We start from the raw sequence: 72089 nt of genomic DNA on the forward strand, positions 1-72089 counted from the left end.
AGTCCAAAAACTTGTACACACAGATGCACTGGAGTCTGCTGCAGCTTTTGGTCAAGGCCACGCCCATTTGCGTCTATGAATATTTTTCGCTAAATCGCAAAAACCGCAAAACTGTTTTTTCCCTACTCCTCCCACATTTCTTGACCAATCAACACCAAACTTTGCACACGACATCGTCAGACGCACACGCAAAGAAATCTTAGACACTTTTTTGATCCGACCTTCGACGACAAAACGGTAGCGTTTTGAATATTGGTTTGTAGCGTTTTGAATATTGGTTTATTAGCTAAATTAGACGTGAAAAATAATAATAAAAAAAAATCTAAAATTAGACATCGGATCGAGTCCAAATTTTACACACATGTCGGTGCTAACCTTAACAGCGTTTGCTAAAGAAATCGGAAAATTACGCCCTAAGGGGGCGCAATAAACGAGGAAATTGTATATCTTCTAATTGGCCAAAGCAATGTTCTTCAAACTATGAGGAAACCACCAAGGGGCAAACCCGAGTCTATATAAGAAATATGGCCAAGAATTATTAATGTGGGCGGGAGTTATTTGGAAAAGGAAAATTGTCTTCGGAAAATTTCGCCACAAGGCGGCGCCAAAAAACTACGACATTGTATGTCTCCTAATTTGCCAATGGAATGTTCTGAAAACGCGTTTTGGGCTATAACTCCCACACCGAACCTCCCACAGTCAAAACCTTTATATCCACAGATTCACTGGAGTCAGCTGCATCTTTTGTCACACGCCGTGTTTTGAACACATGCTTCGCGTTGTGCCGGCGAAATACACACTTCTTGTTCCTATTATTCTTACCTCCCTAAAAGTGCGACCACAGCCCACACCGTAAATGGTGCCGACACGCGAATTGCATGACTAGATCCAGATCTGTTCGGACTCAGCAGACGACAAAATCCAGACACGCCGGTCACTAGGTGGCGCTATACCAAGGAATACGCGTTTGGGGCTATAACTCCCACACCGAACCTCCCAGATTCCAAAAACTTGTACACACAGATGCATTGGAGTCTGCTGCATCTTTTGGCCTAGGCCACGCCCATTTGCGTCTATGAATATTTTTCGCTAAATCGCGAAAACCACAAAACTGTATTTTCGCTACTCCTCCCACATTTCTTGACCAATCAACACCAAACTTTGCACACGGCATCTTCAGACGCACACGCAAAGATAACATAGACAGTTTTTTGATCCGACCTTCGACGACGAAACGGTAGCGTTTTGAATATTGGTTTATTAGCTAAATTAGACGTGGAAAATCAAAAATCCTAAAAAAAAAAGAATTAGACATCGGATCCAGTCCAAATTTTACACACATGTCGGTGCTAACCTAAATGTCGTTCGATAAAAAAATCGTAAATTTTCGCCACGAGGAAAATTCTCTTCGGAAAATTTCACCACAAGGCGGCGCCAGAAAACGACGACATTGTATATCTCCTAATTGGCCAATGGAATGTTCTGAAAACGCGTTTTGGGCTATAACTCCCACACCGAAGCTCCCACAGTCAAAAACGTTATATGCACAAATTCACTGGAGTCAGTTGCATCTTTTGGCATAGGCCACGCCCATTTGTTTTGAACACATGCTTCGCGTTGTGCCGGCGAAATGCACACTTCTTGGACCCCTGCATAACTGCTTGCAGTTCTAGTTAGGGGTCCAAGCCAACAGATTGGATCCCTATTGTTTTTGTAAGGATTTTTTTTATTATTATTAGGGGTCCAAGCCAACAGGTTGGATCCCTATTGTTTTTGTAAGGATTATTATTATTCCTATTATTATTCTTACCCCCCTAAAAGTGGGCCCACACCCCAAACCGTAAATGGTGGCGACACGCGAATTGCATGACTAGATCCAGATCTCTTCGGACTACGCAGACGACAAAATCCATACATGCCGGTCACTAGGTGGCGCTATACCAAGGGAAAACGCGTTTGGGGCTATAACTCCCACACCGAACCTCCCACATTCAAAAACTTGTACCCACATATTCACTGGAGTCTGCTGCATCTTTTGGCATAGGCCACGCCCATTTGCGTCCATAATTCTTTTTCGCAAAATCGCGAAAACCGTTAAACTGTATTTTCGCTACTCCTCCCGCATTTCTTGACCAATCAACACCAAACTTTGCACACGACATCTTAAGACGCACACGAAAATAAATACTCAAACTCTTTTTTGATCCGACCTTCGACGACGAAACGGTAGCGTTTTTAATATTTGTTTATTAGCTACGTTTTACGTCGAAACGCAAAAATTCACAAAATAGCAAAATTAGACATCGGATCATGTCCAATTTTTAGACGCATGTCGGTGCTACCCTTAAGGTCGTTCGATAAACATTTTGGAAAATTTCGCCTTTAGGGGGCGCAATAAACGAGGAAATTGTATATCTTCTAATTGGCCAAAGGAATGTTCTTCAAACTATGAGGAAACCATCAAGGGGCAAACCCGAGTCTATATAAAAAATATGGCCAAGAATTATTAATGTGGGCGGGAGTTATTTGGAAAAGGAAAATTGTCTTCGGAAATTTCGCCACAAGGCGGCGCCAAAAAACTAAGACATTGTATGTCTCTTAATTTGCCAATGGAATGTTCTGAAAACGCGTTTTGGGCTATAACTCCCACACCGAACCTCCCACAGTCAAAACCTTTATATCCACAGATTCACTGGAGTCAGCTGCAACTTTTGGCACACGCCGTGCCCATTTGTTTTGCACACATGCTTCGCGTTGTGCCGGCGAAATGCACACTTCTTGGACCCCTGCATAACTGCTTGCAGTTCTAGTTATACTACCTCCCCCTAGAAGTGGTACCACAGCCCAAACCGTAAATGTTGCCGACACGCCAATTGCATGACTAGATCCAGGTACGGCACCGCTACTCAGATAACCAAATCCAGACACGGCGGTCACTAGGTGGCGCTATACCAGGGAAAACGCGTTTGGGGCTATAACTCCCACACCGAACCTCCCACAGTCAAAAACTTGTACCCACTTATTCACTGGAGTCTGCTGCATCTTTTGGCATAGGCCACGCCCATTTGCGTCTATAATTTTTTTTCGCTAAATCGCGAAAACCGCACAACAGTTTTTTAGCTACTCCTGCCACATTTCTTGACCAATCGACACCAAACTTTGCACACGGCATCTTCAGACGCACACGCAAAGAAACAATAGACAGTTTTTTGATCCGACCTTCGACGACGAAATGGTAGCATTTTGAATATTTGTTTATTAGCTAAATTAGACGTGAAAAATCAAAAATCCAAAAATATCAAAGATTAGACATCGGATCAAGTCCAAATTTTACACACATGTTGGGGCTATCCTTACTGTCGTTCGATAAAAAATTCGGAAAATGTCGCCATTAGGGGGCGCAAGAAACGAGGAAATTGTATATCTTCTAATTGGCCAAAGGAATGTTCTTCAAACTATAAGGGAACCATCAAGGGGAAAACCCGAGTCTATATAAAAAATATGGCCAACAATTATTAATGTGGGCAGGAGTTATTTGGAAAAGGAAAATTGTCTTCGGAAATTTCGCCACAAGGCGGCGCCAAAAAACTAAGACATTGTATGTCTCTTAATTTGCCAATGGAATGTTCTGAAAACGCGTTTTGGGCTATAACTCCCACACCGAACCTCCCACAGTCAAAACCTTTATATCCACAGATTCACTGGAGTCAGCTGCAACTTTTGGCACACGCCGTGCCCATTTGTTTTGAACACATGCTTCGCGTTGTGCCGGCGAAATGCACATTTCTTGTCGCGTTGTGCCGGCGAAATGCACACTTCTTGTTATACTTCCCGCGGTGAAAGTGGTACTACAGCCCAAACCGTAAATGGTGCACACGCGCCAATTACATGACTAGATCCAGGTCCGGCACCGCTACTCAGATAACCAAATCCATACACGCCGGTCCCTAGGTGGCGCTATACCAAGGAATACACGTTTGGGGCTATAACTCCCACACCGAACCTCCCAGAGTCCAAAAACTTGTACACACAGATGCACTGGAGTCTGCTGCATCTTTTGGCCTGGGCCACGCCCATTTGCGTCTATGAATATTTTTCGCTAAATCGCGAAAACCGCAAATCTGTATTTTCGCTACTCCCACATTTCTTGACCAATCAACACCAAACTTTGCCCACGGCATCGTCAGACGCACACGCAAAGAAATTATAGACAGTTTTTTGATCCGACCTTCGACGACAAAACGGTAGAGTTTTGAATATTTGTTTATTAGCTAAATTAGACGTGGAAAATTAAAAATCCAAAAAAAATCCAAAATTAGACATTGGATCGAGTCCAAATTCTACACACATGTCGGTGCTAACCTTAATGATGTTCGATAAAAATGACGGAAAATTTCGCCATTAGGGGGCGCAATAAACAAGGAAATTGTATATCTTCTACAAAATTTCGCCGCGAAAACGCTACACTGACTTCTCGCTACTCCTACCACAGTCAAATCCTTTGTATCCACAGGTTCAGGGTAGCGTTTTGAACACATGCTTCGCATTGTGCCGGCGAAATGCACATTTCTTGTCGCGTTGTGCCGGCGAAATGCACACTTCTTGGACCCCTGCATAACTGCTTGCAGTTCTAGTTAGGGGTCCAAGCCAACAGGTTGGATCCCTATTGTTTTTGTAAGGATTTTTCTTCCTATTATTATTATTTCCCCCTAGAAGTGGTACCACAGCCCAAACCGTAAATGGTGCCGACACGCCAATTGCATGACTAGATCCAGGTCCCTGAACACTACGCAGACGACAAAATCCAGACAAGCCGGCCACTAGGTGGCGCTATACCAAGGAATACGCGTTTGGGGCTATAACTCCCACACCGAACCTCCCAGAGTCCAAAAACTTGTACACACAGATGCACTGGAGTCTGCTGCATCTTTTGGCTTAGGCCACGCCCATTTGCGTCTATGAATATTTTTCGCTAAATCGCGAAAACCGCAAAACTGTATTTTCGCTACTCCTCCCACATTTCTTGACCAATCAACACCAAACTTTGCCCACGGCATCGACAGACGCACACGCAAAGAAATCATAGACAGTTTTTTGATCCGACCTTCGACGACGAAACGGTAGAGTTTTGAATATTTGTTTATTAGCTAAATTAGACGTGGAAAATTAAAAATCCAAAAAAATCCAAAATTAGACATCGGATCGAGTCCAAATTCTACACACATGTCGGTGCTTACCTTAATGACGTTCGATAAAAATGGCGGAAAATTTCGCCATTAGGGGGCGCAATAAACGAGGAAATTGTATATCTTCTACAAAATTTCGCCGCAAAAACGCTACACTGACTTCTCGCTACTCCTACCACAGTCAAATCCTTTGTATCCACAGGTTCAGGGTAGCGTTTTGAACACATGCTTCGCGTTGTGCCGGCGAAATGCACATTTCTTGTCGCGTTGTGCCGGCGAAATGCACACTTCTTGGACCCCTGCATAACTGCTTGCAGTTCTAGTTAGGGGTCCAAGCCAACAGGTTGGATCCCTATTGTTTTTGTAAGGATTATTAGGGGTCCAAGCCAACAGGTTGGATCCCTATTGTTTTTGTAAGGATTTTTTTAGGGGTCCAAGCCAACAGGTTGGATCCCTATTGTTTTTGTAAGGATTTTTCTTATTATTATTCTTACCTCCTTAAAAGTGGGCCCACACCCCAAACCGTAAATGGTGCCGACACGCGAATTGCATGACTAGATCCAGATCTCTTCGGACTACGCAGACGACAAAATCCAGACACGCCGAACACTAGGTGGCGCTATACCAAGGGAAAACGCGTTTGGGGCTATAACTCCCACACCGAACCTCCCACATGCAAAAACTTGTACCCACATATTCACTGGAGTCTGCTGCATCTTTTGGCATAGGCCACGCCCATTTGCGTCTATAATTTTTTTTCGCAAAATCGCGAAAACCGCAAAACTGTATTTTCGCTACTCCTCCCGCATTTCTTGACCAATCAACACCAAACTTTGCACACGACATCTTAAGACGCACACGAAAATAAATACTCAAACTCTTTTTTGATCCAACCTTCGACGACGAAACGGTAGCGTTTTGAATATTTGTTTATTAGCTATGTTTTACGTCGAAACGCAAAAATTAACAAAATAGCAAAATTAGACATCGGATCATGTCCAACTTTTAGACGCATGTCGGTGATACCCTTAAGGTCGTTCGACAAAAAAATCGGAAAATCTCGCCATAAGGGGGCGCAATAAACGAGGAAATTGTATATCTTCTAATTGGCCTAAGGAATGTTCTTCAAACTCGAGGGAAACCATCAAGGGGCAATCCCGAGTCTATATAGAAAATATGGCCAAGAATTATTAATGTGGGCTGGAGTTATTTGGAAAAGGAAAATTGTCTTCGGAAATTTCGCCACAAGGCGGCGCCAAAAAACGACGACATTGTATGTCTCCTAATTTGCCAATGGAATGTTCTGAAAACGCGTTTTGGGCTATAACTCCCACACCGAACCTCCCACAGTCAAAACCTTTATATCCACAGATTCACTGGAGTCAGCTGCAACTTTTGGCACACGCCGTGCCCATTTGTTTTGAACACATGCTTCGCGTTGTGCCGGCGAAATGCACACTTCTTGGACCCCTGCATAACTGCTTGCAGTTCTAGTTTATTATTATACTTACCCCCCTAAAAGTGACTCCACAGCCCAAACCGTAAATGGTGCCGACACGCCAATTGCATGACTAGATCCAGATCTCTTCGGACTACGCAGACGACAAAATCCAGACACGCCGGTCACTAGGTGGCGCTATACCACGGAATACGCGTTTGGGGCTATAACTCCCACACCGAACCTCCCACAGTTAAAAACTTGTACGCACATATTCACTGGAGTCTGCTGCATCTTTTGGCATAGGCCACGCCCATTTGCGTCTATAATTTTTTTTCGCAAAATCACGAAAACCGCAAAACTGCCTTTTCCCTACTCCTCCCACATTTCTTGACCAATCGACACCAAACTTTGCACACGGCATCTTCAGACGCACACGCAAAGAAATAATAGACAGTTTTTTGATCCGACCTTCGACGACGAAACGGTAGCGTTTTGAATATTTGTCGCTTAGCTACGTTTTAAGTCGAAAATCTAAAATCCAGAAACAAAAGATATTAGACGTCGGATCGAGTCCAAATCTTAGACACATGTTAGCGCTACCCTTAATGGCGTTCGATAAAAAATTCGGAATATTTCGCCATTAGGGGGCGCAATAAACGAGGAAATTGTATATCTTCTAATTGGCCTGAGGAATGTTCTTCAAACTATAAGGGAACCATCAAGGGGTAATCCCGAGTCTATATAGAAAATATGGCCAAGAATTATTAATGTGGGCGGGAGTTATTTGGAAAAGTAAAATTGTCTTCGGAAAATTTCGCCACAAGGCGGCGCCAAAAAACTACGACATTGTATGTCTCCTAATTTGCCAATGGAATGGTCTGAAAACGCGTTTTGGGCTATAACTCCCACACCGGACCTCCCACAGTCAAAACCTTTATATCCACAGATTCACTGGAGTCAGCTGCATCTTTTGGCACACGCCGTGCCCATTTGTTTTGAACACATGCTTCGCGTTGTGCCGGCGAAATGCACACTTCTTGTTTATTAGGGGTCCAAGCCAACAGGTTGGAACCCTATTGTTTTTGTAGTGTTTATTAGGGGTCCAAGCCAACAGATTGGATCCCTATTGTTTTTGTAAGGATTTTTTAGGGGTCCAAGCCAACAGGTTGGATCCCTATTGTTTTTGTAAGGATTTTTCTTATTATTATTCCCCCCTAGAAGTGGGCCCACAGCCCAAACCGTAAATGGTGCCGACACGCCAATTGCATGACTAGATCCAGGTCCCTGAGTTCTAGGCAGACGACAAAATCCAGACACGCCGGCCACTAGGTGGCGCTATACCAAGGAAAGACGCGTTTGGGGCTATAACTCCCACACCGAACCTCCCAGAGTCCAAAAACTTGTATACACAGATGCACTGGAGTCTGCTGCATCTTTTGGCCTAGGCCACGCCCATTTGCGTCCATAATTTTTTTCCGCAAAATCGCGAAAACCGCAAAACTGTTTTTTCCCTACTCCTCCCACATTTCTCGCCCAATCAACACCAAACTTTGCACACGACATCTTCAGACACACACGAAAAGGAATCGTATACAGTTTTTTGATCCAACCTTCGACGACGAAACGGTAGCGTTTTGAATATTGGTATATTAGCTAAATTAGACGTGGAAAATCAAAATTCCAAAAAAAACTAAAAGTAGACATCGGATCGAGTCCAAATTCTACACACATGTCGGTGCTAACCTTAATGTCGTTCGATAAAAAATTCGGAAAATTTCGCCATTAGGGGGCGCAATAAACGAGGAAATTGTATATCTTCTACAAAATTTCGCCGCGAAAACGCTACACTGACTTCTCGCTACTCCTACCACAGTCAAATCCTTTGTATCCACAGGTTCAGGGTAGCGTTTTGAACACATGCTTCGCGTTGTGCCGGCGAAATGCACATTTCTTGTCGCGTTGTGCCGGCGAAATGCACACTTCTTGGACCCCTGCATAACTGCTTGCAGTTCTAGTTATACTTACCCCCCTGAAAGTGGTACCACAGCCCAAACCGTAAATGGTGCACACACGCCAATTGCATGACTACATCAAGGTCCGTGTAGACTACGCAGACGACAAAATCCAGACATTTCGGTCACTAGGTGGCGCTATACCTAGGAAAACATGTTTGGGGCTATAACTCCCACACCGAACCTCCCAGAGTCCAAAGACTTGTACACACAGATGCACTGGAGTCTGCTGCATCTTTTGGCCCAGGCCACGCCCATTTGCGTCTATGAATATTTTTCGCTAAATCGCGAAAACCGCAAAACTGTTTTTTCGCTACTCCTCGCACATTTCTTGACCGATCGACACCAAACTTTGCACACGGCATCTTCAGACGCACTCGCAAAGAAATCATAGACAGTTTTTTGATCCGATCTTTGACGACGAAACGGTAGAGTTTTGAATATTGGTTTATTAGCTAAATTAGACGTGGAAAATTAAAAATCCAAAAAAATCCAAAATTAGACATCGGATCGAGTCCAAATTCTACACACATGTTGGTGCTAACCTTACTAACGTTCGATAAAAAAATCGGAATATTTCGCCATTAGGGGGCGCAATAAACGAGGAAATTGTATATCTTCTACAAAATTTCGCAGCAAAAACGCTACACTGACTTCTCGCTACTCCTACCACAGTCAAATCCTTTGTATCCACAGGTTCAGGGTAGCGTTTTGAACACATGCTTCGCGTTGTGCCGGCGAAATGCACATTTCTTGTCGCGTTGTGCCGGCGAAATGCACACTTCTTGGACCCCTGCATAACTGCTTGCAGTTCTAGTTATTCTTCACCCCGTACTTGTTGGACTACAGCCCAAACCATAAATGGTGCACGCGCGCCAATTGCATGACTAGATCCAGGTACGGCACCGCTACTCAGATAACAAAATCCAGACACGCCGGCCACTAGGTGGCGCTATACCAGGGAATACGCGTTTGCGGCTATAACTCCCACACCGAACCTCCCACACTCAAAAACTTGTACCCACATATTCACTGGAGTCTGCTGCATCTTTTGGCATAGGCCACGCCCATTTGCGTCCATAATTTTTTTTCGCAAAATTGCGAAAACCGCAAAACTGCCTTTTCCCTACTCCTCCCACATTTCTTGACCAATTGACACAAAACTTTGCACACGACATCTTAAGACGCACACGAAAATAAATACTCAAACTCTTTTTTGATCCGACCTTCGACGACGAAACGGTAGCGTTTTGAATATTTGTTTATTAGCTACATTTTACGTCGAAACGCAGAAAATTACAAAAATACCAAAATTAGACATCGGATCAAGTCCAAATTTTTGACACATGTCGATGCTACCCCTACTGGCGTTCAATAAAATAATCGGAATATTTCGCCATAAGCGGGCGCAATAAACGAGGAAATTGTTTATCTTCTAATTGGCCCGAGGAATGTTCTTCAAACTCGAGGGAAACCATCAAGGGGCGATTCAGAGTCTATGTAGAAAATATGGCCAAGAATTATTAATGTGGGCGGGAGTAATTTGGAAAAGGAAAATTGTCTTTGGAAAAATTCGCCACAAGGGGGTGCAAAAAAACGACGAAATAATATATCTCCTAACTGGCCAATGGAATGTTCTGGGCTATGACTCCGTTTTGGGCTATAACTCCCACAACGAACCTCCCACAGTCAAAACCTTTATATCCACAGATTCACTGGAGTCAGTTGCATCTTTTGGCATAGGCCAAGCCCATGCGTTTTGAACACATGCTTCGCGTTGTGCCGGCGAAATGCACACTTCTTGGACCCCTGCATAACTGCTTGCAGTTCTAGTTATACTTCCCGCGCTAAAAGTGGGCCCACAGCCCAAACCGTAAATGGTGCGGACATGCCAATAGCATGACTAGATCCAGGTCCGGCACCGCTACTCAGATAACAAAATCCAGACACGCCGGTCACTAGGTGGCGCTATACCAAGGAATACGCGTTTGGGGCTATAACTCCCACACCGAACCTCCCACATTCAAAAACTTGTACCCACATATTCACTGGAGTCTGCTGCATCTTTTGGCATAGGCCACGCCCATTTGCGTCTATAATTTTTTTTCGCAAAATCGCGAAAAACGCAAAACTGCCTTTTCCCTACTCCTCCCACATTTCTCGCCCGATCGACACAAAACTTTGCACACGACATCTTCAGACAAACACGAAAATAAATCAAGGAACATATTTTGGATCCGACCTTCGACGACGAAACGGTAGCGTTTTGAATATTTGTCGCTTAGCTACGTTTTGAGTCGAAAATCTAAAATCCAGAAAAAAAAGATATTAGACGTCGGATCGAGTCCAAATCTTAGACACATGTTAGCGCTACCCTTAATGGCGTTCGATAAAAAATTCGGAATATTTCGCCATTAGGGGGCGCAATAAACGAGGAAATTGTATATCTTCTAATTGGTCTGAGGAATGTTCTTCAAACTCGAGGGAAACCATCAAGGGGCAATCCCGAGTCTATATAGAAAATATGGCCAAGAATTATTAATGTGGGCGGGAGTTATTTGGAAAAGGAAAATTGTCTTCGGAAATTTCGCCACAAGGCGGCGCCAAAAAATAAGACATTGTATGTCTCTTAATTTGCCAATGGAATGTTCTGAAAACGCGTTTTGGGCTATAACTCCCACACCGAACCTCCCACAGTCAAAACCTTTATATCCACAGATTCACTGGAGTCAGCTGCAACTTTTGGCACACGTCGTGCCCATTTGTTTTGAACACATGCTTCGCATTGTGCCGGCGAAATGCACACTTCTTGGACCCCTGCATAACTGCTTGCAGTTCTAGTTATCAATTGAACGTGAGAGAATTTATATTTTTTAAAGCAGTGTCAGACAGAACGTTTAATTTTACATTAGAAGCAGAAGATCCTTGTGTAATCAAAAATAAACTATGGCGACAAGGATCTTTACATCAACATCCATGTCTCTTGAAGAGACTCTTGTAGAACGAACAACTGTTAAGCATTGGTCGCCGCTCTACAGCGTTTGAATTTTGCTTAGAAGAACGGACACAGCAGGAGTATGATATAGAGGTCAATTTAAATACAACACGAACAGAAGGTATTCCATATTAGAAAAAGTATGTTATATGTTCAATGAAATGTTTTCTGCTGTTAGGATCAAGTCAACATAACAAATATCTTGAAGATAAATATGACGGAATGCCATGGAATGTAATCATGAAAAGATGCCGAGAATTTGATATAACTCTATCACAAGAAATAGGCGAAGTAACACGACCAACACAAACCAATTTTCAAATTGAAGAAGGATTAGAATGCTTTCAAAATGACGAAGGAAACGAAAATGCCAGCGATGTAGGTAGTATACCAGAGGAACAATGTAACATAATTTGGAATGTCACGCTATTCGATATAGACGGGAAACTAATCAGCCACCTGCGATTAAAAATGTTCAGCTTTTACCAGGCTCTCAGCAGAAGTCTAGAGAGAATTACATGTCAATACTGTGGAGTGATGGAGCATTCGTGAGCCAGGACAGAGTGGGGGCAGATCAGTTTTGGCTTTGCGGTAATAACATTCTTCGTCCCATACTTGCTAAAATGTGGAGAGGACGATGCGCGAAAGTCCAAGTGGTTACGGAAATTGCAATACTACCATCAATAAAAGATGTAGTCGATAACTTAGAAACAGATAACTTAAATAGGCGGAAGAGAGCATACGAGGCAGACGAGAACATACAAATTGATAAAATAGGACAACCCAGGGGAATACCCGATAAATTTAAGGCACGAAGTGAAGTAGCAGCAGGATTTGAGGCACTACTGCCAGCAATCGGAATTGCTAAAAATGTGGAATGGATCAATTATATCTTTTACAACCAACAGAGGTTCATTAACTACACAGATGATGCATTATCTGCATTGGGCGAACAGCTGACAGCCACAAGCGCTGTGGCTTGGCAGAACAGACAGGCTTTAGATTGGCTTCTAGCAGAAAGGGGGGGAGTTTGTGATCTTATTGGTGAAATGTGTTGTACCTTCATTCCAAATAATACTGCCCCAGATGGATCATTTACACTTGCAATGAACAATTTAAAACGTTTAAGAAAAGAGTTAAAGGAAAACGCAGGCCATGATCAGGGAATGTTTGGATGGCTTGAAACAAAGTTTGGTATGTGGGGAATGATGTTCGCAAAGATAGGGGTAGTGCTCCTAATAGTACTAACAGTGATGGGTCTGATCTTCTGCTGCTGCATTCCCATAGTCAGATCCGTAATAGCATCCAGGCTTTCTAAAGAGATGGCCCTCATGGTGACTGGCATAAAGGAGTCGGGGGAGTGGGAGAGGATGCTCTATGGAGAGATAGATTGGAGTGACACTAGAAAGGAGACCGGAATGTGAGAATCAGACATTAGAAGGAGGTCCTATTTTCTTAACTGGTGACCTCTTCATGGGCACCACTACCATTTCAGACAGTGCGAACAGATGGACATTGGACTAATGGGTTCCAGGGCATGGTGGCTGCGAACAGGAGCAACTGCGGTGCCCTAACCCCCCACGATATAGTATACCAGTACATGATGATAAATCAGAGCTATCCAAATCCATGCAAGCTTGTTAACAATTTTAGTTTCTAATTTCTATTATTTACTTATTTTTTGAAATGTCATTTTTTGAGTTTCATATTTTTTTGTCATATATTCTGAAATGCTAATTTTCTATGCATGCTGAAAATACTGTGTTATGTGTGAATTCTAGTTAGACATGTTAGACATTTGATAGATCTTTTTTGCCTTAAATCAGGTTGAGACTCCTGAACATGTTTAAAGGTTTTTAACGATGATCAAATGTAGTGCAAAATATGACCCAAACGACTGTTATGTTTTTGTTGTGACCTTAGTAGTCACAAAGGGGGGATGTGTGGTAGAAATTAGTGAGTATATTCTATGGTAAACCATGATTATTAATAGGTTTTATATTTTAAATAGTGGAAAGCATTGTGTTTGCAGAATCTGGATTCAGAACAGATGGTGCACAGGAATGTATAGGGAACTGGGGGGAAGCTAAGTTGACCTCAGCCTTTTTAGCCTTGGGTCATCTTGGCTAATGAGGTTGATCCATGCAGACCACTGAACTGGGCAGTTGATAACATGCTGTGACGAAGATTGACGGGCGGAAACCCCGTTGTGACTCCATTGTAAACAAAGAAATTCCTATACGTGTATAAGTGAGGCTGCAGCCCAATGTGGGGCCAGTGACTTTTCAAACCTACTCAGGCTGTTATCGTTGTTGTTTTTCTGCACGATAAAGTCTTTTGTCAATTCTTGCTCCGGACCCCTCGATTTCTTTTGCACTCTCTCTCTTGAATTAGTCTAAGTGTTTTAAATCTCAGTTAATCTTCAATACCATCAGCGCTGATTAGGGACTTAGACATATTCGATCTCTCACGCTTTATGACTCTGTATAACCGTTGCCACTTTACTTAATAAATCCAAGGTCCTCGTGCCGATAGACTTTATTACCTCTCCGTCTCATTTCATCTGGTCCAGTAACTAGACAGACCGTTTTTCCCAACACCATCAACCCATCCGGAGCTGTGTTATTGGGGATAAAAGTACAACATGTTGTGCCTATCATCCCATACACCCCTCCTTGCTCGGCCAATTATCCATATCTATATATTATTTTGACCTTATTCGTAAAAAACTGTATGAACTGTTACTGATTATGATACATGTAATTTATCCAAACAATATTTTTTCTAATGGTGGACAACCAAAACAGAACCGATTCAAATCCTGCCGTTATTTGATTTCCTCATGTGACTGTTACTCCTTGCTCGGCGGACGTAGTTTGTAGGCTCCGGATGTTTCTGCATCTGGCTGTGGAACTTTGTGTTTCTATTGTAGAAATACAGACTCATGTACAGCAGTTAGTTGTTCAAAAACATATTTCCTTTAATTCTATTTGTAATTGTTCGAATGGAAGTCCCTTATGGGACCCTTGAAATGTAAGTGAAAGCATGATTTACAGTATCTACCTTGATTTAATTTCACACTACATCCCTCCTTGCGCAGCCATGCGCATCGAATGACAACCAAACCTAAAATTGCTGTAGGGCAACCAAGTTGTAGTTCCTTTCCTTAATCATCTGTATGTAAACCATCTATTATGAAGAGAAATGAAGACCAGTACATACAAAACCAAAGGTCGATATTGGTGGGTCTATGCAGCCGTCTTGAGACCAAGCTGTTCTCAAATGCAGTAAACCGTAAACGATTCATGAGTCAGTATACCTATGTGCCGTAACGTATCAGAGTAAAAAAATATCATACTATGAGACGCTGACGTTGTATCAAAGCGTTACAGCAGTAGCAATGGCATTTGAAAGGTGAACCCACTACTTATGAATCTAAATTGAGAACCTAGCATATAGGTTCCCTTCCCAGCAGATGTATCGCTAATCCAATCTTATCCATAACCAAAAAGATGTAAAAGGGAAATAACAATTTTAAAATTTGCATGTTCAATATCACTTCTGTGTTAACCGTATCTCATAATAACATTTACCTTCATTATACTACCCGATTGTCCTACACTAACTATGTATATTGGATGACCTAATCTTAATTTATTCTACCTATTGCTCGCATTTGATGTTGTCCACACTTTGTTTCACTCCTATGTACATCGCATAACACATCAAACGTGCATACGCCTTATTCTCTGCACAACATCCTATTACGCTACCTTTTGCATACCACATCAAACGTGCATATGTCTTAGCAAATTGAAGTAAAGTAAAACCCAGTTTTATCTTTACTTATTTATAGCTACATACATACATGTCCCGGACACGTCCATTACTATTTCCAAAACAGTTTTTTTAGCTACGCAGGTCCCAGACCTAACTATACCATTACATGAACAGTATTTATTATTATAATTATCTAGTTTTTTGTTGGTCAAGATCAAATCGATACATTAATTCAACCTTGTAATCCTGATTTACTTGATTTCTCCCCGTGTGAGCCCGTCATTGCAAACTCTCCCGGAGCCTCCCTATGAGCTCCACCATCACCACTCCAGAACCCGCAGGAACGATGAGTCAGTCGACGTGCGGCTCGGAGGCTCCCAAGGAGTGCCACAATCCTACGTCTGACACCTGGTGAATTTTGAGCTAGGTCAATCAAAACCGTCTAAACTAGGTAGAATAAAGAGTAATCCAAACTTACAACAATTATGCACATCTGGGTATTAAATATATGGTGATTTTCTATAAACAAAACAAAAACTTAACCTAAAAGAAAAATTCAGAACTTATCGGTTGAAACAAATGTTATTGTAAGTCAATTATAATAAACTATTTCCTAATTATCTTATAGTTTTATATGTGGTATGCTTTCAATATCCCCTCGTGTATGTAACAGTTGAGTAACCTCCATTATCTTGGTGGCTCTGACACATACAAGAGGACATTCACACATGGTATATTTATCCTCCATTTGTTTTTATTTTACACTTTTACTTATTTTTATTTTCAATAACCTGAGGCCTCAGATGGGATTTCTCCCTGCGGGGCCCTTCATTCTCTAAAGGTCCGAAGAGAAGTCCGCTGAGTGGCCAGGAGTTCTTACACACTTAGAATGGGTTGTTGAGGGCAGCTGTCTCCCAACAAACCAAAAGCCTTTGTTAATCATATGGTCATTTAAGTTCCTTAAGATGTCTTAAATAAGGGGTTGGCCGTTCCTTATCACTTGCATCTCTGCGCTTCCCTGGGGATCAAGAATAACAGGCCCAAACCAACACAAGATAACAAAGGAACAGAGTGAGAACACATTGACCACTAACATCAAAGAATTACATTTTAAACGACCCTGCAGAATAACAGGGTGACAAGACCACATGGGAAGACACAAACATACAAAACCAAAATTCGTAACATTAACAAAATATCAAAATATCAAAAATCTGCATTTCCAATATTAGGCAACACACTTCTGTTGTCACCGGAACGTTGTCAGTTGGGGTCCAGTCGGGGACAGTCGGGGTCATGTTATGGCTGTGCGTTTTGGTTGACCATTAAACTGGTTGTGATATATTTTAATAATTGGGTATCCACTGTCTAAATAGCCCGTTGTGTAATGAAAAACGTAACACGTATATTGACAATCACGATTAGGATGAATTATGGATAACATTTTATCCTACTTATTTGATTTAATTGTAAATATTGCCAATTATTAACCATAGATTACGTGATGACTTTTATGGAAATGTCTGTTATTATCATAATTTGTAAGGATATATATAATTTATTCTTTTTTATTTTGGTACTCGGACCTCGTCAGGTCTGTTGAACTATGCATTTCATCCCGCTTGTCCTCAGGGTCCTCTATTGGGGGGGACTCTTCCGCTCTCCTACGAGGCAGGTTATCCCAGAACTCTTCTAATAAGATTCCCCAGGCCCGGATATTCCCCGGACTTCTGTGGACGAGCGGTATGCATGCTATGGACAACTTTAAAGGCTAATCGTTCATGTTGTGGAGCATAGATAATTATCCCTATATCCCAAGATCACCGTGTAACTCTTGTACAGGGATCTGCTTCGATGTAAGACCCCTGGGTTGGTCACTTTTCGTAGGACCCTTTCGGTTCTGGAATCCGGCTTCCCTAATTATTGAATACAAGATAATGCATGCATATTGGTGGTACGATATTATATCTATTGCAATCGCTCCAATGGAAGCAATAGTTGACCTTTGAACATCTCACGCAGTGTTATTCAGTTTATTCGTATGTAGTAGTTGATTAGTGGAGAATTTTACCCATGTAGATTTAATATTCGCAAAAAATGTATTGTAATTGAACTACAGCAGTTGAGCTAACTCCCTCCTTGTGCACCGGTTAAAACCATGTGCACCATTTATTAATTAGACATATTATTTTAGCAGTTGAACCCCGTGTCTATTTGAACCATCCTGGTTCTCTAATATCAATGTGCATGACACAACCAGTGTCTTTTGCACTCCTGTCTTGCTACACAAAACGTTAACGACGAGTACTCAAAACAACTCAATAGTGGGGCATGAAAGAAGGGGGGAGGGAGGGCCTTCAGAGTTCTCTGCAACCGTCTATCTAGGCCTCCGGAGCAGCACGACCAGACGGTGGCTAAAACAAACTTGGGTAACACTTTCTATGAAGCCCAGCGTTATAAGGCCCTATAAGGACATTATAAGGGCCTTAATAATGACTTATAGCGATTGCTACAATGACTTATAGCTACTTTATAACTACGTATAATGTCTTCATGATGACTCATAATCACCTTTATGATAGGGATGGGCGATATGGCCTAAAATCCATATTGCGATATACATGCAACCTATTGCGATAACGATATATATCACGATATATAAATCATAATAGAACCATTTCAGAACAGGTTACATAGACTCTAAGGAAAGCTAAACTGCTAAATGTATGTCGTTTTGAGAACATTTATTGTGCAAAACTAATCATACAACATAATGTTGTAGCTGCAGAGACTTTAAAAAAGAAAGAAATCTTCTGTGTAATGACGTATACTTCTCTTAATGAAATAAAAATTGGTGGTGTCTTGTTAATAAAGCGAACTGATACTGTGAATTAGGGAAATACGTCCAGTATTAGGCATGGCTATTTTAAATAAAGAAAAATCTTCCAAGTGTGTGCACAGATACTTGCTATTAAAACATAAAACAATAAGTGCAAAATGAACGCATATCATTTTGAAATGAACATGAAATGAGAGCAATCACCAGCTCCTCCGTTTCGCTTTCAGACATATTTACTTAGATGACGATGATGCGTTGAAGCCGGTTGGAGCTCATGGCTCTTTAAATTCCGCGGGTCGCGGACGATGCGTTGCAGCCGGTTGCAGCTCGTGGCTCTTTTTAAAATTCACGGGTCGCGGACGATGCGTTGCAGACGGTTGCAGCTCGTGGCTCTTTATATTTCGCGAGTCATGGATAGATCGCGTCAAACATACATTATCGCGATAGAGCAATAACTAAAATCTCTATCGTAGGCCATTTTTTATCGTTTATATCGTATATCGTTTATATCGCGCATTCCTACTTTATGATACATTATATCAGTTCATTATGAATGGTTATAATTAAAGACGGAATAATGCATTATAAATATGTGACTGTCGGGTAACACTTGCTATGAAGCCTGCCTTTATAAGGTCCTATAGGGACATTTATGATGACGTTTAAAAGTAGCTATAAGTCATTGTAGCACTCTTTATAACTATGTTTAGCATCTCCACAATGACTCATATACACTGCTCTGAAACGTTATGTCAGTTAATTATAAATGGTTATAATCTAAGGTAAAATGATGCATTATAAATGTGATCATAGGTTTGTGTGGGTAATCATGAATCCTATGAAGCCTGCATATATGAAGCACTATAAGAACATTCATAATACCTTTAAAAACTAGTTAAGTTATTGTGGCACTCATTATAACTATGTATATAGGTCTTCACGGCACATCATAACAACCTTTGTGATATATTATGATTTTTCATTAATGGTTATTAGTATGGTGACTAGGCTGCTATACAGACATAGAATATTATAGACTTTTAGAAGATCCTATAAGTGGACTTTGTCAGCTTTAAGTAAAGTGACAAAAGGGTGGTGTTGTTATGAACAGATATAAGATTCTATAAGTGTACTTTGTCAGCTTTAAGTAAAGTGACAAAAGGGTAATGTTGTTTTAAACAGATATAAGATTATTATAAGATAAAAAGATAAGGCATTATGAACTTGTTAATAGTGCTGACAGTAAATACAACAGGATACAGATGAAAACCCTTTTATTTAAATCAGCACTGGCTGAACATAGCCCAGAACATAGTATAGGGTGTTTAAAATAAAAAAAAACAGCAAGCCTGCTGTAGACAACTTTGATGTGACTTTGATGTGAAATTTTAATGGACGGCCATCGGGAGCAAGTCCCCATCCGTTTTCATCTTGCTTATTTTATCTTTAATTTCTGGTGTCACAAGTGAACGGCACCTAGCATAAAGGTGGAGAGTGACTCCACTCGCTCATTCCAGCTGATGGACTCGAACACTTCTGGTGCTGCCAGATGCAGTTCTGCCACAATGGCAGTCCTCGCCACCGTGTTTCGGTCCACCCCGACAGCATCGAATGCTGCCTTCATGGACTTCCCTCTTTTGAATGCTTCCAGGGCGGCCACATATCTTAAAATAACCCCTTTGGTGTTCCGAACTAAACAAAAAGAGGCATAAGAAGAAAAAGGTACATGTTCATCTACCTGAAATAGTAACTCACAACACCATTCAGAACTTGATTGTAAATTACGGCAAAGCCAACACTTCCCAAAATTTTTCTTTTTTAAAGCCACAGCACACCCTCGCATTGCATTTTATACAAAAACATTAATTTCTATCAAACCCATTCTGTTCTTACTGATTTAAATAAAAGGGTTTTCATCTGTATTTACTGTCAGCACTATTAACAAGTTCACTAATGTGAAAACATATGCCTCATATGGTTTTGAATGGTAAAATAAGAAGAGCAAAGCTGCCCTCACTTATTCCCTCTGAAAAATGATGAATTCTCTCTTCCTTACAATTTGTTACAGGTTGCCTTCTTGTCTTTTTTATATTGATACTTACCCCAGTGTCCTCTGCCTTACCTGGTGTAGTAATATCATTGTCTACACAACACAGCATTTCTCTTTTTAGTAACCTTGCTTGGTCTTATCACTACTTACTCCGAACACGGCTGTGTGAAGGGCCTTCGGAGTCTAGCTGCTGCTCCAGTGGAGTTGATTTACAAAATGTTTTAAGCTTTTGCTTTCCTTTTTTTTTTTTGGGTGCCTCCACAGACGAATCGGACAAGGAAGACACGAGGTCTTGGATACTTTCAAACGAGCTTGAGGAATTTTTAACTTCTGAAAAACAATCAAGAAATATTTAGTAGCAGAAATTACCAAGGTTACATTCATATTCATCAAGAGTGTATTGTTTATCTTATATTGTATATAATTTAATATTGTGTTGTGTTTCTTTCTGTAAGCTACTGGACAATCAATTTCCTTGAGGGAGTCATCCCAAAAGGATCAATAAAGCCTAATCTAATCTAATCTAATCTAATATTAAACTGACCACTGCACAATGATGTTGTAAGTAGGAGTTTACCGGCTTGCTTCCTAATTTTCTTATTTTTCATTTGATCTAGTAGCATGGCATCGTCATGCTACTAGGCCAGCTCGTCATTGAAGTTGGCGTCTTTCTTGGCCAGCTGCTCCTGGTAGTAAGCATCTTTCTTGGTGAGCTCCCCCTGGAGGTAGATCTTGTATTTTTTTAGCACATCGATCATCTCCTCTTTCAAATTAACTTTCTCCCTCTCAGCCTCCAGCTTTACTTTTAACATCTCAATCTCATGCAGCGCTGTTGGAGCAGGTGCATCTGCAAAACAGAATTGCTGTGAAATACTCTTAGAGGAACTGAAAACACCTTGTCTTGTCAACTTCCAATCGTGCATGGTCTGCACAAAGGGAGGGTCCACAGCTGGGGACGGTTACCTTCCTAACACCTAAGAACAGCTTATCTACCGTTAATTTTGTTTTATTTGCCAGAGCCGTGTCAGGCTAACCTGTTATTTCATGTCAAACCACAGCATGTTACTTATTTTAGTAAAACGTACGAGTTGGTGAGGAGGTCAACGCGGTGCCGTTGCTGGCTCCCGCTACTCCAGTGGCTGCACGTGTTCTTTTCTTGCTAATTTCTGCTGGGACGGCATAGTTAATATTAGCTAGCGAACCCGGTGAAGCACAACACTTTTTATTCAAAAAGTTAGTTTGCTACAAACAGAATCAACTAGAACCTTATTATGTACCTTCCGTATTTACCACATTTTCGATATTGATAAGTCAATCACACGATGCCATCCTATTCGATAGACTACTGTATTGAGGATAATCAATTGAAAGCTAGATAGATACGTTAGCTAGCCAGCTAGTTTGACAAAGATAGTTTATAAAGGGCAAGCTTACACTAATTAAGAAAACTGATTAATATTGTCTTGTCAAACATTTCGAAATCCTATACTGCCAATACGAATAATAATACTGTAGAAGCAACTATCTGTAAACTCTTACCTTCTCAGTCCTACGTCTTCTACCTTCTTGAGCGGGCTCTCAGGTCTGAAAGCTGTATTACCATCGACGTTTGCTTGACTGGTTGACGAACAGATTTCATTGGTTCAAAAGCAGGCGGTGTCAAAGTTATGCTTTTATGTAGACAACTTTAATGTTTCGACGTTTCTGCGACTATCAGTATTTATTGTGTAGGGACATTGGGTTTGGAGTAATAACAGCAACTCTGAAGTTCAAAAGTCTTAGCCCGAAATCTTTACAATATGTTTTAATAAGTCTGAGCACCTCTAGAAAGTAGGTTTTGTAAGGGTACGTTTATACTTTATTTAAACTGAAGTAAATCTAAAGTTTCACTATAAATGTAACAATTTAAAGGGGCATAAAACAATGATGCCATGAAAGATAAAGTTTACAAACTAGTTATGACATTTTTCAAATTAGTGCTCTAACAGTAAATACAGAAATAATGTGAAAACTCTGTTTTATTGTCAATCAATGTGCATCAAATGAAAATAATCTTTGTGAGAACTTAATAAATCAACACAGTAAATAAACAATGTCCCATGACTTTGTGCAACTAATAAGGGTATCAATAGTTTAGAAGTATTTTTGCCACCCACATACAAAGTAGAATGTTACAACTTTAGCACTCATGTACATTGTATTTCCTTATATCATGAATGATTCGACCCAGGATATGAGAACTGTGATTTCTGGCAAGCCAGTATTCCCATTCTATTACTTTCAGGTGTTGTTTCAGAAGTTTTGATGTGCGGTTACCACGATGCCGCCACACATCCACCTTGAAGGTCTGCCATGCACGCTCTAAATGCTGAGAATGGGCTCTGGTTGTCGGATGAACAAAGTTTATTTTGTGGCACACAGTGAAATGCTTATGGCCCAACTCTGTTAAAGCCCTGCGGTAGGCTCTCCACTCATCTGTGATGATAGTTGAGCGTCTTCTGATATGCCGTTGAATGATCGGTAGGAGATCATTCTTTGACCTTCCACGAACAATCTTGAGGATAGGTCTTTGACTGTTCTTTCCCACTTCTAAGATCCCAAAAACCCATTTTTTGGAGCGGCGCCAAGTTGGACCAACCCTGCCACAGTTATGCTGCGAAAGACATTTCACATATCATATGTTTATATATTACATTCCATATGTGTGTGTGTGTGTGTGTGTGTGTGTGTGTGTGTGTGTGTGTGTGTGTGTGTGTGTGTGTGTGTGTGTGTGTGTGTGTGTTTTTCTGCACCTTTCTTTTATGTGAGAATTTGCTTTCATCCAGTACAACAAAACGGTGACGGCCACGGCCACCAACCCTCATTTGTCCACGATGGCGAAGTTTGTCAACTGCCCGAATGCAGACCTTAGCCAAATGAGGGCACATCATTATTGTCATGTTTGGATATAACTGAAGCAGTTTCTTCAATCCTGACTTCATTCAGTGGTTTACTTTAAATTAAGTCAGGGAATGAATGCTCTACAACGATGAACTCGTCAGTAGTTGCACATAATATCTGACATGAGGCTATATCTTGTTTGAATGGGGGCATATATTTCACTCCATACCTTTCTCAAGGTGGCAGCCATTCGGCTTAGAGTTCTGCTGCTTGCTGCAACACCATCATCCATTAGGTCTACTTGTCTCATCCTCAGTCCTTGTGAGAACCTAGGCAACCAGCAGGCATAGATCAAAGTGTTTAGTTTTATTATACATAACAACTCACATACGTTTTTAAAAGCAGTTGCCTATTGCTCTGTATAGTTTATTGAAATCATTAGCGATTCAGTCTTCCTAGGATAAATCCACAGCAAGGTAGCACACATAGCCTACTATTAGCCTACTACAAACCTGAAGATAAATGGAAGTCAATAAGAAATGTACAAAAGACTACACAGTTGGACATGGGTGTGTTTCCTTAACCAAGTCAATGGTTTAATGGCTGAAGAAATTGGTTTTGGGCTATGGGTAAGCTATCCTTGGTTATACCACAACAAATGAAAGTAGGGCTCTAACAAATGGCAATTCCAAACAATTTCCATTTTTCTTTTTTTTAAAAAATCATCAGATGTTGGATATCAGGTTTGATGTGCATGTCTATACAAACCTGTAGATGAATTCCAGATGATTCTGCAATGATCTGCGTGAATGGTAGAATAAGGTCCCCTTACGAACAGACGAAGTCCCTCGACAAGAGCGATTCTTGCAATTCCTGCAAGTCGTGGTTTTAAATCAAATAAATGTAAATCAAGAAATAAATGAAAAAAAACAGCAAAATATAAAAATAATAGGCAATGAGAATAGGCTACTCACCATTGGAATCCATCTTGGCGAGATATTTTCAAAAGTTTCATAGACACTTTGCATTTGTTGCAAATCATAGAGCGCAGCAAAAGCCCCTTCTTTTGCATCCACAATACCAGTTCTCTTTTGTTGAGCAACGTGTTTTGTGCCCGTAAAATGCGACAAACTTCATTTTTAATTGACATTTTTCAAAAGTTTCATAGACACATTGCATTTGTTGCAAATCATAGAGCGCAGCAAAAGCCCCTTCTTTTGCATCCACAATACCAGTTCTCTTTTGTTGAGCAACGTGTTTTGTGCCCGTAAAATGCGACAAACTTCATTTTTAATTGACATTTTTCATTGATACCTACACATCAGTTGCAGAAACGTCGAAATATTAAAGTTGTCTACATGAAAGCATAACTTAACACCGCGCGCTTTTGGACCAATGAAATCTGTTCGTCAACCAGTCAAGCAAACGTCGATGGTAATACAGCTTTCAGACCTGAGAGCACGCTCAAGAAGGTAGAAGACGTAGGACTGAGAAGGTAAGAGTTTACAGATAGTTGCTTCTACAGTATTATTATTCGTATTGGCAGTATAGGATTTCGAAATGTTTGACAAGACAATATTAATCAGTTTTCTTAATTAGTGTAAGCTTGCCCCTTATAAACTATCTTTGTCAAACTAGCTGGCTAGCTAACGTATCTATCTAGCTTTCAATTGATTATCCTCAATACAGTAGTCTATCGAATAGGATGGCATTGTGTGATTGACTTATCAATATCGAAAATGTGGTAAATACGGAAGGTACATAATAAGGTTCTAGTTGATTCTGTTTGTAGCAAACTAAGTTTTTGAATAAAAAGTGTTGTGCTTCACCGGGTTCGCTAGCTAATATTAACTATGCCGTCCCTGCAGAAATTAGCAAGAAAAGAACACGTGCAGCCACTGGAGTAGCGGGAGCCAGCAACGGCACCGTGTTGACCTCCTCACCAACTCGTAAGTTTTACTAAAATAAGTAACATGCTGTGGTTTGACATGAAATAACAGGTTAGCCTGACACGGCTCTGGCAAATAAAACGAAATTAACGGTAGATAAGCTGTTCTTAGGTGTTAGGAAGGTAACCGTCCCCAGCTGTGGACCCTCCCTTTGTGCAGACCATGCACGATTGGAAGTTGACAAGACAAGGTGTTTTCAGTTCCTCTAAGAGTATTTCACAGCAATTCTGTTTTGCAGATGCACCTGCTCCAACAGCGCTGCATGAGATTGAGATGTTAAAAGTAAAGCTGGAGGCTGAGAGGGAGAAAGTTAATTTGAAAGAGGAGATGATCGATGTGCTAAAAAAAGACAAGCTCTACCTCCAGGGGGAGCTCACCAAGAAAGATGCTTACTACCAGGAGCAGCTGGCCAAAAAAGACGCCAACTTCAATGACGAGCTGGCAAGGAAAGATGCCATGCTACTAGATAAAATGAAAAATAAGAAAATTAGGAAGCAAGCCGGTAAACTCCTACTTCAAGATTCAAGATTCAAGATAATTTATTGTCATTTCAGCCATATACACAGTATACAGTGAAATGAAATAGCGTTTCCCAAGAACATAAGGTGCAACATAGAGCGACAATAATAACAAAAAAACAACAACAACAACAACAACAACATGCTACATATAACTGCAAACCCGTAAAGTGACTGTGTGGAATTTGCAGAGCGGGAATATAAATATAAATATGACTATGTGTCTGAGTAGTGCGGGAATATAAATATGAATATAAAGCAATAGTGCATAAACCACATCATTGTGCAGTGGTCAGTTTAATATGATGTAACCATGGTAATTCCTGCTACCAAAGACAAGACAAGGTGTTTTCAGTTCCTCTAAGAGTATTTCACAGCAATTCTGTTTTGCAGATGCACCTGCTCCAACAGCGCTGCATGAGATTGAGATGTTAAAAGTAAAGCTGGAGGCTGAGAGGGAGAAAGTTAATTTGAAAGAGGAGATGATCGATGTGCTAAAAAAAGACAAGATCTACCTCCAGGGGGAGCTCACCAAGAAAGATGCTTACTACCAGGAGCAGCTGGCCAAGAAAGACGCCAACTTCAATGACGAGCTGGCCTAGTAGCATGACGATGCCATGCTACTAGATAAAATGAAAAATACCTACTTCCAACATCATTGTGCAGTGGTCAGTTTAATATGATGTAACCTTGGTAATTCCTGCTACTAAATATTTCTTGATTGTTTTTCAGAAGTTAAAAATTCCTCAAGCTCGTTTGAAAGTATCCAAGACCTCGTGTCTTCCTTGTCCGATTCGTCTGTGGAGGCACCCAAAAAAAAAAAAGGAAAGCAAAAGCTTAAAACATTTTGTAAATCAACTCCACTGGAGCAGCAGCTAGACTCCGAAGGCCCTTCACACAGCCGTGTTCGGAGTAAGTAGTGATAAGACCAAGCAAGGTTACTAAAAAGAGAAATGCTGTGTTGTGTAGACAATGATATTACTACACCAGGTAAGGCAGAGGACACTGGGGTAAGTATCAATATAAAAAAGACATGAAGGCAACCTGTAACAAATTGTAAGGAAGAGAGAATTCATCATTTTTCAGAGGGAATAAGTGAGGGCAGCTTTGCTCTTCTTATTTTACCATTCAAAACCATATGAGGCATATGTTTTCACATTAGTTTCAGTAAGAACAGAATGGGTTTGATAGAAATTAATGTTTTTGTATAAAATGCAATGCGAGGGTGTGCTGTGGCTTTAAAAAAGAAAATTTTTGGGAAGTGTTGGCTTTGCCGTAATTTACAATCAAGTTCTGAATGGTGTTGTGAGTTACTATTTCAGGTAGATGAACATGTACCTTTTTCTTCTTATGCCTCTTTTTGTTTAGTTCGGAACACCAAAGGGGTTATTTTAAGATATGTGGACGCCCTGGAAGCATTCAAAAGAGGGAAGTCCATGAAGGCAGCATTCGATGCTGTCGGGGTGGACCGAAACACGGTGGCGAGGACTGCCATTGTGGCAGAACTGCATCTGGCAGCACCAGAAGTGTTCGAGTCCATCAGCTGGAATGAGCGAGTGGAGTCACTCTCCACCTTTATTGCTAGGTGCCGTTCACTTGTGACACCAGAAATTAAAGATAAAATAAGCAAGATGAAAACGGATGGGGACTTGCTCCCGATGGCCGTCCATTAAAATTTCACATCAAAGTCACATCAAAGTTGTCTACAGCAGGCTTGCTGTTTTTTTTTATTTTAAACACCGTATACTATGTTCTGGGCTATGTTCAGCCAGTGCTGATTTAAATAAAAGGGTTTTCATCTGTATCCTGTTGTATTTACTGTCAGCACTATTAACAAGTTCATAATGCCTTATCTTCTCTTTTATCTTATAATAATCTTATATCTGTTTAAAACAACATTACCCTTTTGTCACTTTACTTAAAGCTGACAAAGTACACTTATAGAATCTTATATCTGTTCATAACAACACCACCCTTTTGTCACTTTACTTAAAGCTGACAAAGTCCACTTATAGGATCTTCTAAAAGTCTATAATATTCTATGTCTGTATAGCAGCCTAGTCACCATACTAATAACCATTAAAGCCCATGGTGCAGGTTAACCGGAAGTATTGATTAATGGGTACATAAAGCACTCAAAATATGTATATAAAGTTAGAAATGTCTCCAAAATGGTGTTAAAGTCCAGTTTTTGTAGTTTTTGGTTAGTAACGGTTATTTTTTACGCAATTTGGCGATGACGTCACGTAAGGTAGACGCATACTAGAACTAGCATTATGGCGGACGGGGATGAGGAAGAGGTAGCAAGACCCACTGTCAACATTTATGATGGCCTACAGCCATATAATTTCGAACCGGTTAGGCGTATGAGGGGAAATGAGGAAATACCGAGAGCCGATGGCCGTCAAAGACAAATAAATGCATGGTCAGAGGAGAATGAGTGGAGAGTTGGTGAAGTGTCCTGGTGAGTTGCTACCATTTAGAAACGCAGCAAGGAGCGCTGGAGCTAGTAGTCTATGAACAGCAGTGCATACAATAACTTATTTATTTTTACTGTCAGTGAATAGCATCGAATGAAAGTCAACGTTTTCTTTATATCTAGTGACAGTGATTATGTCATTGGCTCAGATAAGTACCCTAAACTTAGTCAGAAGATCCAGAAATAGAAGGCATATTATGCCTTCTATTTCTTCTAAATATGGGCTAGCTTGACAGTCCCACCTGTGAACCCCTAGTGTTTATTCTAAGCTTTTACCTTTCTCCGGTGAAAATGTTGTTTGCAAACGTAGCCGACGCCGAGTAGGCTGGTTATGTCTTCAGTGTGATTATTTTTGATAGTGCTAACTCGTTTTCCTCGTGATTGATTGTCATTGAAACTGTCAGGGTACCGCTTACCGGGAGAGAGCAGTAAGCGTGTCTGTGTCGCTGTGTTTGGCAGGTGTCTGTGTGGGCGGTGTCGTCCCATGGAAACTGTGGTGGAGAGCTTGTGTTGTAGGGAGGTGAGCGCGTTTTGGTCGCTGGTCGAGGAGCTCACCCCGCGGCCAGCAGATATAACGTGCCTAACGCAGCATCCTGGATTTGAGGCATGCTGCCTGAATCCGTTTGTGCTAAAAATAGCATACACACACTTCAGGCAGGATCATGGTCCCCTTCAAGCCAGCACGCACGAGTATGTTCATGGTTTATGTTTACTTTACAAATCTTTTTACACTGAGTCATTTGAACCAACAGTTATAGGTGACAGGAGATGTGTTGCATACACAATAAACATGCATAAGAAACAGGCTTAAAATGACGTTTCCAACCTACTTACAGAGTTTTAAACTTAAGAATCGTTCCTACTTATCCCTAGGCAATACCGGTACACTGCGTACAGGCAAGCTATACGCTGGGCTTATGGCGTTTTAGGGAGGAGTATAAGGAAGCCTCTACCCTCTTGTGTGGTTTCAACCATCAGACAGCAATTCCAGAATGATGACCAGACGTATCAGGGCTTTCAATGGCCTTGTTTGGATGAAAATGAATACAAATAATAGTTATGCTTATTCTGTTGTGATCATTCAATTGCCCTTAAAATGTTATAAAGTACACAGAACACATGCATTTTGGATAAAAAAAAGTTGATTGGCATTGCTTGTAATGGTTACTGAACAAAGACACAGGTTGGAATTAAATCTATATAAAAAAATGGTTAGGCACAAAACATACAAGGAACACTGATGAAGGGCTAGACCCGCAATGTTTAATTCTAATTCTAATTAATTCTGCAATAGTGTAGTCATACCCGAGGGTCAGTTGATGGTTCTCTTTCTCTCACACACACACACACATGCACACTATTTCATGCATGCATACATGCAGTGATACATGCAAAAGCACATCAAGCAGACACAGTGAGCCCAGACAACACCGCACACAGAGGTTGACAAGGCACAGGTAAAATGATTACCAAATTATTTTGAATTATATACAAAGAAATTTCATGCAAATAATAACAACTAAATCATTGGACTTGTCCGTGGAAAAAAATAATAATGTGAAATTAGGTTTTCTTGAAGCGTGACTGCCGGGCTAGGTAGAGGCTGATGGCCTCCTCCTTAGGAATCTGTTCGAAGGATTTGGCGATGGGGGCGGGTGCATCGGAGGACAAATTGGCGCCAACTTCTCGAAGAACCGCGGGTGAATTGGCGTAGCTCTCCCGAAGGGCCTTCATTAATGATGTTGCATAACCTGCAGACATAATAATAATAATAATAATATTACTTTATAAAGATCATTGTCACTGATCACTCGTGCGCCATCTCAAAATATGATAGAACTGCCTGACACTGCTTACCGTATGAGGCTGCCTCTTTGATGGGACGCACCACATGGGCACCTTTTCTGAAGCGCGGATACCGCACGCAGTACTTCTCCGTCCCGTCACTTCTCCGTGCTGTCTCGCGATTGGCATTGTGATTATAATGCAGCGCCGCTAAGAGAAGCCTACAAAATAACACATTTGAGAAAACCTTTGAAACTTGGTGTATGACAAAATACTACAATAGGCACGTTAATAGGTAGTATTATTACTATAAAAGGCATAATAATTGGCAGTGTTATTCCATTGGATAGCACTGACCTGCTATACATCCCAAGATATGACAACCCTGTGTGCTTGGGCGCGAAGTGCAAGATGAGGGAGTGGTAAGCCTCAAGGGAGAAGGTCTGGTGCTGTGGAGACAGCTGACGGACATCTTTCAGCAAGGCAGCCCTCATCATTATGTTCTCCAACTTGACTGCTGCCAATGAGCCTGAAAAGACCAAGACAGGTAGGCAGGGAGGCAGACAGACACACAGACGGAAAACGTACAAATAGACATTAGACAGGAAGATGGATACAGACAGAATTCCTTTTTGAAATGGAAACACATGAAATTGTCCTGCATATGAATTATAGCAAACATAAACAGTAAACAGAATGTTATGAGATTGCCAGGGAATGAAAAAACAATTTCATCACAAAGGTCACATGTCAAAGCATCCAGACAATTACTCAAAGACAGCAAATAAAACAAAACTATGTAGAGCGTGCATAATACCAGTACTGTACCTGGGTCCAGCCACTCTTTGTTGCGCTGATCTCCGTCTAGAGGGCCATGGGCACAACTGGAGAAGGCAGGGGTGTCATGGTCATGGATGTCCTGGATGTGGTTCACTAAACTTCTCCATTTGGCCTCCATGACCGCTGGGTTGCCATCTGGGGTTGAGGCTGCAGTCCAATAGAGGTGATTCACTATAGCTGGCCTCCACAACTGTAGTTGGTCACACTCTTTGGATGCTGCATCCAATGCCTTCCCCAGACCTGTTTTAGAACAAATGGTATTAATTGATATGCACTAACAAAAACTGCTTCAAGGTTCCAACAATGGATACATACTTTTGGCAATGTGCCACACGTCAAAATAATGCTGTGTCCCTTCAGGGATCAGCTCCTCTCTCACCCATTTGGCAACCTAAGGAGAAAAAAAACACTAACATCCAGCTTCAGTGCAATTCAGATATTTACATTCTATACTGCATTTTTATTGTAAATACCTGGCGATGTCGGTCCGTGATCAGCGTTGCCAAATGCAGGTCGTTTCCCCTCAGCAGGCCAACACTGCGCTTGAGCCCTTCAAGCTCACACCATGAGCTGTTGGGGACCTCTGAGCTCTGCAACATGACATAACAGTGTAAGTGTAGAATGCTGGTGGTGTTGAAGGAGGCGTTAATGAACCGAAGCGTTGCTGGTCCAGGCATTATGATACACTACTCTAGTTAGGCAATACACAATAAAGCTCTATGCATGGTTGTAGTGGAAAGATGTTATATTAAGATACAATCCTTTTACCAAATTGCAGAGTTAATTTCTTTGTCTAATAACATCAGGTTTACCTGAACAAGCTGAACATCCACCACCTTGTTCACTCTGTCCTCTATCAGAGAGTATGACCCATACTTTGCGCAGTGCCCAGGAGAATCTGACCTGGAATTAATTACAATTTATGTTTCAAGTTTTTAAAACCATGGTCTGTAAAGACAATCCACCATGTCAACTGCAAATGCCAACTAAAGCCACCCTACATGATAACAAATAACAAAATCAAAACGTGGAACTGGTCTAGCTCTCACACTGGTTTACCTGCAGTCACCAGGAAGAACTAGCCCGCCATCCATTGCCCGTAGGTCACTAAAATTCTTGGCTTGATCATTCTGCCAGGCCTGAACGATTACAGGGATGGTGTAGCGGCGTTGATGGCGAAAGAAACTGCTGGCACTGATGCACTGCAGGCCAAACAGGGTCAACATTCTTAGTGTCTGTGTGGCCAAACATCCAGTAAAATGAATGGCCCCACTTAACAGGAGGTTGCAGGTTGGCATGTTCCTGTGGAGCATTGGCTGGTTTTGCCAGAAACGGTGGTAGCCACATGATGCACAGACCTAGATAAGTAATAAAATAAAATAAAACATTGTAATCAACAGTATATCAGGATTCAATATAGAGTAAGTACTGTACATTACTGGTCAAAGGTTTCATATTTTCAATGAAACACACATGACCAATACAGTATAACACTCAAATATGATGGCATCACAAACCAGCAGACTTAAGCCAGCCTGGTACATACATTGTAAATTAACTGGCAAGACAGTCAGAGCTATCAGATTGTAATTAGATATTCAGATTTTCTAATCAGATGGCCACGTAAACAAAACTGCATAAACAAAACTGTACCTGCTTGATCTTAACAAAAGTTCCTTCCTGCTGCACGATGCTACTATCCGACCTCTCACAACAGGCCGGACAGATGGCAAAAAGGCCCATCAGCTCCTCTTGGCAAACAATGAATTTGTCAATGCAACTACAACAACAAAAAATGAGGGGGAGGGGGGCGGTGTCATTCAAACTAACAAAGCATTGAGCATTCAATATGGTCTATGTTGGTTTTCGATTATCTCACTTGTGGTGGGGGTCACACGTGTAAGGTGGCTCCTCATCAAACAATTCCTCCTCATCCATCGGCTCTTCGGGCACCCACGACAAGTCACTGATGACAGTGGCATTATCATCATCATCGTCGTCAACTGTCTGTTCAGGACTAGCGAGGGGAGTGGAGGTTTGTGGGCTGATTGAAGTCTGTGTGCCCACGCTAACCATCTTGGGCTTCAGGTTAACCTGCACAGCTGTGGCAGAGGCAGTAAACATACCCAAACATATGACAATCATGGCAAATCTAAGCGGCTATGTTTTGGTGTAGGCTATGTATTCATTTCATCAATGTGTATGGAAATGTTTTAGACATAATATCTACCCCTTAAAATACCAAAGATTTACCGTGAGACCATCGGGGGGGCTTCAAATAACATTGTGTCCCAGCGTCAGAAGTGGAGGAGGGCAAGGGCTGATCCCCAGTATCGACACTCTCCACAGTGTCTACACTGGCCACGGTCTCCTGCTGTGAGGCGTCTGTCAACATCTTGCGAAAACAAATATAAAAAAGTATATTAGTATAAAGTATAGTATATATAAGTATATAAAAAAGAAATCACGGTCACGGTCAAATACAGTATATGTGAAAGAGAACCGTAGCAGTCTAGCACTAACACAAAACGCAAACACACTTGTGAAAGCCGCTTGATGATGACGATCACTGATCCAAACACTAGCCATGAAGCTTTCATGACGATATGGACATTTACTTCAGGGCAATTTTGTTTTGGCTCATATTCGTGAATCACGAAATATGCTCTTCTAATGTCAGACTGATCATGCTTGTAGAGGAGGCTGTGTCAAAGGGAACACGGTATGCAAAATACACAGAGCTAGCTAACGCGCAGCTTGTAATTAGCAGCTATAGCATGATGCTTACCGTGGCAATCTCTCGCTTGCGGCAGACGGTGTCTCTCGACCTCGGGACAGGGCAGGCAGAGTGGTTTGCATGCACAGACGGCACGGCGGTAGGAATTAACTTCGCCGTCCTCTTACTCTTTAAACCAAGTGAGACCATCTTGGCATCCCCTGAGTGGTAATCCTCCTCCTTGAAATGCGCGCTGCATATTCTGGAGTACGCGGTAACAGAGCTAGCTGAAAAATCTGCCCGCCTAAACTTGACAAATTGCACCCAGCTTCGGAGAAGCCCTTTGTCCTTGGGGAAGCAGTGGACCCTATGTCCACTTTTGCTGGAGTTGTTGCACCCGCCACAAATACAGTAGAAAACCATGTTATCTACTTATCTCTCTCTCTCTCTCTCTCTCTCTCTCTCTCTCTCTCTCTCTCTCTCTCTCTCTCTCTCTCTCTCTCTCTCTCTCTCTCTCTCTCTCTCTCTCTCTCTCTCTCTCTCTATCTATCTATATATATGTTATGCTATGCTATGCTATCCCTCACTATCTATCTATGTTATGTTATGCTATGCTATCCCTCACTATCTATCGATGTTATGCTATTCTATCTATCTATCGATGTTATGCTATTCTATCTATCTATCTATCTATATATATCTAGGCTATCTCTATTTATGTATTTACTTATATAATCTGACACTGTCACTCTCTCACTAGCGGCTTCGGCTGTCGTCCAAAAGCGGAGTACCTTACGTGACGTCATGCAATGCATTGTGGGAGAAATAAGAATCATCGCTAACCTGTGGCTAATAACCACTAATATATCACCTACTTTTCCTAATATTTATATTTTGTGATACCCTACAACATCAAATACAATGGATAATTGTTTAAATGTTTATTACCAACTAGAAAATTGCCAGAAAAGAAGAAAATAGAAACCTGCACCATGCCCTTTAATGAAAAATCATAATATATCACAAAGGTGGTTATGATGTGCCGTGAAGACCTATATACATAGTTATAATGAGTGCCACAATGACTTAACTCGTTTTTAAAGGTATTATGAATGTTCCTATAGTGCTTCATATATGCAGGCTTCATAGGATTCATGATTACCCACACAAACCTATGATCACATTTATAATGCCTCATTTTACCTTAGATTATAACCATTTATAATTAACTGACATAACGTTTCAGAGCAGTGGATATGAGTCATTATGGAGATGCTAAACATTGTTATAAAGAGTGCTACAATGACTTATAGCTACTTTTAAACGTCATCATAAATGTCCCTATAGGACCTTATAAAGGCAGGCTTCTGTTGGGAAAAACGGTCTGTCTAGCTACTGGACCAGATAAAATGAGACGGAGAGGTAATAAAGTCTATCGGCACGAGGACCTTGGATTTATTGAGTAAAGTGGCAACGGTTATACAGAGTCATAAAGCGTGAGAAATCGAATATGTCTAAGTCCCTAATCAGCGCTGATGGTTCGTCCGGAGCTTCGCCTCCGTGGAAGGTCTGCTTCAGAAGAAGATGATGAGTCCCTGTGTGATGCAGTCTTATGCTGTATCCTCCTCTCGATGAGGTGTGTGCGTTTGAGGTGTGTGCGGTTCTGTGTGTTTTGGCTCCCAGGCCCTGAGAGAGCTTCGTAACGGGGAGAGTTCCTCGTGTCTCGGTGTGATAAATTAAAACGGGGAGTGCCCCCCTGAAATGTCTCGTGTGTGATAATTTAATGTGGCTCTCAGGCCCCTGGTGTGGGCAGAGGTATCTCTTGGTTCCTCCTAACGGGGAAGAGCTCTCAAAATGTCTCCTGTGTGATAAATTAATGTGGCTCTCCCGTTCTGGAGATGATACTGGTGCATTGTCTGAGTGTCCACCATCTGCCTGCCTGGGAGATGGGGCCTTCAGCTCCGGCCTTGACCTGACTATATCATGTTTGTGTTGTTGGGTTAGAGCAAGAGTTGACTATATTATAATGTGTCCATGTGATGTGCTCATCAGGCTAGGGTAGGAGTTAGCTATATTTATAATGTACATGTGATGTACTCAGCAGGTTATTTTTCCCAACACTTCATAGCAAGTGTTACCCGACAGTCACATATTTATAATGCATTATTTCGTCTTTAATTATAACCATTCATAATGAACTGATATAATGTATCATAAAGGTGATTATGAGTCATCATGAAGACATACGTAGTTATAAAGTAGCTATAAGTCATTGTAGCAATCGCTATAAGTCATTATTAAGGCCCTTATAATGTCCTTATAGGGCCTTATAACGCTGGGCTTCATAGAAAGTGTTACCCAAACTTGCACCTAAATGTTCTTATAACTAATCCTATTGCAGATTTAATCTTTAGGACAATGGGTTCTACTTACCTCATACGTGTGTGGCCTGTTGAAGTTGTTTTAGCGTCGCGCCCGCCGGGATTCTCGGGACTTTCTTCCAAACGTCGGGGTCTCCAAATATTGCGTTATTTCTTGAAGAAAGTGGTCCAATCCTTGGTCGGTTTTAACTCACTTTATTTGTTAAAGTAGGCATGTTTCGGTATGGTAACTATGAAGCTTAAGGGAGGGAATTGTATCTAACGCGTGTGAGGGACAATATCTTGAGCTTCAAGCCCCGGGCTTAAGCCCGGTTCTCTCCGCGGTTACCTATAGTCTCTGTCCTCTCCACTTCGAATCACGCGCTACTGCCCGTGAAGTGGGCGTGTCCTATGTGACGTAATGGCTCCGCCCCTGTCTAAAGGTGCTGCCATCTGAGTAGTTATTGCAGCTTAGGTGTTCGATCCTGCTTCCTAGTGTCTATGTGAGGGTAATGCAGCTTGTGTGTTTGATTCTGCTTCCTAATGGCTATGTGGGAGCAGCTTATGTACTTAAAATACGTAACACAGCTTTTAAAGCTCACTTCTATTGGGCTCACAATGTGCCTGTTCCCTCTGTTACTGCTACGGCCGCTGTGGCAAATTTAAAATGTGCAATTTCTCTGTGTGAGCGCCAATTTCACACAGTGAATGAACTTATATACCACCTAAAAGAGCATTTACTGGAGGGGCGACATGTGGCATGTCCAGTAACTGGTTGTGAAAACAGGTTCACTGTAAAGTCATTTACTGCTCATATTTCCAGGAAACAGAGCATTTTCTGTGGATAGTGTAAGAGATATGTACAGAGAAACTATATCCCAGGCTTCTGCTGTCAGTGCATGTGAGGATGACCCTCAGAACACAAATGAGGAAACAAATGAAAGCAGTGAATATCCACAGAATTTCAATGACACTTACCTAAGGAATGTATGTTTATTCTACCTAAAGTTGCAAGGACAGCTCCTCCTTCCAAACTCAACAATCCAGACGATTGTTGAAGAAATGCAAAATGTGCATACATTAGGACAGGAGTACACTTTAAGTAAACTTAATTCACTTTTGAAAAATGACATGCGTCTTCCAGATGATGCTATTGCTAACATATGTGATTTTGTGAAGGATTCAGATCTGTTCTCTCTGTGTCATCAGGGACCACTTAGAACAACATACGCAATAGCTCAAACATTCAAGAAGATGTTCAAATACATAGAGCCAAAAAAACTAACTTTAGGAAATGATGAAAATATGACAGAAAAGTGTGCCTATTACATACCTGTGAAACAAACAGTAAATTGTTTGTTGGAATCTGAATTTTGGAGGAATTCAGTGTCCCAGCCATCCTGTGAAACAGACTCTCTAACTTTTGGTGACTTAAGTGATGGACAGAACTTTAAATCCAACCAGTTCTTCATTGATAATCCAGGATGCCTGAAGATAATTCTGTACCAGGATGCCTTTGAAATTGTCAATCCCCTAGGCTCTGCCAGGAAAAAACACAAAGTATTTGCAGTCTACCTTTCTGTGGCAAACTTGCCTGCTCATGTGCGGTCCAATACTGATCACATGTCCCTCGTCATACTGTGTTGTGAGTCTGACCCAAAACAATTTGGAAATGCAAAAGTTTTCTCAGAGATGCTAATGGATTTGAAGGATTTGGAGGAAAATGGAATTACTGTACAGGGTGAAACAGTCAAAGGGGCTCTGTATTGTATTGCTGGTGATAATTTGGGATCACACGGCATTGGTGGGTTTACTGAAAACTTTAGTCGTTCTGAGTACTTTTGCAGGTAACGGAGATTAATCGAGATTTAAAACACTTAGACTAATTTAAGAGAGAGAGTGCGAAAGAAATCGAGGGGTCCGGAGCAAGAATTGACAAAAGACTTTATCGTGCAGAAAAACAACAACGACAACAGCCTGAGTAGGTTTGCAAAGTCACTGGCCCCACATTGGGCTGCAGCCTCACTTATACACGTATAGGAATTTCTTTGTTTACAATGGAGTCACAACGGGGTTTCCGCCCGTCAATCTTCGTCACAGCATGTTATCAACTGCCCAGTTCAGTGGTCTGCATGGATCAACCTCATTAGCCAAGATGACCCAAGGCTGAGGTCAACTTAGCTTCCCCCCAGTTCCCTATACATTCCTGTGCACCATCTGTTCTGAATCCAGATTCTGCAAACACAATGCTTTCCACTATTTAAAATATAAAACCTATTAATAATCATGGTTTACCATAGAATATACTCACTAATTTCTACCACACATCTCCCCTTTGTGACTACTAAGGTCACAACAAAAACATAACAGTCGTTTGGGTCATATTTTGCACTACATTTGATCATCGTTAAAAACCTTTAAACATGTTCAGGAGTCTCAACCTGATTTAAGGCAAAAAAGATCTATCAAATGTCTAACATGTCTAACTAGAATTCACACATAACACAGTATTTTCAGCATGCATTGAAAATTAGCATTTCAGAATATATGACATAAAAATATGAAACTCAAAAAATGACATTTCAAAAAATAAGTAAACAATAGGAATTAAAAACTAAAAGAAATTAAAAACTGAAAACTGTCAACAAGCTTGCATGGATTGGGATAGTTCTGATTATTGTCATGTACCGGTATACTATATAACGTGGGGGGGTTTGGGCACCGTAGTAGCCTGGAACCCATTAGTCCAATGTCCATTTGTTCACACAGTCTGAAATGGTTGTGGTTCACATGAAGAGGTCACCAGTTAAGAGAATAGGAACTCCCCCTGATGTCCGATTCTCACATTCCGGTCTCCTTTCTAGTGTCACTCCAATCTATCTCCCCATAGAGTATCCTCTCCCACTCCCCCGACTCCTCTATGCCAGTCACCATGAGGGCCATCTCTTTAGAAAGCCTGGATGCTATTACGGATCTGACTATGGGAATGCAGCAGCAGAAGATAAGACCCATTGCTGTTAGTACTATTAGGAGCACTACACCTATCTTAGCGAACATCATTCCCCACATACCAAACTTTGTTTCAAGCCATCCAAACATTCCCTGATCATGGCCTGCGTTTTCCTTTAACTCTTTTCTTAAACGTTTTAAATTGTTCATTGCAAGTGTAAATGATCCATCTGGGGCAGTATTATTTGGAATGAAGGTACAACACATTTCACCAATAAGATCACAAACTCCCCCCCTTTCTGCTAGAAGCCAATCTAAAGCCTGCCTGTTCTGCCAAGCCACAGCGCTTGTGGCTGTCAGCTGTTCGCCCAATGCAGATAATGCATCATCTGTGTAGTTAATGAACCTCTGTTGGTTGTAAAAGATATAATTGATCCATTCCGCATTTTTAGCAATTCCGATTGCTGGCAGTAGTGCCTCAAATCCTGCTGCTACTTCACTTCGTGCCTTACATTTATCGGGTATTCCCCTGGGTTGTCCTATTTTATCAATTTGTATGTTCTCGTCTGCCTCGTATGCTCTCTTCCGCCTATTTAGGTTATCTGTTTCCAAGTTATCGACTACATCTTTTATTGATGGTAGTATTGCAATTTCCGTAACCACTTGGACTTTCGCTCATCGTCCTCTCCACATTTTAGCAAGTATGGGACGAAGAATGTTATTACCGCAAAGCCAAAACTGATCTGCCACCACTCTGTCCTGGCTCACGAATGCTCCATCACTACACAGTATTGACATGTAATTCTCTCTAGACTTCTGCTGAGAGCCTGGTAAAAGCTGAACATTTTTAATCGCAGGTGGCTGATATAACATTTGTTTCCCGTCTATATCGAATAGCGTGACATTCCAAATTATGTTACATTGTTCCTCTGGTATACTACCTACATCGCTGGCTTTTTCGTTTCCTTCGTCATTTTGAAAGCATTCTAATCCTTCTTCAATTTGAAAATAGGTTTGTGTTGGTCGTGTTACTTCGCCTATTTCTTGTGATAGAGTTATATCAAATTCTCGGCATCTTTTCATGATTACATTCCATGGCATTCCGTGATATTTATCTTCAAGATATTTGTTATGTTGACTTGATCCTAACAGCAGAAAACATTTCATTGAACATATAACATACTTTTTCTGATATGGAATACCTTCTGTTCGTGTTGTATTTAAATTGACCTCTATATCATACTCCTGCTGTGTCCGTTCTTCTAAGCAAAATTCAGACGCTGTAGAGCGGCGACCAATGCTTAACAGTTGTTCGTTCTACAAGAGTCTCTTCAAGAGACATGGATGTTGATGTAAAGATCCTTGTCGCCATAGTTTATTTTTGATTACACAAGGATCTTCTGCTTCTAATGTAAAATTAAACGTTCTGTCTGACACTGCTTTAAAAAATATAAATTCTCTCACGTTCAATTGATAATTTCCGTTGTAGTCCCATGTTCTTCCTGACGTTACTTTTAGACACCATTTCATTGAATCAAATTGGATATGTAATTTACACCGATCTTTCCTATGTGCATGTTCATAATTCTGGCGGAGGGTTAATGCACATAGGTGTTCGTCATCCGACATAACAGTATAGACAAAGTCATTGATTTGGTCTTGCGGTGGTATCTGAGCATACAAGACTATTTTCCCTTTGTTGTCAACCAGTCCTGAATGATTTTGGGCCGGATTATCCTGTGTTCCTCTCGGGCTTTCTTCAGTAGGCCTACCACCCCCTAATTCCTGGCCCTTCCAGGTTTGTGTTGCCCCCGTGGTTTCATCCTTCCTCGGGGTCTGTGCTTGTGCCAGCGGAATCTGGCACAACCCGTAAAGGATCAGAAACAGGCTCCCCGTTTTCAGCATCACCATGCTGCTGTATCTCTTGGCTCGACTGGATCTGGTCCTGGGGCAGCTGGTCAGCCCCACGTGTGTCTGCGTCTGGCTCCTCCTCACGGTCGGGTCCTCACATGCAGTGGTTGAGATGATACCACGTGGCACTTCCTTCCACTTGGATGGCTGTTGGTGTTGCGTTGGTGACTTTGTATGGTCCTTCTCTCCTGGGTTCGCTTGTTCCACTTTCTCCTGAAGACTCTGAGATACACGTGGTCACCTGGCTCCACCCCCCTTGGTGGCTCCTTCTCCAACTCTGGAACTCTGTCTTTCTCCTGTTAAAAATAAGCCTGTGTATGCCAGTTAGTTGTCCCATATAGCGTCTTAATTCAGTTTCCAATTGTTCCAATGGAGGTCCTTTGTGAGGCCCTCGAATGACAGGCGAAGGCATGGGTCGACCCGTAAGCATTTCATGCGGGGTTAGATGCGTCGTTCTGTTAGTTTTCATGCGATAACTCATTAGTGTCAGTCGTAGTGCATTAGTCCTTTAAGTTAGTACTCTAATTTAATTTTGTTAATCTTTGTCTTAAGCGTCCGATTCCTCTCTCCACCATACCTTGTGGTTTGAGGAATGTAGACACAGCCTAATCTTTGTTTGACATGCAGATGTTAAATCACTTGTTTGAGTGTTTTCTGAATAAACGCTGCCCTATTGCCTGAGCTAATTTGTGACGGAATTCCAAACCTTGGCATGACTTCTCTAGTCAGAACCTTAATTACCGTAACCGCACTTTGGTCTTCTGATGGGACTGCTTCTACCCATCTGTTGAACACTGTTTTTTCAAATATTTCACACTCATTTAGCTGGATGTTAATCATTATTTGCAAGTATGGTGAAGAAAAACCTTGTTTTCAAAAAACTTTCTAATTCTCCTCAATACCTCCCCCCTTGCGCAATGGTCAAAGCCATGCGCAGTAAATGATAAACAAATCTAATAACGTCGTTGGTGCAACCAACGTCGAAACGTGTAACCTTAAGCATCAGCAAACTGAAACCAATCTTTTGGGAAGGGTAATCGAACCAGTATGTCCAAATCCTAAACCCCATATGGGTGGGTTTACCATCAGCCGCCTGAAACCACGCTGTTCCAAAGTCATGCACTAAACCGAAAAAACGTACATGCATTAGTGGCCTTCTATACCACAAAGGAAAAATAAAATAAAATAAAAACGCGACATGCCCCGTTCCAAGACCACTTCTGCTGCCATAGCTGACATATCTGACTCCTGTTCCCCCTCCACCTTTCATCAGCCGGCTTTTCCTATGATGGTTGCAGTCCGTCACTCCATGATCAAGTGAGCCAGTGCTCACAGTGACTCTGCCAAGTAATCGTGACTGTGCCTGATTTAGGTTGTCCCGGGCTTCAAGGTGGGATCTTACCCGTCGTTGGCTAACCAGCCTTCCATACTGGCTTATTGCAGGATGCCGTACCTGGGATACGATCAATCCCCACCTATATGGTGGTATAGATCGCAAAGTGGAGGGATGGAGACAGAGTCATCAGCCGCATCTGCCTTATGCAGCCATATGTGTGCGTAATGAATACAAATCAGGGCGACTATAAAACAAAAGATAATTTATCAGAGTTAAAATTATTAAAGTGTTGCAGCAGTATTAGTGGCATTTGAAGGTAAACCCACTACTTCCGAATCCAATTTGACAACATAGCACGTATGACTCCTTCCCAGCAGATGTGGCGTCAACCCACCTACTGTCCTTTACTAGGGAGATGTGAAAGAAAACAAAAATCACAATATTAAAACTTGCATTTTCAATATTGCGCGACTCACTTTTGTCTTAACCATTACTCAAAATCATAATTCTCTTCATAATCCTACCCGATTGCCCTTCACTATCTATTTAAATTGAACGACCTAATTAAACCTTTTATTCTACCTATTGCTTGCATTTAATGTTTTCCATATTTTGATTCACTACTATACCAAACCCAAACCCTCTATGTTGATCTTAACTAGTTTATTTCAACACTGAATTGATACATTGTTTCTATTTACTAATTAACCATATTGTTTTATCTGAAGTGTGCTTGTGTATCCCCTTGTGTACTCCATCACTCGGAGTAGGAGAGGATTCTCCCCTACCTTGGCAGCCCTGACACACACACGAGAACAGGCTCACATACGCATCCTTTCTTATTTTATTTAACTTATTTATTTTGTATGACATGTCATTGTGGATAACCTAAATTAGAAATTTGGATAACGTTTTATCATACTTATTTGGTCTAATTTTTAAGTATTGCCGATTGTTTTTTCTAAATTATAAGATCACTTTTAATAAATTGTCTATTACTTATCATAATCTCGAAGGAAATATTTTATTTGTGTTGTTATCTTGGCACCTAGACCTCGTCAGATCCAAGCACCAAAATAACATCCACCTATCCACGCAGAGTCCATGGGTTGGGTCTGCTCCTCTTTTGATGAGTCACTTTACCCTGGCGCCATTGAACCCATTGACTCCTGTGGAGTGTGGTGTGCAGACTATTTTTTAACGCTAATTGCTCATGTTTTGGAGTCTAAATAATTATTCCTAAATCCTGTAATCACCATGTAACTTGCTCAGGGACACAGCTACGCTCAGCTAGGAGAGATGGGGATCGAACCAGCAACCCTTTGGTTACTAGACAACTGCTCTACCTCCTGAGCTAAACGACCCCAGCCACCTCTCCGCTGATTTATTACCTCCGGGTCGGTCCGCATCCGCCCTTTTTGCTTTCTATACATTCCACTCCCTTCTCCAAACACCTTCTCCCTCTGATCCAACCTGTTGTCTCGCCAGTGCTCTGTGTACCAAGATGTAATGATATATACCACATGATATTCCGACGCGATGGAGAGTCTCCAAGAACCACAGAATCACCAATCCCAGCGGTGGTTCTAGGTTTTTTCTAAAACAGTGGACATGGGTTACATACAGGAACCAATTACAGAGTACATCCAAACGCACAAATAATGTATTAGGCACAATGCAAATTCAATCTCTTTCTCTCTGTTGTCTCTCTGTCCAGCCCCCACCTGCGGGTTTTTTCATTACTTACGCTCCTTCTCTCTAACTTTCTTTACCTCTCTTTATCTACTTCCTTTGCTTTCACAAATCTCCATAACCATTTTCACTTTCAGTAATCCTTTCCTTTCCTTTCTGGTTTATTCGTTTTTTGGACACTCTCCAAAACTAGATTTATTAATCTTAAAAAGGCCATCGAAAGATATGAATCTCTCCAAAGAAAATTCCAACCGGAAAGCCTTCTCCAATCTCATCGCCACTTCTTGTTGCCAATCTACACACTCTTCCTCTTCTCTGTCTCACTCTTCACAAATCACTTCATCTGTCCCCTCTAACTTAACTCAATGCTAACTCTTTCTCACTCACTCACTCACTCACTCACTCACTCACTCACTCACTCACTCACTCACTCACTCACTCACTCACTCACTCACTCACTCACTCACTCACTCACTCACTCACTCACTCACTCACTCACTCACTCACTCACTCACATATACAACTTAAAATAGGAATTCACAGATTCTCATCCTTGGAGCTGTCATAGGCATTAACTGCGTGTGTTCCGAGAATCCTAAAGTTTTGGTGAATTTACCTGCCATGGGGAGGTGAGAGGCATAATTTGGACCTACGCAAGTGTAAGTGGCTCCAGTGTGGGCCATCATTGGCGTGCCTCTATAATTTATCAGAACCTGCAGTATTGGTTCCTCATCAGCTTGTTTTGTGATTGCTACAAGCTGACTCTCCCCCTGTGGATTCTCTGGGCACCCCTAGTATCCCTGACCCATAAAGGGGCCCTGCTGTCCCCGGTTGTAGTTCCCTTGATCTTGCCTCCCCTGATAACCGTTACCCTGTCCTTGCTGGGATGGAAAAGGGTTAATCAAACAATGTTTCTTAATATGTCCTTCCTGGTTGCATCCAAAACATATTAAAGGACCTCTGCGTTGTCCTTGGAATTCCTGCTGTTGATTATTTCTATTCTGTCCTTGGGACCCCTTGTTGTGATTCTGCTTGTTCCCACCCATTGGGTTCCCATTGTTATGTGTGTGTATATTTATGGCAGGTGGAGTGGGTGACCATTGGCTCTGAGGCTGTTGTACTGGGAGAGAAAATGCCAATCGTGGATATTGGTTTTGAAGTGCGCCCTGCTGGGCGGCTTGCGAAATTACAGCAGCTGGTTCTAAAACACCTGCCTGTCTCTCCTTATCTCTTTCCTTCCTTGTGAGATCTTCCAGCTGAAGCTGATATAGCTTCCTCTGGACCTCTTTGCTTTGTTCCTGTATTCTTTGTTTATTCTGACGATATTCATCCACTGCATGAACTAAATGGACATTAAAATTTCTATGAGATCCTGATGTAGACAGTCCAACCACATCCTCTAGCTTGGCTTTGATTTGGCTGGGAAGTGTCTCTATCACAGAATTTCTAAACATGACAGAGAACACCGGATGGATCTCAGGATCCTCATCCGTCTCCATGCGCCATCTGTCTACTTGGGCCTGCAGGTAGGATGCAGGGTTCTCTGTGTCACCAATGGGGAGACCTCTCATGTCTTTAGGATCCATGTGGACCGGGAACTCCCTCCTGAGTGTGGCCCACAACGCCCCTCTGTAATGATCAAGTGTAGACTCATCATACTTTCCATCCAGTATATTCAACCCTCCATTCCTCAGTACAAACTCCATCTTGGATAACCCCAATACTCTTGTCAACAGAGCTTTCAGGTCACCCACTGCAATTAGCTTTCCCACTGTGAGCTCCTCAAATGTTCTAATCCATTTAGACGCCCCGTTAATTATGTTAGGGAGTTTAGAAATGACTCCCTCTAAGTCCTGTGAACCCCACGGTTGAAAATGGACCTGTTGTCCTTTGACTAGAATAGGATAATTACCGGGGAGGGTGTCGGGTGCCTTTTTTCCCCTTCGTGCTCTCCTTAGTTTCCCCCGTGACTCGAGTACCAGGGGGCTTTGTATTGATGTACTGCAGCCAGACACCTCTGTGCCTGGGTCCCCACTGACCCTCCCTTGTGTGTTACATTTATTATCTCCTTCATCTAGTGTGACTTCCCCTTTCGATTCTACGTTGCCTTTTAGCAATGGGTGCAATGATACTAATTTGTGCAGCGGTGGCTCAACCTTCAGAGGCAATGGTTGAGCCTTGTTGTTATTAGCTATTATTTCTCCCGCCACTCTCTGTAATGTTCGCCATCTCTCTCCTTCCTCTAAGAACAAAGCTAGTACTAACTTTTCCCTGTCCCTCTTTGCTGAGGCCGTTTTTCCACTTCTGTTATCTATGTAGTTCCTTATCACTACCTCCATGTCCCGATACATTATTGGATCAAAAGTCCCTCCCGCGGGCCAAATTGTACCTGATTTAACTGTCCGCTTCTCCCACTTCTCAGAAATTCGTTTGATCTCATTTCTGAGGAGTGGATTATCTCTGCTCAAAACTTCTACCGCTGTTGGTGCCATTTTTAATTATTACTTTATTACCTTATTTATTTTTTCTGAATTACACTATTTATTAATACAATTTATTTGAGTTTATTCTACTAGTTAGTTTAAATACTTTACTATCTCTAAGCTACAAACGTGAACTCCCCCCCCGGCGCTCGTCTCCCTCCCTGCTTTGCAGGCTCCTGCTCGTCCCCTGTGTGATTGCTCGTGCACGTGCAGTTAGTCAGCGCGGTGATGTCAAAGAGGATTTACACATTTATTCAGTACTTCAACAAATTAACTATTCTCTATCCGTCTAATTTATTTATGATTTTCAACTAATTTAAACAAATTAACTATTCTCTGTCCACCTAATTTATTTATGACAGAATCAACAACAACAAAAAATGAACCGGGTCGTAAAAACCTCCGAGGACTTAATCCTAACACGACTTAAATACAGACAATAAGCCGGTTCATACAATTTCTTAATCTTATATTAAAAAATGTCCGAATTGTTTGTAATTAATTACAAATAAAAGGTTGACCGAGTGTAGAAACTGGCCTTTTGCTTAACACATGAACGGTCGGATGTATAATCAACCAACCAGAATTTCAAACAAGTACTTATCGCTTTGCAGCGCCAAGGTCAGAATTATAAATGAACTATTTCAGTTTATCCAAGAGCTGCATCTCAATCGGTCCACGATCAGCACATTCAACTCATTCACATGGTATTCCAAACAACAAGCCTATTCTTCCAAAACAATGGCTGAATACATAGACACTCGACCAGATCAAAAACAGACAAGAAACTTCTCAAAATACCAACTCAAACGGTACCCCAACCAAGAACCTTATCTATTCAAAAGTGCGAGAAGTCTGCTTTCTCAAAAAAAATGCCAAAATCGGAACTAAAAATTCACCATCAATTGTTGCATGATTTACAGTTCAAACGCTGCAAGATTAGAATTGAATATTCACCAGTCGACATTCCAAGGAAACCTCTCTAAAATAAAAATGAATTCATAGACGGCAATGAATTCCAACCCAGCTCTTTTGGGATATTTTTAAACATCCAACAGGCACTTTTATCGACCTGCGGACCTGTACTGTCCTATTGGATCTTTCCCACTAATTTGATCCTCTAGAATACAGCCACAGGACTTTATAATAGGTCTATTTGACCAAAATACCAAAACACCAAATACCAACAACTCGTTTACTCGTTTTACTTGTTTACTTGTTTCAAAATAGGGAACCACAATGCGTCTTGGTCATTTAGAACCACAGCGCCTAGGGCATATGTGCGCGCACACGTCAATCTCTTCCGGAGCTCCCGTCTCTCTCACTCGCTCGTTTATCTATAATTTTAGTTCGTTTGATCAAAGAGACACTTTACCTGCTGCTCGGCGTTCAGACGGGGCAAGAACAGATCAAACGACTCTATCCTATATATGGCAAGACAACTTACCCTTGAGCTCTGGTCGTATGATCCGTTCGCGTCCCGTCCTCTGGCCCGGCAGCTGACGAGTCCCTATTTCCTCCTGGTCGTGACGCCAATATAACGGAGATTAATCGAGATTTAAAACACTTAGACTAATTTAAGAGAGAGAGTGCGAAAGAAATCGAGGGGTCCGGAGCAAGAATTGACAAAAGACTTTATCGTGCAGAAAAACAACAACGACAACAGCCTGAGTAGGTTTGCAAAGTCACTGGCCCCACATTGGGCTGCAGCCTCACTTATACACGTATAGGAATTTCTTTGTTTACAATGGAGTCACAACGGGGTTTCCGCCCGTCAATCTTCGTCACAGCATGTTATCAACTGCCCAGTTCAGTGGTCTGCATGGATCAACCTCATTAGCCAAGATGACCCAAGGCTGAGGTCAACTTAGCTTCCCCCCAGTTCCCTATACATTCCTGTGCACCATCTGTTCTGAATCCAGATTCTGCAAACACAATGCTTTCCACTATTTAAAATATAAAACCTATTAATAATCATGGTTTACCATAGAATATACTCACTAATTTCTACCACACAGGTACTGTGAAATTACACGCAGTGAGTTTCAGAGTGACAATCCAAATGTAAGTGCTCCGCAGCGTAGCCCTGAAAGCTACGATTCTGCTGTTGCTGACCTGCAAGCTGGAGACAGTCAAAACATGAAAGGGATAAAGCAAAACTCTGTTTTCAATGATCTGAAATCTTTTCATGTTTGCAATCCCGGTCTCCCTCCTTGCTTAGGACATGACATATTTGAGGGTGTCTTATCCTATGAAGTTGCATTGTACTTGAAGTACTTCATAAAGAAAAATAAATGGCTTACATATCCACTTTTGAACCGACGCATTAAACAGTTCCAGTACAAAGGATCTGATGCTCTCACAAAGCCGTGTGCTGTCAACTCTGAGATATCCAAGCTTTCGGGTCAAGCTATTCAGAACTGGAATTTGTTAAGGTTGCTCCCTGTATTAATTGGTGACAAAGTGCAAAATCCAGAAGACGATGTATGGCAGTTAACTCTTCAGCTTAAAGATATTGTCGATATGATTTGTGCGCAAAAGATTTTGTTGTCCCAGGTAGCCTATCTTGACATTCTTATCCAAGAATATTTGGAATCAAGAAAGTGTTTATTTCCTGAGACTACACTCAAACCAAAACACCACTTCATGCGGCACTATCCGGCACTAATCTTGAAATTTGGCCCTTTAATCAGAGTATGGACGATGCGTTTTGAAAGTAAACACAGCTACTTCAAAAGATGTGCCAGGCATTTGAAAAACTTCAAAAACATCTGTCTGACTATAGCTGAACGACATCAGCTGTTTCAGGCATATCTTGCAGTTGGGCCAGGATGCACTCAGCTCCTGCAAGTCAAAGACAGCTGTATCTTTTACCCCAACCTCTACAGTGACGCAATTAATCATGCAGTCAGAGAGTTTGGCTTTGAAGAAAACAATACTACTGTTTCCACCAACATACAGTATAAAGGCACATCATATAAAAAATGGAATTTCCTTGTGTCAAAAAATGATGAGTCCATGGAGTTTGGAGAACTTGTCATCATTCTGATTAAAAAGGAAGCAGCTGTGTATTTTGTCATTGATGTACATGAAGCTGACTATCTTTCTGAAAACCATATGTACTCAGTGACAAAAACAGAGTACAAGGATGCAATGTCTTAACATTAATGACCTGGTAGATTTCTACCCATTACAATCCAACCCAGTCGCCAAGAAAAAACGTTGACGGTGTACGTTTCCATGAACACTGGATACGTAGAATTTCAACGTAAAAAATAGCGTGTTATACCTTCAGTATCCACGCGTGCCGCCGTGGAAGCGGGTTTCGGGGTTTGGGTTTCACGGCTTTCGCGGCAAATTGTGGACACGGTTGTTTAGGGGGGGGGGGAGGTAGACTGTTGTTGACCGGGGAGGGGGGGGGGAGACACGTTTGTTGAGGGGGGGGGGGGGACACGATTGTAGGGGGGAGGGGAACACGTTAGTTGAAGGGGGGGGGCGGGGACACGTTTGTTGAGGGGGGGGGGGGGGAGACACCGTTTGTAGGGGGGGGGGCACGCTCCACAACGAGAGTTGGTTTTTATTGAACGAGACTTCAACACGGAACAGCTGCACGAAACGATGGTCACGTCACTCTCGGTGACGGTGTCGACAACAATGAACACACAAACAATGTTAATAGAACAACACACAACCACATAACATCCCGAACCCATTAACCCCACTTAATCCTAACAACAAAACAAGTTAACAAAAGCCCCATTTGTCAACTGACAACCCCAATTCCCAGAATCCCCCGCGGCTCCGGAACACGGCGTAGCTTATATTAATCTTTATTATCTGAATGGGAAATGCAATATTTTAGGACAGATACACCATTAAACGCGTTTCTAATGACATTTCTAGCGAGAAATTTACATTTTCCTTACATAATCTTCAGTCAGTGAATGTGTATGATCTTTATTAATCTTTATTATCTGAATGGGAAATGCAATATTTTAGGACAGATTCACCGTTAAACGTGTTTCTAATAACATTTCTAGCGAGAAATATACTTTTTACTTGCATAATCTTCAGTCAGTGATTGTGTCTGATCTTTAGTTTTATAGTTATTAGGATTTGATCGGCTCGCTCGCATGTTTCAACGACGTCAGGTTGTGGGCTGCTTTCGCTATAGCAGCTCACGTGCTTCCTGTGTTTGTGCTATTAAACTGTTACTTTATGTAACTTTTAATGATATCATCTTGTTAGAAACACGTATATCTGAGAGCCAACCCAGTCGCTAAAAGCATACGTTGACAGTGTACGTTTCGTGAACACTGGATTACGTTGCATTTCAACATAAAATAGCGTGTTATACACACACACACACACGCACACACACGCACGCACACACACACACACACACACACACGCACACGGTGCATTTCGCTGCTAAAACAATAACAACAAAATATTCCCTCAAATATTATTACTAAAGAACCGTTTTCCAAAGAACGAAATGTAAACCAATGCATTCTGAATGGGAGTGTTTCTCCGATTTTTCCATGCTACACAGAACGAAATGTAAACCCATGCAAATAAAGACTTCATGGTCATAATAATTTAAATATCATTAATCTCCTGAGTGTGTTGGGTGGTATTCTATTTTTTTCAACGGGGCTGCATCCAGTCACTTGACCGTCATGGTTGCTATGGTGGTTGCTATCGACCGCCCCCTCTAATCCTTACATGGCTCTAAAAACCACGCGGCAAAGGAGCTGCCGTAAATTGTGTTGTTTTTGTCGTAAACTGGGGTCCGACGGTTAAAAAATAGACAGATATTCCGAGGTATCCTTAAAAGGCAGCTTGGATGTTTTTATTTTCTGCAGTTTAGACTTCTTCTATAACCTATTTTTGAAAGCAAAACACCAAGTTCATTGATTTAACGAGGCAGGGTTATTTGAAACAATTTATTCAATAAATATTTGTGAGAGGTCATTCCTTCTCCTGAGTTTGCTGGTAACCCTTCCTTTTACAGTCCCCTAATTACTAGGTATTTACCCGGTACATACATGGTAAATCATAGTGTATTACTGGGTAATTGCCACTGGTAATAAGAAGGTAAATACAGAGGTAGTTACCCGGTAAATACATGGTAAATCATAGTGTATTACTGGGTAATTACCACTGGTAATAAGAAGGTAAATACAGAGGAATTATCCGGTAAATTATAGTGTATTACTGTGTAATTACCACTGGTAATAAGAAGGTAAATACAGAGGAATTACAGCTGAAGTACTAAGTAAAACCTCCACTATTACCCATCAACTCAACTAAGTAGCGTGTAGTTGTAACTGATTTAGGTTGGTAATGACTCCGATATTGTGTACTTCCTAGGAAATTAGGCAACCAATTCTTATAAACACCTATTATCCAAGGTTTATGTTGGTAACAGCCCAAATTTAATGATGTACTATCTAGAAATTAGCATAGTGCTTTCCAATAAAATACTATTTCTTAGTTATTATTCATAGCTACACCCATTTAGAAAGGGTTTATTCGATTTACCACTATGGAATTACTTACCTGGTAACAACCCTCTGCAGGAAGTTTTCCTCTAGTGTCATGGTACATCTTCTTAAATACTGGGTACAAAGCCGTTTGTTTCCATGGTATTACCAGGTTCTTACCATATAATTTATAATAGATTCCATTATCGATGCAGTCAACACAAACATGTACCATGTACGTTCTGCGACGTTACCAAGTAAAACACGACAACTTACCCAGTAATTAAGCTGAAACTGTACTGTAAAAGGAAGCCTCGTTTGTTTCCATGGTATTACCAGGTTCTTGCCATATAATTTATAATACATTTCATTGTCCATGCAGTCAACACAAACTTGTACCAAGTACGTTCTGCGACGTTACCAAGTAAAACACGACAATTTACCCAGTAAGTAAGCTGAAACTGTACTGTAAAAGGAAGCCTCGTTTGTTTCCATGGTATTACCAGGTTCTTACCATATAATTTGTAATACATTATTCCCTTTTCCATGCAGTCAACACAAACTTGTACCATGTACGTTCTGTGACGTTACCAAGTAAAACACGACAATTTACCCAGTAATTAAGCTGAAACTGTACTGTAAAAGGAAGCCTCGTTTGTTTCCATGGTATTACCAGGTTCTTACCATATAATTTGTAATACATTATTCCCTTTTCCATGCAGTCAACACAAACTTGTACCATGTACGTTCTGTGACGTTACCAAGTAAAACACGACAATTTACCCAGTAATTAAGCTGAAACTGTACTGTAAAAGGAAGCCTCGTTTGTTTCCATGGTATTACCAGGTTCTTACCATATAATTTGAAATACATTATTCCCTTTTCCATGCAGTCAACACAAACTTGTACCATGTACGTTCTGCGACGTTACCAAGTAAAACACGACAATTTACCCAGTAATTAAGCTGAAACTGTACTGTAAATGGAAGCCTTGTTTATTTCCATGGTATTACCAGGTTCTTACCACATAATTTGTAATACATTATTCCCTTTTCCATGCAGTCAACACAAACTTGTACCATGTACGTTCTGCGACGTTACCAAGTAAAACATGACAATTTACCCAGTAAGTAAGCTGAAACTGTACTGTAAAAGGAAGCCTTGTTTGTTTCCATGGTATTACCAGGCTCTTACCATGTAAGTTGTAACTGGTTATTCCCTTTTCCATGCAATCAACACAAACCATATATGTTCTGGAACATCGTTCACCAGTAGTTAAGCACTTTAATTGTTGTTATAAAACCCCAAACCACTGTTGATGAAAGGCATATTAGAATTAAACAAAATCAAAGGCTTATCTTTCAAACAATGCATATCTCACAAACAGGCACTGAACACTGAAGAAATCGGACAAAAAAAAGCCGTCCACATCAACTCAATTTAAATGTTACTGATGTTGTTTTCATAAAACACATGACATTGTTATGGCAAGTGACCACAAGGAAGACTGCTTCAACCTCTTCAATTTGAATAAGCGGTGAATGCCATGCAGCAATCTGCCTATGGGAGCATCTTTGTGGTCATTCGCAAACCAATGAGTCCACTCGATGAATGAGAGATGACTCTTTAGTGTCTTCTCTGTGAGGTATCCCTGCAGTCTCCACATCTGGGATTTGAAGGCTGACCAAGACCTGACCAGGTACCTCCAAATCTCCCCTTCCATACTGTAATAAAGAATCAGAAGACAAGAAAATAAACATTAGGACTGTCAATTAATGAACATTTCTAGAACATGTAGAACTCAAAGATTATTTTTGTTTATTAGTTAAAAAAGGATGCTGATCCTCTGGCCATTGTGTTTGGTCATATTGAAAAGAGAAAAAGGCATAGCAATAAATACAGTTAATAGGACGGGAGGGGACAGGCTGTTAGCTCCGATTAGCACTTTAGCATCGAGCTAGCGGAGCTTGTCATTCAAATAACTCGGACATGTTGTTTAAAACCTATAACACCCAATTTATTAAAATATCCGGATTTAATCGGGCTCTCTCCCATAAGTACAGTTAATAGGACGGGAAGAGACAGGCTCTGTTAGCCCCGGTTAGCGCGATGCTAAAGAGCAGCTCTACCGGAGCATGCCACCTCAACAGGTGCAAGTTAGCCTCCGGTTTGATATTCGCCGGATATTCGGTTTACCACCCAATCGGATTCATCAACATAAGTGCAATACATTACGGGCTTAGTATGTTGAGGACGGTTTAGGACGGCGTATCGCGAAAATCACAAACACATGTTGTCGCCATCGATGTCTGTGCAACAACGTCATTTACGTTCTGGCTGCTACCTGTTTTAGGGACCGTCAACAAGTTACACAAACCGACTGGTGGCAGAGACGTTACCATGGAATTGTTTCTGGAAATAAATCATATAAAATAACATAAAAATCACTAAAAAAATACATTTTGTCACCTGATTGTAGTAGTAGTTGCCAATGGTGGGCTGCTACTTACTGCAGGTAACTTTGCTAATATATTGCATTATTGTTAAACGGGATGCAATTAATAATTTCAAATATAGTTTAGTCGATTTTTGTCGAATATTAAACTATTAACTGCATTATGATTAACTATATTTCAATATATTTGTGTGATTAATTTCCTGTCTGAAACAATTCCATGGTAACGTCTCTGCCACCAGTCGGTGAGTGTAACTTGTTGACGGTCCCTAAAACAGGTAGCAGCCAGAACGTAAATGACGTTGTTGCACAGACATCGATGGCGACAACATGTGTTTGTGATTTTCGCGATACGCCGTCCTAAACCGTCCTCAACATACTAAGCCCGTAATGTATTGCACTTATGTTGATGAATCCGATTGGGTGGTAAACCGAATATCCGGCGAATATCAAACCGGAGGCTAACTTGCACCTGTTGAGGTGGCATGCTCCGGTAGAGCTGCTCTTTAGCATTGCGCTAACCGGGGCTAACAGAGCCTGTCTCTTCCCGTCCTATTAACTGTACTTATGGGAGAGAGCCCGATTAAATCCGGATATTTTAATAAATTGGGTGTTATAGGTTTTAAACAACATGTCCGAGTTATTTGAATGACAGAAGCTCCGCTAGCTCGATGCTAAAGTGCTAATCGGAGCTAACAGCCTGTCCCCTCCCGTCCTATTAACTGTATTTATGGCTATGCCTTTTTCTCTTTTCAATATGACCAAACACAATGGCCAGAGGATCAGCATCCTTTTTTAACTAATAATTGAGTTCTACATGTTCTAGAAATGTTCATTAATTGACAGTCCTAATGTTTATTTTCTTGTCTTCTGATTCTTTATTACAGTATGGAAGGGGAGATTTGGAGGTACCTGGTCAGGTCTTGTTCAGCCTTCAAATCCCAGATGTGGAGACTGCAGGGATACCTCACAGAGAAGACACTAAAGAGTCATCTCTCATTCATCGAGTGGACTCATTGGTTTGCGAATGACCACAAAGATGCTCCCATAGGCAGATTGCTGCATGGCATTCACCGCTTATTCAAATTGAAGAGGTTGAAGCAGTCTTCCATGTGGTCACTTGCCATAACAATGTCATGTGTTTTATGAAAACACCCTCAGTAACATTTAAATTGAGTTGATGTGGACGGCTCTTTTTTTTGTCCGATTTCTTCGGTGTTCAGTGCCTGTTTGTGAGATATGCATTGTTTGAAAGATAAGCCTTTGATTTTGTTTAATTCTAATATGCCTTTCATCAACAGTGGTTTGGGGTTTTATAACAACAATTAAAGTGCTTAACTACTGGTGAACGATGTTGCAGAACATATATGGTTTGTGTTGATTGCATGGAAAAGGGAATAACCAGTTACAACTTATATGGTAAGAGCCTGGTAATGCCATGGAAACAAACTAGGCTTCCTTTTACAGTACAGTTTCAGCTTACTTACTGGGTAAATTGTCGTGCTTTACTTGGTAACGTCGCAGAATGTACATGGTACACGTTTGTGTTGACTGCATGGAAAAGGGAATAATGTATTACAAATTATATGGTAAGAACCTGGTAATACCATGGAAATAAACAAGGCTTCCATTTACAGTACAGTTTCAGCTTAATTACTGGGTAAATTGTCGTGTTTTACTTGGTAACGTCGCAGAACGTACATGGTACAAGTTTGTGTTGACTGCATGGAAAAGGGAATAATGTATTACAAATTATATGGTAAGAACCTGGTAATACCATGGAAACAAACGAGGCTTCCTTTTACAGTACCGTTTCAGCTTAATTACTGGGTAAATTGTCGTGTTTTACTTGGTAACGTCACAGAACGTACATGGTACAAGTTTGTGTTGACTGCATGGAAAAGGGAATAATGTATTACAAATTATATGGTAAGAACCTGGTAATACCATGGAAACAAACAAGGCTTCCTTTTACAGTACAGTTTCAGCTTAATTACTGGGTAAATTGTCGTGTTTTACTTGGTAACGTCACAGAACGTACATGGTACAAGTTTGTGTTGACTGCATGGAAAAGGGAATAATGTATTACAAATTATATGGTAAGAACCTGGTAATACCATGGAAACAAACGAGGCTTCCTTTTACAGTACAGTTTCAGCATAATTACTGGGTAAGTTGTCGTGTTTTACTTGGTAACGTCGCAGAACGTACATGGTACATGTTTGTGTTGACTGCATGGATAATGGAATCTATTATAAATTATATGGTAAGAACCTGGTAATACCATGGAAACAAACGGCTTTGTACCCAGTATTTAAGAAGATGTACCATGACACTAGAGGAAAACTTCCTGCAGAGGGTTGTTACCAGGTAAGTAATTCCATAGTGGTAAATCGAATAAACCCTTTCTAAATGGGTGTAGCTATGAATAATAACTAAGGAATAGTATTTTATTGGAAAGCACTATGCTAATTTCTAGATAGTACATCATTCAATTTGGGCTGTTACCAACATAAACCTTGGATAATAGGTGTTTATAAGAATTGGTTGCCTAATTTCCTAGGAAGTACACAATATCGGAGTTATTACCAACCTAAAACAGTCACAACTACACGCTACTTAGTTGAGTTGATGGGTAATAGTGGAGGTTTTACTGAGTACTTCAGCTGTAATTCCTCTGTATTTACCTTCTTATTACCAGTGGTAATTACACAGTAATACACTATAATTTACCGGATAATTCCTCTGTATTTACCTTCTTATTACCAGTGGTAATTACCCAGTAATACACTATGATTTACTATGTATTTACCGGGTAACTACCTCTGTATTTACCTTCTTATTACCAGTGGCAATTACCCAGTAATACACTATGATTTACCATGTATGTACCGGGTAAATACCTAGTAATTAGGGGACTGTAAAAGGAAGGGTTACCAGTTTGCTTCCTATTTATGTCTAGTGTACACCCCTACTGTCCAAAAGCATCCCCCCCCCCCTCCCCATATGGATTTGGAGAGTTGTTGCCACGTCCCAGAGGTGGAAGTATCATATAATATGAAAGAGGGCATTCAATTATACTACAATGATCAATTAGGAGGCCGAAGCCCTAAAGGAAGTGATGCAATAGGTGACTGAGGCGAGAACATTTAAGTAAACTGTACCTTGGGGTCTCTTATATATCAAAGGGGGTTTCAAAGGACGCATACGCTTCAACCTGTGGCTCCAGCCCTACAGGAAATGACTCAGCAAGTGCTCCATCTCGTTGCACCTGCACCCAGCGGCTCGCTTGCAAGATTTTGGCCTGAAGTTCTTCCCAGACCTATACCCTAACAGTCCAACATGCATATCTGAGAATCAGGCCTCTCTTCAATAATGACAAAATGTTATGAGAGAAATACAGATTAACTTTTTGTTATCTCATAAGCGGCGTGGTGCCGGCTCCTTTTGACCTTTTGACCCCAGACTTCAAAGACGTGGGCACAGGCCAGCTGTGTCTACACACATTAAGCCACAAATGTACACCTACATCCCGCAAAAAATGGGGCCTAGAAACTAACCTCTGTCTTATGTACATTGACTGTACTGTTGGAGGTCACGCCCCTTTTCCGGCCTTTTCGAGATAGCTAGTGATGCTAAAATGTTTACACACATTGTCCGGGGCCCCGAGAACAACATATCCAAGATTTGTAGTTCTAGCCCATAGAGAAAAAAAGTTTTCCCAAATGGACTGTCATTTGGACAAAGCCCCTTCAGAAGTGTTGCCTGCGAGACCTAATGGTTCAGAATGTGGTGGAAAAACAGTTTTTGAGATAGGAAGGTCCTACCGCCCTGAAATTTGAATACCATATTCTAGGGCCTAACTGGGACCCCTGCACCGAAACTTGGCCCGGTCGGACCCCGAGTGCAGGAAGGGGGGGCCTGGACTTTCATAATCTTCGCTCGGTGAATGTAAAGGATGTTTGGTCGGATGTTATGACGAAGAATCATAATGTGAATGGGAATATTCTATTAATGTCTTGATATCATCTTTCGTCTCAACACTTCTGCTGCAGCCGCTTAAAGTCTCACTCCGAGAACCTTAAAATATGAATCAATTCATTAGAAGTATGAAAATATCTTCCCGGTCGTGCAACAGGGCAAACAAGGTGTCCTTTGTCATCTACGTTTCGAGACGATTGCAACAGTGCCACACATTATCATATTTGAATATGTTTCGGGGTAGTAATTAGCTGTCGATTTTGGAGGCCTTTATCAATAATGACCAGCTATAGATTTGCTTCCCGATGGAGATTTTTGACAACTTACATGTAAATTAGCATCTACACGTTAAGCTGAGTCCAATGAGATCAAGCTCGCCCTCTTGCTACACCGAGATCATGTCCTAGACCTAGGTGTACCATGTAAAATACATGTTACCATTAGCTAGAGTGTCATGCTTGGTGTCATTGGACTCATCTCAACGTGTAGATGCTAAATAACATGTAATTTGTCACAAATTTTTATCGGGAAGCAAATCAATAGCTGCTCATTATTGATTAAGGCCTCCAATTTCGACAGCTAATTACTACCATTAAACATGTTCGAATATGCTCATGTGTGGCACCGTTGTAATCGCCTGGAAGCGTAGATGTTGAAGGACCTCCTTGTTCGTCCTCCTACGCCACCGGGAAGATATTTACTGGGGTCAAAAGGTCAAAAGGAGACGGCACGAGCCCCGTTGAAAAAAATAGAATACCACCCAACACACTCCATGAAGTCTTTATTTGCATGGGTTTACATTTCGTTCTGTGTAGCATGGAAAAATCGGAGAAACACTCCCATTCAGAATGCATTGGTTTACATTTCGTTCTTTGGAAAACGGTTCTTTAGTAATAATATTTGAGGGAATATTTTTTTGTTGTTGTTTTAGCAGCGAAATGCACCGTGTGCGTGTGTGTGTGTGTGTGTGTGTGTGTGTGTGTGTGTGTGTGTGTGTGTGTGTGTGTGTGTGTGTCTGTGTCTGTGTGTCTGTGCGTGCGTGTGCGTGTGTGTGCTTGTGTGTGTGTGCGTGTGTGTGTGTGTATAACACGCTATTTTATGTTGAAATGCGACGTAATCCAGTGTTCACGAAACGTACACTGTCAACGTATGCTTTTGGCGACTGGGTTGGCTCTCAGATATACATGTTTCTAACAAGATGATATCATTAAAAGTTACATAAAGTAACAGTTTAATAACACAAACACAGGAAGCACGTGAGCTGCTATAGCGAAAGCAGCCCACAACCTGACGTTGTTGAAACATGCGAGCGAGCCGATCAAATCCTAATAACTATAAAACTAAAGATCAGACACTGACTGAAGATTATGCAAGTAAAGAGTATATTTCTCCCTAGAAATGCTATTAGAAACACGTTTAACGGTGAATCGGTCCCAAAATATTGCATTTCCCATTCAGATAATAAAGATTAATATAAGCTACGCCGTGTTCCGGAGCCGCGGGGGATTCTGGGAATTGGGGTTGTCAGTTGACAAATGGGGCTTTTGTTAACTTGTTTTGTTGTTAGGATTAAGTGGGGTTAATGGGTTCGGGATGTTATGTGGTTGTGTGTTGTTCTATTAACATTGTTCGTGTGTTCATTGTTGTCGACACCGTCACCGAGAGTGACGTGACCATCGTTTCGTGCAGCTGTTCCGTGTTGAAGTCTCGTTCAATAAAAACCAACTCTCGTTGTCGAGCGTTCAATAAAAACCAACTCTCGTTGTCGAGCGTGCCCCCCCCCCCCCTACAAACGTGTCTCCCCCCCCCCCCCCTCAACAAACGTGTCCCCCCCCCCCCCACCTTCAACGAACGTGTTCCACCCCCCCCCCCCCCCCTACAATCGTGTCGTCGTCGTCCCCCTCAACAAACGTGCCTCCCCCCCTCCCCGGTCAACAACAGTCTACCTCCCCCCCCCCCCCTAAACAATCATGTCCACAATTTGCCGCGAAAGCCTTGAAACCCAAACCCCGAAACCCGCCTCCACAGCGGCACGCGTGGATACTGTAGGTATAACACGCTATTTTTTTACGTTGAAATGCTACGTATCCAGTGTTCATGGAAACGTACACGTCAATGTTTTTTCTTGGCGACTGGGTTGTACCATCATACATTGTGAACAGGTTACAAGTCATTCCCCTAAAACACAGTGTGCTGTTGAGATAAATATGATCCTGGCCAGTGAGATTAAGAAACTATTCTAAAAATAGTATGCTTGGTAAAAATTCAAAAACACCATTTGAAAAGCTTATTGAAAGTGGTCTTAGCTTTCCTTTTAAGATGCATAAATGTCTAAATCATCACTCTCATAAAACTTTGCAATCAAGTAGAGTTTCAGCTTAACTATGTGTTGAATAACTGGCTTATTTCTCTTCAGTTGTCATTCTTCTTTCATTATAGATATGACTGACTTGGAGCAATTGTTTCTACGCTCCGCGATCACTGAGGTCTTGCCTGACCTTCCAGAGATGACAAAGGATGTTTTAGTAGAGCACTTGCAATCCCTTGGGGTAGAGACCTATGATGATTTCCAGTTTATTGAGGAAGCTGACTTGCTGTCTGCGCTGAGGCCAATTCAAGCACGAAAAGTCGTTGCTGTCTTGAAACAGAGATGGAAGTCAAGTATTACAACCAGCAGCTCATCTGATGCTTCACCAGGACCTTCTCCATCCTTGCAGTCTCTTTCACCAGGAAGTTCAACCCCAACCTTTTCAAACAGCAGCCAAAGCCCTCATGTCGACTGGGTGGATACCTTTGTGATTCCGTGGGATAAGTTCCCAGAGGAACTGACGCAGACTTTGGAGAGAGAAAAGCGACCAAGTCCACGAATGAGAAGGGAGATGGTCCGCCTTGTGGTTCATGAGATGACACAAAAAAGTTCCTGCATAAGTAGAAGGAGCTCTATTGAAGTTGCAAAAAATATGGTATCAAAATATCCCAAATCTTTGCAAGACGTCATAGAAGGAGATGCGATTGGGCAAGGGTATCACTCTCTTGTTAAGCAATTGCAAAACCGAATCGAGAATGTGCGATCAACCACCCCAAAAATAAGAAAGCGAAGGTATCGCACTGATGATTCTGACACAGATGAAGTCCCCCCAGAAAAGAGAGCAGTGATCCAGGACACTTATGGGTGCATAACCTGGGATCCAAAATTCCTTCCTCTTGGAGAGACCCCAGAGAGCCAGAAGGAAAAGAGAGAAAAAATTAAGAGACTTCATTAGGCTCAAAAGCCTAATGAAGAACACTTTCTACTCCCAGTGTAAAAAAGTTAACCAAGGGAAAAACATCAAGCATCTCCTGGAAAAGTGGCCATTTTTCTTTGAGGAACTTGGCATGGCAGTCCACTTCAGGGAACTCACCGGAATTGGGCTTCAAGAAATGTTCTCGAGGAATCTGGATATGAAAGGGAAACGACTCCTGAACTACCTGAACACTGTTGCTGTCCACAAGAACAAAAGGTTCCTACAGGCTTTAACAAAGTTAAAAGCGATGAGAGGAGAGCTGTGTGGTCTCTCTGAAGACGTCAAAGAGATGGTGCTGCTCTGTTGTCATACTTCAATGAGAAAGAAGACGCAATGTTCTGTTACATGGAGGACACGTGTCTGGCCGAGGAAATACAGATGGAAAAAGTCCACTTGACCCCTACCATTGTTGTGTGTGGTCTGTACACTTACAAAGTTCTCAATGCCTCGTTTTATATCTTAAGACCCTTATTATAATACCAAAGAAATGTCGGGCTACTTTTAGCCTTTTAAGTGGTTCCAAATAGCGATTTCGTTTTTACCATAACCAGTGCCCTCATTGTTCCAAGTTTATAGCGTTTTGATAGAATAAGCTAAAAACAGCCAACTAAAGAATGTGTCTATCTGCGGTTTTTGTGCTCCAAAACGAACTTTTCTGCTCGTTATCATAACAGAACATCCCAAATCCATTTTACACCGGAATTACCCTTTAAACAGTGAGTAAAAGTTACAGACAAATTGTTACAGAATTTGTATGCAATTGTGAAGTTTTCTTTTTGTGTTTCCTCATTTGTATGTGTACCATAATAGCTTGTTTTCAGAAAGTGGCCATTTTGTATATTATTTCTAATTAGAAAATTAAGAAGCTATTCTAAAAATGCACAAATAGTAAGAATACCATTTGAAAAGGTGAAAGTGACCTTAGTTTTCCCTCTAAATTATCACTGTACACTCATAGTTCATCTTATCTTTGAGTGTATTATGCTGACTCCATCTTTGAAGGGTGTTAAGAATTCTACTTGTCGGAAAGTCTGTCTTTATCGTTCCTCTTTCAGTACCAACAAGATGGCAACTAATTGTTCAAATGTCATTTATTGTGCTTGTGAAGTACATTATTAGTGTTTGGAAATGTAGAATGTTACCTTCTGTGAGATTAATAAATTCCTGGAAAGGCAAGTTATTTGATTTATTTTCATTTTGAATGCCTAATCTGTTCCAAATTCTTTGTAACGGGCAAACATTTACAAAAGATGGCACTGCAGTTTAAAAGACAAATGTCTGAAATATTGAATCCGCCTGTAATGTATAGAAAAGTTAGTATTCTGCTGAGATCTGATCCCAGCAAGTGGTGAACATTTATTTTTAGGCAATTTCACTGTTGGAGTCAAAACTAGTTTTTACGCCCTTTGTAATAAATACATTTGCAGTATTTAGGTATTTTTACTATAAAACGTTGTCATTAATACTATATTAGAAAAAACTTTTCAGTAAAAATGTCAATGAAATTCGGTTAAAACAACTGAGACGTTTACAGTCAAAAAAGGTTATTAGGTTGATATTTTTTTGTCAAATTGAATGGGCATAAACGTACAATTTACAACAATTGCATGTAAATATCACAGAAATAATTTGTTTTAACAGCAGCTTCGGCATGTTAATTCAGCAGAAAAGAGCTGTTATATATGCAACAATTGCTTGTAAATATCACAGAAATAATTTGTTTTAACAGCAGCTTCGGCATGTTAATTCAGCAGAAAAGAGCTGTTATATTTACGGGTGTAATGTAAATTACTAGTTTTAAACTGTACAGCTTGTTCTGTAAAGTGGTTAACATTTTCACTGAAAAAACAGCTGGCAAGTTTTTTTTGTAAAAACAACAGGATTTTTTTTTACAGTGTACCTACCTCTCTCTAGCTACCTACCTACCTCTCTCTCTACCTACCTACCTACCTCTCTCTCTACCTACCTCTCTCTCTCCACCTACCTACCTACCTCTCTCTCCAGCTACCTACCTCTCTCTCTCTCTCTCTCTCTCTCTCTCTCTCTCTCTCTCTCTCTCTACCTCTCTCTACCTCTCTCTACCTCTCTCTCTCTCTCTCTCTCTCTCTCTCTCTCTCTCTCTCTCTCTCTCTCTCTCTCTCTCTCTCTCTCTCTCTCTCTCTACCTCTCTCTCTACCTCTCTCCATCTACCTCCATCTCTCACTACCTCTCTCTATGAAATCTTCTCAAAAAACAGTAAAATGTTAAAACTTGTAAATTGTTGAATGCTAGCTAAAGTTACAAATAGTGTAACAAAACGTAAACGCAACAAAATGCAACAATGTGCATTTACAATAAATGCATCAAAACTAACATCAACAATGTAAAAAGCAGCGTAAACTGCTTTTTAAGCTTAGTTTTTCTTCCTCAAGAGCTACCTCTCTCTACCTACCTCTCTCTCGCTACCTACCTACCTACCTCTCGCTACCTACCTACCTACCCCTCTCTCTCCAGCTACCTACCTTCCTCTCTCTCTCCAGCTACCTACCTACCTACCTACCTACCTCTCTCTCTCCCTCTACCTACCTACCTCTCTCTCCAGCTACCTCTCTCTCTCTACCTACCTCTCTCCATCCAGCTACCTACCTACCTATCACTCTCTCCAGCTACCTACCTACCTACCTACCTCTCTCTCCAGCTACCTACCTCTCTCTCTCCAGCTACCTACCTCTCTCTCTCCAGCTACCTACCTCTCTCTCTCCAGTTACCTACCTCTCTCTCTCCAGCTACCTACCTACCTCTCTCTCCAGCTACCTACCTCTCTCTCTCCAGCTACCTACCTACCTCTCTCTCCAGCTACCTCTCTCTCTCTCTCTCTCTCTCTCTCTCTCTCTCTCTCTCTCTCTCTCTCTCTCTCTCTCTCCAGCTACCTACCTCTCTCTCTCTCTCTCTCTCTCTCTCTCTCTCTCTCTCTCTCTCTCTCTCTCTCTCTCTCCAGCTACCTACCTACCTCTCTCTCCAGCTACCTACATCTCTCGCTACCTCTCTCTCTCTCTATGAAATCTTCTCAAAAAGCAGTAAAATGTTAAACTTGTATATTGTTGAATGCTAGCTAAAGTTACAAATAGTCTAACAAAACGTAAACGCAACAATGTGCATTTACAAAAAATGCATAAAAACTAACAACAATGCAAAAAGCAGCTTTTAAGCTTAGTTTTTCTTCCTCAAGAGTCGGTTTTTTAACCCATGAACCAATGCAGAGCATTGCCCTCCACCAATGTCCATAAGCACCTTCTGAATTGCCTCAAAAGTGTACCTAAGGCCTCTGGGGTAGTCTATGTTGAGGGCAAAGAGCAGACTCATTAGCAGTGCCACAGCAGTTGGAAAATCACTGATGCTTGGAAAGATGATTTCTTCCTCGAGTACCACTGCGAAACCGACCCGATCATTCTGTTCCACCATAAGGATACCGACTGTCATCCCCTCTGTCCAGTCCTCCTCTGCATCTGTGACCTACACAAAGTGGACAAATATATCAAAAAATATTAACCTTTATTTATACCCATGGGGAAATTCAGGTGTCATAGCAGCAACAGCAGTAAGCATGAAACAGGATAGGTTCAATTGTATTTTATTTTATTTTTTGGTTTTACTTTACTTTTCTTTCATTGAAATATGAGCTGAGTGAAGTATTACAAATTAAATCACGCGGGACATTTTGAAACAGATTAACGGCAGACTATGCAACATTTAGGATAAAACAAAGTAGAGTCACACATAAATAATCCTTTTCAATGTTCTTCTGCCCCACTAGAATGTGTGGTGCTGGTTTATCTTGGGTGGTCCGTTTAGCTTACTTTGTTTGATCATAAAAATGTTTTATAGTCAGCATTGTTCTTACCGCAATGCATGTTCACATGAATATAGTTTAAGTGTACATATTAATTTATTATTATTTTTACAACAGAAAGCATTTAGAAAAAATTGAAGAACATACCTGTACTTTCTTGTAAAGTTTGGCCGCATCTTTTAGATAGTAGGGGAGCCCCATCAAAACAACTGCCCTTTGCCTTTGATTGGAACTCTGTAAAAAAAATAAGACAACCAACAAATGGGATATATTCGGCCAGAAATCAGAAAAAAAGTGATTTTATATTCTACTAATGTCTGCATACTTGTTTGAGTTAAAAAATAATCAATATGTTCGGAAAAAATTGATATTGGAATAGAATGAAATAAATAACTTGATATAGAAGTATTCAAAAAGTATTCTAGCTCAAAATGGGAGTCTACAAGGGGTTTTGGAACTATTGCTCTAAGATCTGTAAGACATGGGCAGGTATGGATTGTGTAAAACAGGCTTATATCAACACATGTACGTCATTATCCAGTGTACTCAAAAGGCTGTTCAGCTCCACCAGCCCACTCCTGGCTCTGTACACCTCAAGAAACCTCAGCAGATACTTGTCAAGGCCAGCGAAGAGGGAGCCTTTCAGGTCAACAGACGTAAGGCGAGCAAACTCTGCTTCATCTGGTAGGCAGAAAACAAGCAAAAGAACACAAGCGATTGGCTGTTAATTCAATTATATATATTTTTTTTAGAGCTGTCAAGCGATTAAAATATTTAATCGTGATTAATCGCATTAATGTCATAGTTAACTCACGATTAATCGTGATTAATCGCAAATTATTTTTCTATGCTAAATATCCCTTGATTTCTTTGTCCCATAATTCTTCTCATTTTAATTCTCTTATCAACATGGTGAAGTGCATCGGCTTGCCTTGTGCAAATGATTTTTTATTGATAACAACATTGGCATATACTGATCAAAACAGGACGATACAAAAAAAGAGCCTATAGTGCAATTAAACGACTGCTTTGAACAAATGTCATTTGAACATAGCAGTCAGGCTATTGCTTCTTTGTTTTGAAAAAAAAAAAATATATATATATTTTTTTTAAATAAAAGAATTGCGTTAATCGCGCGATAATTTTTTTAACGCCGTTAAAACTGGTTTGCGTTAACGCCGTTAATAACGCGTTTAACTGACAGCTCTATTATTCATGACTCATATAAACTATTCTTAAATAAATTATCTAGCAAATCAGTTTAAAATCTGATCCTCCTAACCTCATCTGAAATGGAAAAAATACTTTTACCTGACGTTCAGAGAACAGTGCTGGCCCTCTTGCTCTTACGTCGGCCACAGGTGGCTCATCCTCCACAATTTGTTTTCTCCGTAAAGAAAATGTGTTGGTCATCATTTATTTTATTTGCTGCCAATCAATTTTCCTCTTCTTCATTTCGGTGACCATCTCCGTTCTTTCCTCTTCGATGGAACGTTGTGTTTTTCCCTCAGGTAATTTACTTCAGATTTTCTGACCCTCTTAAGTTTTCCTTTCCCAGGTGTACCTGGACAGCGCAAGTTTATCTTGAGCTCTGGGCATCCAGCCAATCGTAGCTTCTGTCTGAAATTACCCATTTTAAACTTCAAACTAAATTCCCAACAGTACCAACCATTGACCGACCCTAGTTCCCTCAGACATGGATGTTTTTCGACGAGAGCTTGTGACACCAAATCATATTTCTCACGTGTTGGGTATGGGTTATGGACATAGATGGCTTCTGCTATTTTATCCAAAATGTCAGATTTTGTGTCTTTGGAGACGTCAAGAAGGGTTCCATCTTTATGGAAGGCTTCATTTCCGTGCCTCAACTTACGTTCCACATCAAATGAAAAAGTAGGAATGTTAAATGGCTGTGGCAGCTGACGAGGACGGCTGGCAGAGGGGCTGTGGCTTTCCTCAGAGGATGTGGTTAGGCTTGCCGTGTCCAAGGTTGAGTCTGTTTGATAGGATTCTAGATTCTTGCTGTAGACTTTCAAAGTCACTTTGTCCTTAGGCAGCTCTGACATGCAACTCAAGTTGCAAAGCTCAGAGCTCACTCTGCTAACTTGGAACTGCACCACCAAGTCACCTTCCAGTCCAAGCATGTTTTTTAGCATCAAGTGAAGGCCAATAACAGTCTCTGGCATGTTATCAATGGTTATCCTCCGGATGTCATCTTGGCTAAGGATGACGCGCAGCAACATGGTGAATCCCAGCTAAATTTTTTTTTTTTACAAAAATGGTTGTGTCATGATCAAATATTATAGGTACGCCTTATGCATATCATATAATAATAATAATAATAATAATAATAATACATTTCATTTAGAGGCGCCTTTCAAGACACCCAAGGTCACCTAAATATGAGTTACTTCAAATTAAAATCAAATTTTCAATTGCACCTTCGCAGTAGAAGAGTGCACTGTAAAATGTTGGATTTTTGTCCTGCCAGATTATAAATTGAATGTCTTATTTAAACCCTATGTAATACTATTTTGGTAGCTATGGTGGCCCCTTTGATTACATTCAAGTTTACAGAGCCTAGGCAGGGTTTCGGCCGCCTTATCAACACACGGCTGCTTAATTATACTTTTTTTAATGGTGAATATTATAGTTTAGCATAAAACAATCTAAACTATATTCACTCTCTGTGTAAAGATCAGGCTTCAGGGCAACAGTCTGACAGCTTGCATGAAAATAAGCATGATCTATACCATAATACCACCTTTATACAAGAGTTGCACCCCCCCACCTAAACTAACACATTTTCTGCGGGAAACCCTGGATTACCTTTAAGAGGAAAGTACCGCACACATCTCGTTTTTCGCATATTTATTAAATGAAAGGCAACGTTTTGGCAATCAGACCATTATCAGGCATGCCTGATGTGATTATGATGACCAAAATGTTACCTTTGTTTATTTTGGCGGTGAAAGGTGAGCTATAGAAAAGTATAAAACATAAGGTAGTCTTATAATCAAAACAGGCTTCAGGGTTAGTTCAGGGTTAATGCACAATTATAATTATCCACAAGACAATCAGCAAAATTATTACCTCAGTGCAGTAGGGATGCCTTGGGAGAAACCAGGTGTCTTCCTTGCACGGTGTAGGCTGACAGGGGGGCGTAGTGGTTCAGCTCTGCAGGTTCGACCACAACAAGTTGGAGATCATCAGTGCTGCAAACTTCAAAACATCTGAAGTGGTCCAGGTACCAGGTGGAGAAAGGTTGAAGAATAAAGAATGCCTTGTTGTCCATGTTGTAGCATTAATAATACCAACTTATCTAATTCACTTCAACTAGCTATAAGCAAGAGGAATCGGGGAGTCCAGGTCAAGCATAGATGGAGAGTTTATTGCCACCCGCAAACGAGAGACAACAAAGCCGAATGGTATCCTCGGATACACACTACTGAATGAATCCCGGACAGCTCCTTATATCCCAAATTCTTACACAATACAAAGTTGGACTTTCATCAAATATTGATGTGCATAGAATGTTTTTCTGGGTCATACTGTGTGGATGTCAGCATATTCTCATGTCTTCTGGATGCCAATGTGACCTTAGAACATATATTATCCTTATACTGTGGTAGAAATTAAGGAGTATATTCTATGGTAAACCATGATTATTATGAGGTCTGTGTGTCTAATAGTGGAGAAACACACGGGGCCTGGGTGTCTGGGTTCAGAACAGATGGTTGGGCCCCTAAAAGGAGCAGGACGCTACGGGGATAAGGCATGCTGACCTTAGCCTAGTGTTTTGGGCTATCTTTGTTGACCATTTGCTGACCAATTGCTGACTGTTCAGGTTAAGATGGATTTATGACTGAATGGAGGCAGACACTTCAAGGAGAAGCTGCTCTGTTTGTGTGTATAAAAAGACGCCGCAGTTTGTGAACCGCAGTGACTCTTGAGACCTACTCGGCTGTTATCGTTGTTGTTCTTCTTCACGATAAAGTCTTTTGTCAATTCTTGCTCCGGACCCCTCGTTTTCATTTTACTCTCTCTCTTGAATTAGTCTAAGTGTTTTATATCTCGGTTAATCTCCGACAATACAAACAGAGATGATGCACACGTGTGAATGTTAGCATTGTTTTCAGAGAATACATCAGATGGGAATAGACTGGACCCACTCACGGGTGTCACATGGCACATCAGGTGGGAATGGACTGGACCCACTCACTGGTACGACATGGCACATAACATCTAGGCTAAAGGTGATCAGCTCTTTTCCACTATTAAAGTATCTATATGATATGTAGGCCTAATAATAATCATAGTTTAACATAAAATGTAAGGTTAATTTCTACCACATCCACTACCACAAGGTACAGGATTTGACAGAAGTCAGGGAGTCCACTCGTGCTTCCAAATGATACAAACATGCCCTTTGAACAGTTTCATCCCCAGGGCCATCACAGAACTTAATAATCACACTACACTCCTACCCTCCACCCAGCACAACTGCACTTTTGTTAGTGGTTGCACAAACAAATTTCGTTGTGTATCCAATGCACAATGACAAATAAAGTCTATTCTTTACATATTTTGTCCCATGTATAAAGGCTGTTGTGGCAAGTGATACAGTGGTCAGATAATTGAATTTGTGCTGAATAGCTTGTTTGACTAAGGTTGACAGATTTTCTAGGGAACTGTATGTTGCTCTTTCTACTTCCACTGCTGGCTTGTACAGGCATGGCATGTCAAAAAAGTATGCCAACATAAGTTGGTGTTAGTTGACCAAGGACAAAACAATGTTCTTAAAGTTATTTAGATCCCGGGCTGCTTTCTTGAAGAAGCTATGTTTAGCTTCAAAGCGAAATGTCCAGAAGTCCACCACGGGTCCAAAGTAACGAATTAGACCGGGATAATGTTCAAGGAAATTATGGTTGGGTTTGAGTTTCACATCAGGAAACACTTCTATTAAAAGTTTCCTATGTTCAAAGATCTTTGCTTCAAGTAAGAGAGGCTTTCTTCTGTGAAACTGGACGATACCAAGATTTCAACAATGTCTTTTAGTTCGAGAATCACAGACCAAGCGTTATCATTTTCAGGAACAACCTCACCAATAATTAATGGCAACAACCTTAACAGAGTCCAATTCTCATGGCCATTCCCTCCTATTGTTCCGACCAAATGAAAATTTACTGGAATTTTCTGAGGACTGAAAATGCCTGAAAACTTATAAGGGAAGTGCTGTATGGCAGTATTTAAATAATCTACAGTGAAATATTTATTTTTTCAAACACAAACACAGCTCAAAAGGTACAATGCCTTCCAAAAGATCGTGCAAAAAGTCAGGTGGAAACCCTGTGATGCAATGAAAGTACTGTAGTTCATTTAGAACACAGTCCCTTTTTACCCCATTCACACTTTTCAAAGTCACATTGTCCTTAAACTCAGAGAGGTCTAGGTTATGTGACTCTCTTGTTCTCAATACAAATGCACCACTTCTTACAGAACAAGTTTGAATATCTTTTCGACCTGCAAGGCAAAATCTGCAAAAATTATCTGATGTAATGTATATTTCTGTGCCTCTCACACTAGTTCCTAAGCAATTTTAGGTCTCTCAGCAATGGTTGAAGAATTGGACTGCAACCAAATGTTTTAACATCTTGACTTTTGCATAGGGCAGCCAGAAATATAGTACATAAGGATGATCGGTCTCTTACAGGTAAATGAGCAATTACCCAATAGATGGCACACAATTTATGTTTTTTCCTTGAGGTCCCTAAAGGATTACAGACTTCAAAATCATCAATATACAAGCCCAGAGAAATACTTGGATCTTCACCAGAAATAAGTGGATTTTCCTTGCAGTATGATGCATCAGAAAAAGATGCATAATGGCCAGATTGAAATTTCTGTCTTTCTTCTAAAACTCTGTCAAGTACATCACCCCTATTCAACAATACTTGAAGAACACCCAAGATTGACACATAAACAAATGTTTGTTTGATCAAATCTAAAACAAGTTCTCTTTGAAAAATGATAACCTTCTTTTGTCAGTTCCCAAAGACCCACCTTCTGAAAGACAGCTAAAATGATTAGTCTGGCACAAAGTATCTTTAACTATATTTAAAGTGCTTTCATCAATGGAACAACCATGCTGCCTCAATACTTTATCAAGAGTATTTTTGTTTATCTCACCAACTAAAACACCAATATCCCTAAATTCTGTAACTATTTGCTGAACTGCTGTCTTTGAGACATGTAAAACTGTTTGCAATCGCAGAAGTAAAGATGCAAGTCTAGCCTGAACTGTATCAGTGTTTACTTCATGCTCGGTTATATTCTCAACCCCAGAAAATTCAGCATCACTGATATCTGACTGCACTTGATCAACCAGGTGCTCCTCATTTACATTTGTTTGAAGAACAAGCTCAGATTTCAAGTCTTGCAGTGTGACATTGTTATGAAATTGACTTTTGTGTGAAGTAAAGGTAGAGTAAACACTTGATTTGAAAGAACAATGATTAAAGGGGCAAGTAACAGTCTCTTTACTCTTAAGATGTTTCCCAAGATGAGAGAAATACTGTTTTATATTCACTGATTCATTGAAATCGCATAACTGACAGTACATTTTAAAGGTTAAATGTCCAGTAGGCAGTGTTGTGCCTGAACGCGTTCATTGAACGATAGTTTATGAACTCGTTCATATTTTCGGCGAACGTGAACTGAACGTACTGCATTACTGCCTGATGAACGTTACTGTGAACTTGTTCATTCTGGTGTCTGTGAACGGCACCCGCACTCGGTTTAACTTCGTTAAATTGGGGGGTTATTTGTTTATCAAAACGGCGGATGCGCG

At 41.0% G+C, this 72089-nt stretch overlaps 3 protein-coding genes and 1 long non-coding RNA gene across 7 annotated transcripts in view; 1 reads left to right on the forward strand and 3 right to left on the reverse strand.

Annotated features, from left to right (window-relative positions):
* Positions 1 to 28206: 28206 nt before the first annotated feature.
* Positions 28207 to 31673, reverse strand: LOC132465639 (uncharacterized). Its single transcript, XM_060062332.1, has 7 exons — positions 31567 to 31673; positions 31228 to 31344; positions 31070 to 31145; positions 30743 to 30994; positions 30272 to 30443; positions 29987 to 30135; positions 28207 to 29880 (listed from the first exon to the last, which is right to left on the reverse strand). Exons 4-7 carry the CDS (start codon positions 30870 to 30872, stop codon positions 29693 to 29695), a joined length of 639 nt encoding a protein of 212 aa, XP_059918315.1. The 5' UTR covers positions 30873 to 30994; positions 31070 to 31145; positions 31228 to 31344; positions 31567 to 31673; the 3' UTR covers positions 28207 to 29692.
* Positions 31674 to 31833: 160 nt separating this feature from the next.
* LOC132465637 (uncharacterized) lies at positions 31834 to 33680 on the reverse strand. 4 transcript variants are annotated; one of them, XM_060062331.1, is made up of 5 exons: positions 33543 to 33680; positions 33008 to 33149; positions 32634 to 32856; positions 31979 to 32112; positions 31834 to 31939 (listed from the first exon to the last, which is right to left on the reverse strand). In XM_060062331.1, the coding sequence occupies exons 1-4, from the start codon at positions 33678 to 33680 to the stop codon at positions 32028 to 32030; spliced, it is 588 nt and encodes a 195-aa protein (XP_059918314.1). In that variant the 3' UTR covers positions 31834 to 31939; positions 31979 to 32027. The 4 variants fall into 4 exon arrangements, 3 of the variants coding, with proteins under 3 accessions (XP_059918314.1, XP_059918313.1, XP_059918312.1); XM_060062330.1 differs by having other exon boundaries at positions 31842 to 32112; XM_060062329.1 differs by lacking the exons at positions 31834 to 31939; positions 31979 to 32112 and adding an exon at positions 32133 to 32534.
* Positions 33021 to 33748, forward strand: LOC132465640 (uncharacterized). Its single transcript, XR_009527651.1, has 2 exons — positions 33021 to 33130; positions 33525 to 33748. It is a non-coding gene; the product is annotated as an uncharacterized LOC132465640 (long non-coding RNA).
* A 19389-nt stretch (positions 33749 to 53137) lies between these two features.
* uvssa (UV-stimulated scaffold protein A) overlaps positions 53138 to 72089 on the reverse strand; it is a 483727-nt gene continuing 464775 nt past the window's right edge. Inside the window, exon 11 of the mRNA XM_060062339.1 lies at positions 53138 to 53414. Coding sequence (XP_059918322.1) covers positions 53153 to 53414 — 262 coding nt within the window. The 3' untranslated portion in view covers positions 53138 to 53152. The remainder of the gene's footprint in view (positions 53415 to 72089) is intronic.

The sequence above is a fragment of the Gadus macrocephalus genome, chromosome 10, assembly GCF_031168955.1.
Source record: "Gadus macrocephalus chromosome 10, ASM3116895v1".
In the NCBI taxonomy this organism is placed as follows: Eukaryota; Metazoa; Chordata; class Actinopteri; order Gadiformes; family Gadidae; genus Gadus; species Gadus macrocephalus.

Coding starts and splice junctions, on each gene's coding strand:
- LOC132465639 (XM_060062332.1), bottom strand. CDS start 30,872: ATGGAGGCCAAATGGAGAAGTTTAGTGAACCACATCCAGGACATCCAT. Junction 30,444..30,742: donor CAAAGAGTGGCTGGACCCAG/GTACAGTACTGG, acceptor TGGTCTTTTCAG/GCTCATTGGCAGCAGTCAAG. Junction 30,136..30,271: donor TATCTTGGGATGTATAGCAG/GTCAGTGCTATC, acceptor GTTATTTTGTAG/GCTTCTCTTAGCGGCGCTGC.
- LOC132465637 (XM_060062329.1), bottom strand. CDS start 33,680: ATGGTCTCACTTGGTTTAAAGAGTAAGAGGACGGCGAAGTTAATTCCT. Junction 33,150..33,542: donor GCAAGCGAGAGATTGCCACG/GTAAGCATCATG, acceptor TGTTTTCGCAAG/ATGTTGACAGACGCCTCACA. Junction 32,535..32,633: donor ACGTGTGACCCCCACCACAA/GTGAGATAATCG, acceptor TTGTTGTTGTAG/TTGCATTGACAAATTCATTG.